Source organism: Macrosteles quadrilineatus, unplaced genomic scaffold (assembly GCF_028750875.1).
Source record: "Macrosteles quadrilineatus isolate MER2022 unplaced genomic scaffold, UCM_ALF_1.0 Scaffold_9__3_contigs__length_116548681, whole genome shotgun sequence".
Classification (NCBI taxonomy): domain Eukaryota; kingdom Metazoa; phylum Arthropoda; class Insecta; order Hemiptera; family Cicadellidae; genus Macrosteles; species Macrosteles quadrilineatus.
Genome location: NW_026542602.1, coordinates 46,071,523 through 46,141,809, shown reverse-complemented (window position 1 = coordinate 46,141,809; position 70,287 = coordinate 46,071,523). Strand labels below are relative to the sequence as shown.

The 70,287-nt window shown below is 33.2% G+C and overlaps 4 protein-coding genes across 4 annotated transcripts in view; all 4 read right to left on the bottom strand.

Annotated features, from left to right (window-relative positions):
* Nucleotides 1–9,723: 9,723 nt before the first annotated feature.
* LOC129003388 (zinc finger protein 84-like) lies at nt 9,724–20,820 on the bottom strand. Its single transcript, XM_054431681.1, has 11 exons — nt 20,724–20,820; nt 19,789–19,920; nt 18,990–19,100; nt 18,255–18,504; nt 17,035–17,240; nt 14,982–15,125; nt 12,648–12,878; nt 11,434–11,647; nt 10,729–10,739; nt 10,230–10,331; nt 9,724–9,977 (listed from the first exon to the last, which is right to left on the bottom strand). The coding sequence occupies exons 1-11, from the start codon at nt 20,818–20,820 to the stop codon at nt 9,742–9,744; spliced, it is 1,734 nt and encodes a 577-aa protein (XP_054287656.1). The 3' UTR covers nt 9,724–9,741.
* A 1,822-nt stretch (nt 20,821–22,642) lies between these two features.
* LOC129003387 (zinc finger protein 585A-like) lies at nt 22,643–47,647 on the bottom strand. Its single transcript, XM_054431680.1, has 17 exons — nt 47,620–47,647; nt 46,893–47,091; nt 46,061–46,114; nt 45,181–45,221; nt 44,446–44,649; nt 42,925–43,047; nt 41,548–41,676; nt 39,838–40,007; nt 38,672–38,735; nt 38,093–38,269; nt 37,174–37,284; nt 34,897–35,097; nt 28,237–28,430; nt 27,253–27,473; nt 26,422–26,534; nt 24,148–24,378; nt 22,643–22,899 (listed from the first exon to the last, which is right to left on the bottom strand). The coding sequence occupies exons 1-17, from the start codon at nt 47,645–47,647 to the stop codon at nt 22,643–22,645; spliced, it is 2,517 nt and encodes an 838-aa protein (XP_054287655.1).
* A 6,024-nt stretch (nt 47,648–53,671) lies between these two features.
* On the bottom strand, nt 53,672–68,087 carry LOC129003386 (zinc finger protein 490-like). The gene is made up of 6 exons (XM_054431679.1): nt 68,033–68,087; nt 67,519–67,650; nt 63,588–63,767; nt 62,729–62,992; nt 55,417–55,571; nt 53,672–54,030 (listed from the first exon to the last, which is right to left on the bottom strand). The coding sequence occupies exons 1-6, from the start codon at nt 68,085–68,087 to the stop codon at nt 53,719–53,721; spliced, it is 1,098 nt and encodes a 365-aa protein (XP_054287654.1). The 3' UTR covers nt 53,672–53,718.
* A 1,566-nt stretch (nt 68,088–69,653) lies between these two features.
* The window catches only part of LOC129003385 (zinc finger protein OZF-like), a 7,346-nt gene continuing 6,712 nt past the window's right edge, over nt 69,654–70,287 (bottom strand). The window contains exon 5 of the mRNA XM_054431678.1: nt 69,654–70,184. Coding sequence (XP_054287653.1) covers nt 69,885–70,184 — 300 coding nt within the window. The 3' untranslated portion in view covers nt 69,654–69,884. The remainder of the gene's footprint in view (nt 70,185–70,287) is intronic.

Sequence of the window (70,287 nt, the reverse complement as noted above, 5' to 3'; positions counted from 1 at the left end):
TCAGCTGATTTGCAATTTAGTAGTGTTGTATTGTAGTATTTAGTCATGTTATGAATTAACAGTTGGTTTGTTTGAAATTGTGTTGAAACGGTTTAATTATAATTGAACTTTACAAGATTAATATTCATATTTTGAATTGTGTATAGGTACAATTGTGAATTGTGTACTCATACAAAAAGGGATATTTAATCCTTTAAATTCTCACCAGAATATTTTTCATTTTTACTCTATTTTGTGATAGTAAACATAACATTAATTTGTTTGTAAGCATTATGATTCTTTAGTTGACATTTTTGTTGTTATTTTGTAACTATTCATATAGACTAAATTACATTTAAAAGTGTAAACATACTTAAATCCTCTGTTTTTCATACATTAAATACTCGTTGCTTTCAATTACTTTTTTGACTCTTAAAATAAAAGAAGGAGAAAATAATAAATCAGTATAATCCATACAAGTTTTTTTTTAACACAGCATAATAACAAACTTAAATTGAAACAAATCCATATAAAAATACTCAACAAAAATATAGAAGGACAAAGTAACTAAAAAATAGCAACACACAAAGGCAACTATTTAAGCTGGTATTAAATATTATTTTAAAAACTTACAACCTTTACCTACCTTATTACAAATCAAAATTATGCCTATTGGGAATCAACTTTTAAAATTACAAAATCTTTTCGAAAAGGAACCATATTGAAAAAAAACACACTTTAATCAAATGCAAGATTTTCCTTTTAAACAAATTAAAGAGCCGTTGGCCAGTCCTACGTGCGGGAATCGAGTAGTCCATTAAAACTGTACATAGTGTGTCTATTACTAATTCAAGCATAGTTAAGATGTTCAAAATTTATAGTAAAGAAAAAGCTACCAAGATGAATTAAAAAATGTGATCATTGTTATTTTCCTAACCTTTCCTCAAAAAGTCGAGTAATAAAATAATTTTTATAAGCTTTCTTTTTAAGATTCGTAAACCTCGATTCGTATACAGCAATCATGGTTATAGAATCTTACTTATTTCCTATAATCAATCACAAAATCACAGCGTAAATAAACTAACCTCATAGTTCTATAGAATATTTGTTTATTCAACCAGCTGTTAGTTATAACAAATTATATTGCACTAAAACAAACTAAATATCTTAAAGACTGCTTAAAAAATAAATTAGAAAATCTAGTATTATACTATGTATATTTAAACAAACTCTCACCCTCTTATCGAATAAATGAATGTATCAATAATTATAGCATTAGCAGCTGAATTTGTGACGAAAACGCTGAATGATTACATCTGTTACGTTAAGCAAATGGTATTATACCAAAAGCTAGAGTAAAATGTTAGCGTCGGCTACTTGACTATTTAAAAATTTATAAAAAAAATTTAAACCCTAAACTTAAATTATGGCTTCGACATTCCCTAGTTCTCAAAATTGTCTTTCAACACAAAAACCATTAAAATACGTCATGTGGTTAATTCAGAATTGTGAAATAAAAAAAAAAACCCTGCCACGTTTTAATGTATACGATAGCTAATTAACTCAAAAAATTAACTTGTACACAAACTAATTCTAAACTGTCCTTAAAAAGCCGCCCCATGCTTCAAAACAGTGTGTGACTTAAGAGTGCATTTCTGCTTTGCCTTGTACGGACAATGAGGACAGGAGAATTGTGGATCTTTTCCGCATTCAAACTTAATATGCCTCGTCAAGTGACTCTTCTGATAATATCTCTTCTTACAGCTCAAGCAAACAAACTTCTTCTCATCTGAAATTTTATTAAAAATAAAAATTTGTCCTAAAAAGCATAACCTAAATAAGTTAAAAGGTCTTGAGAAATAAAGAAACATTTATTGACAATTTAATGCAGTAAACGTTTACATACATTGACAATTTTTACAAATAATACTTACGAAAAGGCTATTTTATTAGATTACGAGACGTAATAAAAATCACGCAATGATTTGCAACAAGGAAGGGCTGCAGAAGAGAAAGATTTGCTTCTACAAATCTAACGTTTTATTATTACAAATCCGTAATCGATTTTAGACACACAATGCAATTGTACCACGTTTTTGGATAAAATTATAGTTTTTTATTCAGGTAAGAGGTGATCATTTACTATGCTACTTAGTGCTATGAGAATCGCCGATGCACGTATGATTTATGCTTTATGATTCGATTTTAAAGGATACGCTTTCTTAAAAGTGTATTTACATGCAAACCTACATATTTTACAAAATATTATATTCAGTTTGTTTCAAATCAGTTGTTAGGAATTGGAGGAAAAAGTACATCAGACATTTCTGCTTGTTCACATTTAAATGTCAATGTAAAGGTAAACATTTATCTTTGTTGCCATAGGGACCAATTAATAGTTACTTTTGAAACTGTTATAGTGTGATTGTTGATGGAAAGCGGCTGGCTGAAGGGTCGACCCTACTCACACACACGCAGGCCTCACACACACAGACGTAAGGGATTAGGACGGACGTGGGACGGACCATTGTCCTGCCACTGGAGTCATCGGGTGGCTCACGGAAATTAAACTATCAATTTTTTTTATTTTAAGTTTGTTATAAAATCTGGTAACGCTTTTGACTTCAGCTCAAAATGCTTAGTAAAATGATACCAAACAATATACATTTTGCTTAAAAAGTGTAAAAGCTACGAATATTTTAACACGTTTTTATTAGCTAGCTACTTGTCATGATCATTTCGTGTTTGGACTCATTTTTCATTGTATTAAACAACAAATTTATTAACACTAACCATTTTACTGTATATCTAACATCAAATGAATTGCAATTTTGAGGTATCATACAACAGATGTTATATTTCTACTTAGTGAAAAGGGGATTGGGGCTTTCAGGCAATTAGGACGGTGGTGAGTGTGCGTGCGTGAGTCGGGTCCCTCGCAGGTAGGGCTGAGCTTCAGCCGCACTCCGGTAAAAATCAGACTATAGTCAGAACTTTGGAAGTCCACCAGGCAGAGTGCTAGGTTGATATAAAATCGGAAATAGTTCTAAACAAATTCTTGGTACAAATATTTGTGAAATGCAATCCCATTTGGTTCTGCAGTTGGGTTGACCTTCAACCATAGACTGTTGAAAGTCAACGCAACTGCAGAACTAACATGCACAAAATGACATACACCTGCCATTACCATACACACACACGCACACACAAAACACACCCAGATACACATCTTCTTTAGAATATTATTAGATTCACTGTACTCGTGACTATCCAAGGTAGCTGGAAAATAAGGAAAACTGTAATTCAACCAAATAACTTAATGTTTATTAGTCAATATCATACATAAAACAAGTGTTCATAATATAAAACTGACATAGTTATTTATGAACATATTATGATGAATTGACATGTTTGAAGGAAAGCTAATAATATAATTGATGTTATTTTCACATATTTATTCTTCGAATAAAGACCATTTATTATTTTTTAAGTAAGCACCATGTTTAAAATCCTTTAAAACCAAGTCATATCATCAGTCCATGTACGGCTAGTGAATGGTACTTTAGTTTACATTTTTGCTTTGCCTTGTATGGACATTTAGAACAAGGGAATTGTGGATCAATGTCACATTCAAACTTTACATGCCTCGTCAGATGAGCTTTGCGGAAGTATCTCTTCCCACATTTCTCACAAACAAATTTCTTCACAGCTGAAATTTTATTTAAAATTTTAGTTACTTCAAAAACCAATATTTTAGTACAAATAATATGCTGCACAATTATTTGTGATGGAGGTTTAGGCTGTGGTTTCCTAGACGCGTAATAGATGCGCTGCGTGTGCGCATCTAAGACGCAGCACACTTGTCTTATGGAGTTTCGAGTAAGCGGTTTCCTAGGCTGCGTATCTAATGCGCGCGCATCTAATACGCGCGCACCAATAGCTGCGTATTTGACCGACTGCTCTCAGAGCAGTCGAATCTGAGTTACGCTGCGTTTTAGACATGTCGATGTATTGTGCAATGGATTCGGAAGTACTGTAAATGTTGTACAGAAGGCAAAATTCTTCAACAACGACAAAAAAGTGATTGAATTTGTCTCTTCTAATGACATATTATGGAAATACTTTGTTCATACAATTAAAATTTTAATTTCATATTAGTTATGAAGTGTTAATTTCCCCATAATGTGTGATTTTAATATTTAATCCCCTTGTTACATGTTCCCTACAATTTATTTTGTCCTCACATATTTTCTTATTGTTGTTACTGTATTAATAAATAAACCTAATATTGACAAATATTCTTTTCCAGTCAGCACAACCAACTCATAAATATAAGTGCCCCCATAATTATTTTAAGAACTCCTAAACATCTTAGTAAAAACTCTATATTAATTACTAGCATAGTATCCAAACTTCTTACGGGGTTGGCGTATAAGTATAAATTGATTATTGCAGTTATACTTGTAAAAGGTATTTTCATCGATTCGGAAAATCCCGAATAGGTAAATATAATAACAGTAAAAGCAAAGTTTGACAGGGTAAATTAAGATTAATTGTTTTCATTTTAAATTTACATGTTTGCTTTAACACTACAGTTAAAAGATGCGTGAGGGCCACGTAAAGTTCCTAACATGTACTTTTCACTGCTTACGCTTCTTCAAAGCTTTTAATGCCAAAATATCCATTTCATTATCTAAATCATCGTATAACATCATAGTAGCCACTGGTAATTTCTCCCGTGAACTTATGTTACGCACCAACCGTGTGTATTGTACGCAGTCTAGGAAACCACTCACGGCAGGTGCGTTTTTGGACCTGGATAAAAGACGCTGCGCATCTAAACCGCTGCGCATCTATTACGCGTCTAGGAAACCACAGCCTTAAATGATTAATTTTTTTATAAGCCTCTATAACTGGAATTTTTTTCACATTACTTCAGGATAGGCCTAGGATTAGTAATTGGGGGGATTGAACCCGGGACCTTGGTAAACGAAGCTGTTCTATGACTTGAGCAGCTCACTCTCCAATGGTGAAAATAATGTAGTTTGAGAATTTTTACAATATTTGAAAATAACTTCTCCTTATCAGTTTTAGGTGAGTGTTTAAATAAATAATGTAATGTATATAGAGGAAAATTAATTATAATTCATCAAATTCTTTGATATATTTATTTATCCACATTCAGCTTAACATAACTCACTGTAATATTTTATATTTACAATCAATATTAATGTAAATAGATATAAGAAATAATTATAATGCATTTTTCAAACAAGATGGATTCATATTTTACAACCAAGATAAGATAACACATTGAAGAAAATATCCCAAAAACATATAAAAATGCAAACTTCTTTTTTAGTGAATACAAATCTTTTTACAAAACTAATTATAAAAGTAAAATGATAGAAAAAAGTTGAACGTTTTAACTTCTGTACAATCAAGATAGAATTAAATTGAGCCAAACAAAGTGGTGCACTTATGCAGATTTCCTCATGAAATCACCCGATGTTTCAACACTATGTGTGACTTCAGGGTACTTTTCTGCTTTGCCTTATAAGGGCAATGAGGACAAAAGAATTGTGGATCTTTGCCGCATTCAAACTTGATATGTCTCGTAAGATGACCCTTCTGGACATACTTCTTACCACAAGCCATGCACATGTGCCTCCTCTCTGAAATACAAATAGTGAGTAAAATGTAAAAAATGTTGTAACTATATGCAAATTCGAAAATGCATTTGTTTATTTTTATGTGTATCAAAGAAGATGAATCTTTTTGGGAGTGTGTTGAATGTTTGGTGTAGTTCTACGGAAATTGAGTTATAATGTTTTTTTTAGATGCCAGTATTGCTACAAATAACATAAAATAGTATTGATTGACTCATAGCCTCCTCATGGCTTTGCCTAGTTATATTTGGATAAGGTTGGTTTTCAATGTCAATCAACTGATAGGGCTCTCCACACTTGCGCCATTCTACCTGGGTCGCGATCCAAACACTCCACTAGTGCGCCAAAAGCTTAGATCCACCCCTTAATCACCCTCCACACTTGCGCCACCTATTCAACTCTTGAAACCACTCAGGCAGAAATTTTCTACACTTACTAGAACATGTAAATCCAAAAGTAGACAATCACTTTAACACTACATAGGCTATTTTTGTTATTAATTACACACCAACATACCGTAGTCCCTAGCATACATTTGTACTTTAAGTATCGTGTTCGACTAATAGGCCTAGTTTGTTGAGAAAGAGGACCAAAAACATGAAAATAAAAAAAATTTCGTAGAATTACATGCTCCTTCATTTATAATTACTGTACTGTCAACTGTTTTTGAAAGGAACCTAATGAGAAAATTATACCACATTTCTGTTTATTAAAAAAATGTAAGAACCCAAAAATACACTATGGAGCATTTTTTATTCGTTAGAACTGTTGATTCAAATTAAATTAAATATTTACAATTTAAAATAAAACAATATATGCAAATACAAATTACAATTTGGAGCTTTAATTAAACTGAAACTATTTAAATGAAATTGTAAACTGCTATTCAATATGCCTAAAACAAACAAATACATAACATGGAACATCTTACTGTACAATAATTTACAAATGGTTAATTTAAACTAACTGAAAGCGGAAAATCCTAAACAATACATCAAAAGCAATCAAAAACATAGCATGGGACAATTTACAATAATTTATAAACTGTTAATTTAAACAGTAAATACTAAACAATATGCCAGAAGCAATCAAAAACTTAACATGGGACATTTTACAATCATTCATAAATGGTTTATGGTAATGCTGAAAAATATGTCAAAAGCAAACAAAAACATAACATGGGACATTTTATAATAATTTTTAAACGGTTAATTTTAACTATGGGAATTTCTAAATACCAAAAGCAATCAAAAACATTTTATCACTGAACAGTTCAGATTCAGTTACCAGTTCATCGTCAAACAGAAACTTTTAGACCAACGCACTTAAAAAATTTTAGAACACTGATTTCGTTGCGTCTACGCTGTTCAATCTTATTTTTAATGAACGAAACTTTGTCCAATAAAGTGTGAATTAAAAAGTCCCATGTCATTCTTATTGGGAATAAATAAAGTGTAATAGTTTGCTTGTTTGTGGATATATTTTAATCAATTTTGATTATTTCATATTAAGCTATCAACAACTTCCCTGTACAGCAAACCCAGAATACTCAATAATAGAAAATACCCCCGCCGCAGCAAACCTGCAGACTTAGCGAATTTCCATTTGCCTGATTGGATTTTTTAAACTAAAATGTCTTCTTAAAAATATCACATTTATTCCCTATTTAAACAGAACTAGTTTAATGAGTACTTAGGTTCGCTGCAACAGGGAGGGTAAAAAAGTTTTTTTTATGTAAAATGTTAAAAGGTACTGTGGTTTAGTAAGAAATTAATGTATTTTCCAAATTTGATCAAAATATGTTCATAAACAAGCAAACTACAACAGTTGACTTATTCTCCACAAGAATAACATGGGAATTTTAAAATTAAAATTTTTTGAATTTTCTCCGTAACAATTAAGCGCATAATAACGCTTCAATATACTAAGTTATTTGTTTTTTAAGCTCTACAAAATGGTTTAAAAAGAAATTGTGAAATTTTGTGTTTTTAGGGTCAAAAATGGGAAAAACCTATTTTTACCCCATAAAACCCCCCATAAACCCCCGTTCCCATAGTCCGATCATGCTGGTTCACGAACTCATTCAAGTTTAACCCGCCTTACACCTTCAAACAAAATTTTATCAAAATCGGACAAAAATTACTCAAGTTATCGTGCGGATGGACACATTTTTGGCCTCTGGGGACATCAAAATGAAAAAGTAAATCGGTCCCGGGCTTGGGTCTTACCATGAGACCTACGGTAATAGATACTTCCCTATAGGGAAATTCGCTAAAATTAATGTTATTTAAATATGAAATAAATTGAACAATTTCATGGGGATATTTTTGTGAAAATCTATCTAGGTAAATTGAAATTCGCTTAGTTTGTAGGTTTTCTGCAGCCGGGGTATTATAATTATTAAGTGTATGCAGGTTTTTGATCTAATAAGTGTATCTTTTAAACCTTAAATTAAATAGGTAGTTATAGTATGTTCATAAGTTCATCAGCGCCTCTTTATATTTTGTTCCGTGTAACCTAAAAGTTTCCACTGATAACCCGAATAAGAAAAAACTCAAATGAAGTGGTATGGTTGAATTTGGGTTCTATTTAACCAATGGGGAATGCGTGATTAATTCATGACATTTAAAGAACAAAAATGTTCTTGTGCAATACTGTATCCCCGTTGCGAAGCTTGGTTACAGCAGCTAAATATTGAGGGACCAGTAAGCCTATTTTGTTTGCCTGATTACACAATAATCATGCCTGACTGGAGATGGCGCACTAGTGGAGTGGGATTATGTGACCGTTTAAGACCCCCTCACAAATGACCTGGGGAGTGGCGCACTTCGGATATGCCCAACTGATAGTAGCAAACCCTAATAGTGCGTAAGATACACTATAATAAAGACCATCAATGTAACTAATAAAATAAAAAAATTATTTTAAATTTCATTGTTCCTTTAAATGTTTTTAAGACCTTAACTATATCTGATTGGCTGCACCATGGTGCTAAAAGGTCTCACATACTACTACTGTAAGTGAAGCTACATAAGATAAATTTATAGGAGGAAATAAACAACATTGTAAGTGAACACAGCGTTTAATAATACGGTTTGAAAAATAACACACAAAAACGTACCACAAATGGTTATACTTAAAGCATAAAAAGTATTTATATTTTTTGGTGTTTATCTTATTACGACTATATCAATAAATGGTAAAGGTTCCAACGTAGTAATTTATATTTCCTGATAAATATTGCTATGAAAATTCAAAATTTAATCTTAGAAATTATCATGGTCAAAAATAATGCTTCCTGTAAAATTATTACTGGTACCCAAAAGATTTTGTGAGCAGGATATTTTGGTTTAAGATATTGTTAGCTGTCAAATGTGAACTCAATATGTAGGATTACATATCTGGCTTTTATAGATATGTAAATGTTTTTAGTTAAATTATAAATTACCACAAACTGTTCCCTCAGCAACTAATATAGATTAAACACAGAGTATAAAGAAACATAACAAAAGTTCGATTTCACACACTATTATATAAAGTCTACAATTTCATCTTTCAAGGTAAAGGTTTATTTAGGTAACCTTAGTTATTAAGACTAGAAAACACATTGATTGTCAATAACAAGAAAATGAAATAAAAGAGGCCACTTCCTAAGATTACATAAAACAAATTATGTCCTAAGAGTTAAGCTTAAATCCAAAAATTAGTTTTTATTACACGTGTTCTCGTTGTTTAACAAAGGTTACACCTAAATGCCTAGTGTGGGCTCGTTAACTTCCAAAAAACTAGCATTTCATAACATCGTCAAAACTAGAATAACTGTTTAGCAACAACAGGTAGCATAGATTTATAGTCCAATATGCCACTTTCTGAAAACAAGACTAACTCATTTTTCTTGAAGGTATACTTAAGTACAAAAATATTCTTACTGTAGGACACAAACAGAATTAACTATGACCCTTGACTAAGAAAAAAAGACATTTTTGTGAAGTACATCTGCTTAAATGTGAGTTGAATATTAGGTAACAAAAATTGGAAAAATTGTAATACCTATAAGTACAAAACAATCACAAAATACACCTCAAAAAGTTCCTTAAGACCCTAAAATTCCTTGCGCAGCTGTTTGTTTGTGCTTAAACATCATGTGTGAGGTGAGGCTTGTTTTCTGTTTAGCCTTGTAAGGGCAGAGAGGACAAGAGAATTGGGGTTCCCTCCCACATTCGTAGCGCTGATGTTGGCTTAATCCTCCCTTACGTTTGTAATGGCGGCCACAAGAGCAGAAGTATCGTGGTTTACCATCTACTACTTTTACTAGGAAGCTGTCCCCACCTACAAAAACAGGGTTAGGTTATGATACATTTGATCAAATTAACCAGAGGACATTTTAGTTCAATGTAATTACTAATTTAACCTAAAGGTTCTGATTAGGTGTAACCTTACGAAGAGGCCTCTGAACTAAAACAAACTAAAATGAAAAATCACAAATAACACAAAACTAAAATACAGTGAAGTCTGCATGTTTGAGAGCCATGTGGGTCTTGAGGTCTTGTTTGTGCTTGCTGCGATGAGGACAGTGTGTACAGGCAAACTGAGGTTCTTTCCCGCACTCGTAACGCTCGTGGCGAATGAGGTGACGCTTGTGCATATAGCGCTTGCCACAGGTAGGGCATATGTGAGGCTTGTCTAGAACAAATAAAGAGACAATTAATTTAAATTGGAAAATTTTTAGTTTGGAGGTTTTTGATGCAAAGAATGACTTCTTTGCCACCAGGTAATATTATCATACGTGTAAAAGCCATTTCCGATTCTCAGGATTTTAAATGAAGCCTTTACGTGAAAATTCTCCTTCCATTACCACATTACAGTAAAGATCTTAGTTGCTATATCCTGTTCATACAAAAAAATCTATCTTTAGCGAGCCCAGTGAAAAGTGGACTTTTGCTAGCGTTATGTAACATGGGCATCTGTGACCCCTTTATACGTTCTTTAAGACCTTTTAGGTCATATAAAATATGGCGTCGTATAAACAAACTATATCGTCTCAGAAATGTCAACTATGGCTAGCACGGACGTTACTCACCACTGTACCATCTAAAAGAAAAATACTGTTATATGGTTGGGTGCAACATCGGACTCAAGTGTAGCACATACTGCTACTGTAGGTAAAGCTACGTAATATAAATGTTTAGGGAGGTAGTCAGTAACAACATTGTGAGTGTAAGTGAAAACAGTGTTTAATAAAACAATACAAAAAATAATATTGAATAAAGGAACACCAATGGTTATACTTAATTTAATGGGTAACAAGTATTTATAGTTATGAAAACTAATCTTTTAAAAATATAACGATGACTCGTTTTCAAATTTTCAAGCCACAAATAATGCAAGTATTTCCATTTCAACCAATTAAATACGAGGAGGAGCTTTTCCCTTAATTAACTATGAACAATTAAAAGTATGCATTTATTCAAATGTAAACAATTTCGTTTCTCCATAAGAATAACTTGGAGGAGGTTAACATAAAAAAGGAAATTTGAAGGCCACTAGGGCAGAGCCGTGACGGAATTTCTTAAAAACGTTTATTTTTACTCACCTAGCGTTTTTGTAACCTCCACTCCTATTCTTGAGTTCTTAAGGCATGTAGTTTTTGTGATATAGTGGACAGTAAGTGAGTGGCATTTGGCTTCTATAAGTATAGATATAAAAGGAAAAAATCTTAATAATCTTGAGTACAAAAATCATTACACTACAATACAAAGAATTCTTTAGACTCTAAAAGTCCTGCATAACAGTCGTTTTATGCTTAAACATCATGTGTGAAGTAAGGCTTGTTTTCTGCTTAGCTTTGTAAGGGCAGTGAGGACAAGAGAATCGGGGTTCTTTCCCACATTCGTAGCGCTGATGTTTCTGCAATCCTCCCTTAAGCTTGTAACTGCGGCCACATGAGCAGAAGTATCGGGGTTGGCCACCTACTAATTTTACAACACAGTTGTCTCCACCTACAAAAACATGTTTAGGTCACGCTACATTAGATCACATATTATATACCAGAGGATATTTTTTTGGTCTTGTCACCAGGTTTTGTCCTCTTTTGAGTAAAAGCCATTGGCGAATTCAGATTTTTTAATCAAGCCTCCAGGGGAGGAGTCCCATCTTCTATGCATTACTGGACATCTCACTTTTACCCAACCAAAGATCTTAGTGACTATACTCTGCTTTTTTAGGGAGTGATGATGGAGCTCAGCTGTAATTGTGGGGATCCTCACTCACGCACGTCTCAATGGTATGTCAAATCGTCAAATCATCTAAATCATCTAATTATCTTGCTTAGTGTGTGTGTGTGTGTGTGTGTGTGATCTGCATGTGTATGAGTAGGGCGGACCTTTCAGCCACACTCCTGAAGCAAACCTGGTAGGATCTTTTGGTTCAGTGTTAGACAAAATATTTTCATTTCGTACACATACTTGAAACTACTGGCGTTATTCTTTAGCTTAGCTATGAATTCACAAAATACTAAACTTGTTCCTTGGCTTGGATACTGCTTAGACTGGTCTATTGAATTCAAAGATTTGAAAGCAAGTGGTGAGAGATCGATATTGTCCGAATATTTTTTACATTTTAATTCTAATATTGCTAGTAACGTTGCGTATGATTTTCAACCCATTTAAAGTATACATACAATATGTTAAGGCATGCATGATGACTCTTCACAAACTAATCGTATGAAAAATTGAGAAAAAAAAGGTTTCCCTTTTTAGTAATTTAAGTCTGTACATTAAAAACTAAATGGTTACAAAAGACCCCAGCTTAATCATCGGTGTATGTATAAATTACAACAAATAAAAAGATGAAATATTGGTTTTATTTCATTAATCTCTACACGCATTTTTAGCTTCAGGTAAACCATCGCAAAATAATCATAGCTTTACAGCATTATATACTCCTTCAGGTTCAGGACCCCTTGTAGCAGTTGCTGAGAACGTTGCTGATTTGTCAAACTGACACCACTTGACTGCAACTGCTGATTCTTCATACTAACATCTGACAACCCTTTCTGACTATTCGGATGACGGTGCATCTTATGACGTTGAAGATGTTGTCTGTACTTGCCACGGTAAGGACATTCGGAACAAGAATACCTCGGCTCTCGGTTGCACTCAAACCTCAAATGACGAAGAAGGTTTGTCCTGTGTTTGAACTTCTTGTCACAGGATGGACACTGGTTCGTGGCTGGAAAAAAGTCGGAGGAGATAAGAAAATAGACGCCACCAAAATACAGTAGATTGTTGTTGCAAATGTTCTTTTGTCAGTCAACTATTCAGAAACAGGACACCAATGAGTGACCTGGTTATTATCTATTTACTTGACCTACATGTAACCTCCATAAGTAACTTAATTAAAGGTTACTAAGCAGTTAGTTAAGGACCTCCAGTAAGTTCCCTAATAATAAGCTACTCACTGGGGTAAGTGGCCAAGTTACAGGCCACTTACTGGCGGGTAAGAGAACTAGGTACCTCAGTAAGTTCTCAGAAACTTCGAGTGATGCATCTCATTAAAATGCATCTGATTAACAACTAAATATAATTATCTTATTACAGACGGGTACGACAGTGGTATGACTCAATTAAAAATTCTGAAAACCGCATGACATATGTTTTAATCATGGAGGAAAGCTAAGTACTCTTACGCCAGGATCTTGAGTTTACTATTATTGTTATTTCAGTAGATCACTGAGTCTCAGGTTGATATGTTACTTATTCGTAATGTGTGTATGTGTGTGTGTAGTTGTGTGTCCACCAAAACCGCTTTTATTATAATTTAGGTGGATCTGTTTGTCAGATGAGGGGAAAACTTGATAAAAATAGTCAGATTGATTCAGTAAACACCCTTAGGACAAAATGGTTGTAAATAAAACAAATTTATGAGGTAAAATATTAAATATATTGTGCTCCTCTGTGAATGGACATGAGTCTATGAGACAACATTATAACACCCTCATAAAATAATATGATAACATTGGAAATATAATCTGCCAACTATCTGTGCAATACTCCAACAGGAAGGCTGCATAGTTCACGTTCGGTAATGCATGTATTTCAAATTGATATGGATAAATTATGAATTTAATCAATTACAATCTATGTCAGAAAACCTAGAAAGTACTGTTCAAATACCAGTAACATAAATAACTAAAAGACACAAATATTCTAGTCATTTTAACAATTATTCTTGATAAAAAATTAGTACTGTAGCAATAATAATAACACTATTTATTATTAATATCTACCTCAGCACAAAACATAACAATTTAACACCTTGAGTTTTCAAAATGTTTATTTTTGGCGTTATCTATAAACTTACATAGTTTATTTATCTTAAACCAAACAAAATTAAACAAGTAAACATGTTTTAACGATTAACTATAACAATAAGAACTGTAGGTAACCAATTTTCTTGGTAACTTGTTATTAAGATCTAATAACCCTACACTTCAAAACCAAAGAATACAAAGAACAACAAAGAAACAAAGAATACATTTGTGTATTTTATTGGATAAAAACATAAAATACTTGTGTGATATACAAATCTACTTGCTCACAACAAAAAAGGTTCTTGTAGAAAACAGATGTCCTTAGTAACATGTCAGTAAGGCCAAGACCTAACACACAAAATATATAGACGCTGATAACAATAATGTATCCTATGATGCATTTAGTTTTATATAAACGTGTGTATACTGTTCCGTTGTACAAATCTACATCCTTAAGTTACCATCTCAGCCTTAATGATCTTGTAGAAAAGAGATTTATTGTAACTTATCAATTCGTTTACAATAAAAACACACAAACACTAGTTTAGAAACATTTGGCTGTCCCAAACTCCGTTAAATGTAAATTAATGTTTAGTTAAGATGAAATTTAGATCTTTCCCAACAATACATACACTTCTGTTGAAAAACATAAAATAGAATAGCTGTATAACATAACCAAACCTGAACCAAATTGAAAGGCACTGGGGCAGCAAACTTAATTTGACTAATAACCGTAGCCTCCTCTACATATAAGACCGAGGTAAGACAAAAGTGGCAACGCCGCAATCCCGGCCTAACGAAACAGTTACTATCATATAGAGCGTCCGTGCAGTATTCATGTTAACACACTGTTGTTTCCATGGCAATAAGCGGAGTAGTGCGACGTTGCCACATCGTCCACCGTTGCCTTGTGATAGAATATACTAACAATGGTATACAAACAATTGTCTTAACAGCTGATATTTATTAAAAATCAATGCCCTTGTGTTTCACGAACATGTGTATTTTGAGCCTATCCCTACGTCTGGCTTTGTGATCACAATATGGACAGGAGAACTGAGGCTGCACACCAGAACACTCGTAGTTCTTATGACGTATCAAGTGACTCTGATGCTTATATCTCCGTCCGCAGACATCACAGACATGTTGTCGTGTTTCATCTCCATCTGTGTAACAAGCCAATTGTGTTTTGTTATTCTCTATGCATTTTTTTTTCTACGAAATACACGCATTGAGTACATTGTAAATCCGAAGATAAGATTGCTAGTTCCCAAAATTAGTAAATTTAGCATTTTTAAATCAATACAATTTTGAAGTACGACTAAAATATAAGGTAACAAATTAATCGACTGGTATTATAAAATGTATAAACAATTTAAATACTAAGTGCTTGAAAAGTTATGGAGTTAATCAAAGTCCTGTAACAATATAAATATCACATAACAATTATTACAAATTCATGATCAAAAGGTAATCACAAATTCAGATAGCTCAAAAAGATATTAAGTATCGAATCATAAACATCTAAACACATGATAAAGTTAGGAAATAAATCCTTTACAAAGTACGTTTTAAGGATTATATTCGTTAAAGAATGTGCATGTAACTTGAAAAACTTTGATTTAATTTCGATAAAAAAATAAATGCTACCAACAAGATAACGACGAGCTTCCTTTGGTTTTATGAAGAATAAAGCCAAAAACACATTAGGTCCAGGAACCATTGAAATTTATTTTCCATTAGCTGAAAGTTGAACTCCGTTGTTTAACCGGGCAAAGATGAATATTTTTCACTAGATAAAGTTGAACTCCAAACCAGAGTGTTTAAGAGCAACATGAGTTTGTAAGTTCTGTTTGTGTTTGCTTCTGTAAGGACAATGTCGACACGGAAACTGAGGTATCTGGTTGCACTCATAGCGTTGGTGACGTATGAGGTGCTTCCTGTGCTTATATCTCTTTCCACAAGTTTCACATACATTTTGCTTCAGTTCTTCCAGTAAACCTGAAAATATAGGAACTTGAATAATTTCAAGCTTTAAATAGGATGTTACATGTAGTACAAGAAGTATGAAAAATATTGTTGGTCGTCAAACTTTAAAATACTGCTTTGGAGAATTACTATTGAGTGAAAGTAATAAGTATACTTTCTTGGCCTAGCCAAAAGAACTAGCTAGAATAATAATCCTGGTCTATTTGACATCAACATCTTTAAAAATTGCACACATTCTGGGCTAAGGGACTCGTTATTGACTAGTCATAAAGAACAGCAAAAGGATAGATATTTATTTTAAATAGCAGTAATATATTTCAACTAGTATTGATCGTATATTTTGCATATAGAATTGTGTTTTAAATGAACTTAATCAATGTGTAACAACTTTCTTCAAATACCAAAAATTATCCAACGGGAATACCATAAATTAATTTTATTCTATAATAGATTTTTATGTTGGAAGGTTCAAGCTGGACAGAGTATTTTCTGAACTCTGTACTCTATGTTTACTAAAAATTCGGTAGGTAATAAGGGTTTATAAAGCAACAATTCATGTAAATAAATATTTAATAGCACAGCACAAAATTCAGTCAAAATAAATAAAGGTTACAATCCTTACCAAACTATGGTAAAAAATCATCTATGAATCGAAATTACAAAAAAAAAGCAATTGTTTGAAAAGTTCCAACTAAATGGCAAATCGGTAAAGCAAAAGTACTCTTCGATAAATTACAAATATATTCTATTCGATGTAATTTAAACCCAAAGATTGTTTAGTGTAACAATTCAACACAGTGATATTGTACTCCTGCAAAGTGAATTGTACTCTTTATTATATCAATTGGTATTCTGGTTGAAAACCTATTAAGCCATAGAAAGGTTGTAGTCAATACTCAATAACAAAGGTGTGGCCTATAACATAGACAAAGAGCATTAAATATAGACCGATAGCAGTGCTGCGGTTAGCATAAGTTCTGGCGTCCACCGCTAGGAGTTACGTAGCGCGTGCGACTTAACTAAAGCGGTGGAAGCCAGAACTTATGCTGTGGATTTAAATTTAACTCTATTTGTTTATGCCTGTACGTAGACAGTATGTTTGAGTGCTATGTGTGTCTTCATGTCCTGTTTGTGCCTGCTCCTGTGCGGACAGTGAGGACAAGCGAACTGGGGAGGGGTGTTGCACTCGTACTTCTTGTGCCGGTTCAGATCCCCTTTCCACTTGTAACGCTTGCCACAGGAGTTGCACAAGAACTTCTTCAGGTTCGCGTCGACACAGGCGTTGAACAGCTCTGAAAGTTTTAAACATGATTTTATTACGTTGAGGGGGAAACATTTTTGTTTAATAGTCCATGTGGTAGAAGAAGTTTGTGTTTTGGACACAACTGAAACTTAAAGTAGTATTAGTGCCTGACGAACACTAAATGGCTTTTAACATTGTACAGTAAAAAGTAGAACTGACCAATAAGAAATCTTACTCAGTTTGAATAGTTTTAAAAGATTATAAAAAAGAAATCATTGCCCTCGTAAACATAGGCGAGTTAATTAATCAATGGTCCATTTAAATTGGTCCCGTTAATTTAACACTTGTTTTTTTTTTTATCATGTACTCTCCTAAAGTGCTTATTTCACAACTTAAATAAACCCCTAAATGCTTTTCTGCGGGTATCTTTAACTATTAAGAACGTTAAATTCTTTTCCAAAGAGTTTTCATTAAAGAATAAAGTGCAACGAGTTTTTGGAAGGTTACAACTAAATTAAAATAAATATTTCATACCTCTTAAGCATACTGCATCATTTATCAACTATGGCACATTTACAATTTAAAACGTAAGTCTAAGGCAAAATAGTTTGGGTGGATCAGATAATTGAAAAACAAGATAAACAAAGCCGAGGCCTTGTAGAGAAACTAAGCCTACCACAATTTTTGATCTGAGTTGTATAACGTATTTCTTCCGAAAACCATTTACACAGAGGTTGAATATATCGTATTATGCAAGAATTGGGTTACCATTAGCTGGCATACGATTAGGAATAGTGGGTGACAGAGCTTAATATGACTTATTACAGATAAGAAGGCATTGAAGTTGGATATGTTGGGTGAAAACAACACTCGTCATAAAAAAACTATATTTCTATATTTTTCATGTACATTACTTTCCTGTAAAATAGTTATGGTTAAAACTATAGTCTTTAAACGACTGCGTCAAGTAGAAAACATGTTTTAAATTATAACACTCTTTAAAACTGTAAAACATTTTTTTACATTTACAATGTTATCTTACAACACAGTTTTGACCCTTTACTTGGACACTGACTCCTCAATGTTTAATTGAGACTGAGATAACTGGCTGTGCCTGTAAGCGATGTGGTTGGCCAGAGCCTGTTTGTAGTTGGCTTTATAGGAGCACATTGAACAGGGAAACTGCCTTGACTGTACACACTCGTAGCGCAAGTGTCGATGGTAGTTGTACTTGTGTTTGTATGATCTTCCGCAGTTGGAACAGCCAAAACGCTGCGATCCATCCATGCTGGTGACCGTAGCAGGAGCAGCGACTCCTGAACATATTTTGTTAGTGGCCTGTGTTGTTTGGTTAAAATATATTTAAATACATTTACTATCGTGAGGGCATGGGTGCATAATTAAAGGCAAAAACACAGACTGGATATTCATTTTAATATTTTATTCAACTAACAAGAAAATTCCAACGCAAAACCTAGTCATATTGTGTAAACTCAAGTCTTTATAAAACAATGTAATTCTTTGTAGGCACAATAAAATATAACAAAACACAATGCAAACATTGCTGATTGAAAAACAAACATTTAAAAAAAATTAGAACATAAGCATGAGTAGTCATATTCCTAACTGCGAAAAAAAAGAAATTGAAACTCCTACACCCGCTAAAAATTGTTTGTTGAAGGCTCCCTTGAAGAGGTAAAAGTTTCGGGATGCTTGAAAGAAATGTGCGTCCTCAAAGAGAAATTCCATTTTGCTTTGTACGGGCAGTGAGGACAAGAGAATTTAGGTTCCACTCCACATTCGTATCGCAGGTGGCGTATGATGACAGGTCTCCTCTTGTAGATGCGGTTGCAAGTGGAACACCTGAACCGTTCTTCTCCATCCTCCATAAAGAACAGTATTCTTGGATCTGAAAATTGAAATAACTTGTTATTCATTATGAACTGTTATAAGCATTGTTTCAAATAATATCCTTGATTTGTTATTACACACCATTACCGGATAAATACTAGTATTTCATGAGGGAATATGTGCTATTTATAATTTATCCCTATAATATTTTTCATTGAATCCCAGTTGTAGTGAGCTACTTCATTTAGTATTGTAAAATTTTAGCATAATGAGTAGGAATAGTTTTGTATTTTCACAAAACTATGTGGATAATATTCTAAATTGAGGTAATGGTGACCTTAAGTATATTTTTGTTATTAATGTAAAACATTGAACTCGTTCAAAAATAATTTGTTACACTGTCAAGTCTGCAAAAAAAAAAAACGGCATTTAAAACACAGGGGCCAAATATCAATGAACAGAGCAAAATAACTATTTGGATGTGGATTTAAAGGAAGTAATAGAATCTTACAGACTAATGAGACAAATCAATAAAAGTGAATTAAAACAAAACATATTTCCTTATTATAGAATTATATTATATGTATACCGGTAATTCAACATAAAAATACTACTTGACAAACTTTATGCACTTTTTCATGTACAGTATTGAAAATAAAATATCACAACTTATGTTCTTGTCACCAGTTTGTGTTTAAACAAGAAATGTGAGTTGAGGGAGGTTTTTCGTTTGGCCTTGTATTCACAAAGATGGCAGGCGAACTGCGGGTCCTTGTTGCACTCGTAACGAATATGCTGATTGAGATGTCCCTTGCGTTTGTAGGCTTTCATACAGTTGTTGCATCGGAATATCCGATCATCTTCACCGTCAGGTGGCTCTGAAATCATATTTATAGATTAGCGATATCGGAACATATGGTATGGACTTGAGAGTGACTGTAATAGTGTGTACCCTTGATTGTTGCAAAGTAAAACAAATTAAGGGAATGGGTACTTAGTGAAATAGGCTTGTATATGTTTTATGTTTGTGATTACATATGTTATTCAGGGTATTTTTGTGGAACAAATTACATGTTTTCTGTTGTTTCCCAGTTGTAGAAATGTTTATAAATTTCGTTAATTTGATGGATTTGGCTCATATTTAGAGATAGATCACATCAGCTTGTGTTAGAGGCATTTTTTTTTTTTTTTTACACTAACCATTAATTTAACTGTCAGAAATAAACTAACAACTAAATCAATAAATATATAAAAACTAAATTGATTTAGCCCATATGTAGAAGAATTAGCTTCCAACGCTGTATTCCTAGAATGTAAAAAGTGTGTTAAGTAAGAATGAATAAACTATTGAAAGTATCACTAATGTCCACAAAATTGATTATTATACATTGCTTCAATTTATTTAATCCCTTGGTGAAAACTAAATAGTTTTCAAAAAGTCATACAGTGATAATTGATACAGTAAGAAATTGACGATTTAAGCTTTCTAGGAATTTTTTAATCACCTCTTGTAGGAACTAAGAGAGACTCGTACCCAATCTTATTCAAAAATAACATTTATTTCTGGCAAAATATAAATTGAAAAATTTGTATCATTTTTCTTTGGATAACATTTCTTCTCGTGTTTTCACAGTTGGTAGTCCTGAGTCTTGTTGAGTTCATTGTTGGTCTGTTGGTACACCTGGGAATGTTGAGTTGCCATATGACGTTTCAGTGAACTCTTCACCTTTGCCCTCCAAGGACAAAAAGGACACTGGAACGACGGAAGCTTGTTGCATTCCCAACGCTGATGAAAAGTGAGGTTCTGTTTGTATTTGTATGTTCGGCCACAAACCATACAAACAAATTTCTGTTCGTGGAAAGCTGTGGGTTGAAAAAACATATTAAATGATTTTAGCTAGGTGTACAAAAGGAAAAGAGTTTATACATTTTTTCAATGACACAATAATAGTCATGTGATTACTCAGGTTAATACATTTAAATATTTGTAAAGAATTTAAAAAATAGTAAACGTTTTAATTTCAATGAGTAGAAATATTCAATTTTTTTCAGTTGGACATTGTGAATATATGAAATGCATTAACTATTCGTTGTGAGTATTGGAATTCTACGATAAAAATACTTTATTTGTCTAAATTTTGAGATAAATGCTTTGGAAAGTACACTCTCCCACAAAGTCTTTGAGTGAACCTATGACAAAAGTAGAGCTTAAAATGTATAAACCCAGAGGTCAAATTTATCTTCACACAGGATTTCGAAATGCTTCAATAATATTTTGCTCTGAATATCGTTGTCTTTCGCCCTATCGTTCCAAATTTTTAAAAAAATTGAAGTTTCTCAAGGTAAAAAGTAGTACACTGTATTTCGTTCGAATAACAAATTTATTCTCAACTAAATGAATTATAAAGTTAAATTAACATTGCCATGGACCAGTCCCACGTGTTTCTTCAAGTTACTCTTCTGCTTTGTCTTATGAGGACAAATTGGACACTGAAACATCGGGAATTTTCCACACTCGTACTTCTGATGAGTCATTAGGTGTTTCTTATGTTTGTAGGTGCGGCTGCAGGCGCTGCAAACGAACTTGTCACCTTCATACACAAAGGTGTTTCCTACATCATGGCAGAAACATGTTAATATTGGAATACATTGTCATGTAAAATACCAACGATTGATTCATTTAACCTTAGTTATTTTTTTTGTCCTAAGACGCTAGACACGAGCCTGGGATTGTTTTTCACATTACTTCAGGCTAGACCTAGGGGTTGCAGCATTATCACTTAGATAAAATCCATTGGGGACTTGGCAGGGACCTCAGGGACTGAAGTCCCACGCTCTAACCACTATGCCAGCTCGCTCCCCATTTAACCTTATTTTAAAGAGTACTTCTGTTATAGAACAAATAAATCAGGGAGTATTTCACTGGGGAGAAAACTCAACACGCTCTACTTCATAAGAACTTCACAATCCTGTAGATTATCATTTAAAGATCTAAAGATTAGAAAGAAGATTTTTTTTAATTTTGAGCTTTGACTAAACATCTTGTCAGCTTAATTATCACCTTGTATAAGAACAAAAGCCAACCGGAGATATAGCCATGCACAGCCATCCCCCATTTGTTCTGTGACTTAAAAAAATATTCTGATAGTTTATTGCTTAAACCAATCCCAATTGCAAATAGCTTCTTTCCTTACAGTAAAATATTCCAAAAACACTTTTTATTTATGTTCAAAAAAATAAAAATGGGTTTTAAAATTTCTGCATGTTTAGTTTGGAAAAGACATTTATAAAGGAATCAATGAAGAGTAAGATTGGATTTCACCTTGAATTTTGATTTTGGCTAGGGACTTCATTTAGTCTCTTTGCATCTGAAATACAAAGTAAACATGCAGTACGGTTTATGGTCTGGTTGAGTTTGGCAAGCTATCTTCAAAAGCATAAAAACACTAAATTATTAGGGGAAATAATACGAACACAAAGAAATACATTGGTCAGACCTAATGACACTGAACACTAAATGTTTTGTTACATAGAACCTCAACTCGTACTTTGCGATGCCCGAGGGAATAGGTGTGACAAAAACAAGAACTGTCAATACAATTATTTATTCAAAGCACTGCTATGCTTGATGGCAATGTGAGATTTCAGATTGCTCTTCTGTTTGCATCGGTGTGGACAGTAGGGACACTTGAACCTTGGCTCCATGTTGCATTCGTATCGTTCGTGGTAAATGAGATGCTGCTTGCGCTTGTACGACCTGTGGCAAACCTGACATTCGAACCTGGCGTCTTGGGGGATAGCCAGCACCTTCAGGAACTGAGGTAGCTCTGAGAACACAACAGATGTGGTTAAGATTGGAAAATAAAAAATCGTTCAGCATCCAAAAGTGAACGCTCACTTTGTCAAACAACTCAAACTCAGGTTAGCCGGTGGACCCGGGACTACCTGAGGCCACCAATATAATCCCTCGCCGTATCCCACCCTATGGCTGACCCGGCCCCATCGGACAACCTGAGCTTGATGTAATAACAGCATTCACTTATGGATTCTAAAATAGACAAACTGAAAGTTTATATTATCAGTTTATATACTACATACTACCAGTTTATGCCAATCTTTGGTCAAGAAGAACATATTTTAATGAGCCAGCCACTCACAGGACCTGCCATCAATTAAAACTGTATTTCCTGCCTTAGTTACTACAGTTTGCAGTAAGCTGTCCAAGACTGGATAAAAATGTTTGCGTATTTGACAAAAATCTGCAATTTATATCAGTGCACTGTCTGGATCAATGTAACTATGTTTATTTTCATTATAAAACTGGCCAACACTTGGACATTACAAAGGAAAGTCTTGTATATTTTAGTCAAAGATGATGAATTACCATTAAGCTTAATTTTGAGAGTTTACGAAGTTGTGTTCTTAAAAAAAGAGATTTTTACACCTAAAGACAGTTGCATCGGTATGGAAATTCATATAGTTCTCTTACACGACTGAGGGTGTGTTTATTTCATAAATTTGTTTTGACTGTTTGATAACAAACTGGCCTTGGTAACTGGGCTTATGAGAAAGGTTCTTACCAACGCACCTGATGTGTGCCCTCTCGCTTCATCTTACTCTCGTCTTGCAGCTAAAAATCTAAAATTTGTCAACAAAAAACTACAAAAGGATATAAGTGTTTTTCTCTACGAGCTACTTTCTGAACAACCTTCATTTATAGTCCTTTCCTTTTTTCGAGCATTGATAAGAAAGAGGTCTTGGGATGAACAATCGTCACAACATTTAACAAAAACGTCTATTTATATCAATTATCGTTGACCCTTTTTGGCACTTAATAAATTTGCTTATAAACAAATGCTACGTAAGTATTTTACTCAAAGCTTTCGCAAGATACTTAGCTATGCAGTTATATAATCATGTATTTTTTAATTTAACAATTCTTAGCAACAGTACAAGTAATTTAGATAACAACAGAAATGCTAGTTTATACATGCTGTAATATAAAAAAATACTGTAAAAAAATTGTTTCAACGACAAAAAAGTTGTCTACATAACTCCTTTTAAAATACAACACTTTCTATTGGATCTATAAATTCAAGTTTTACAGAGTATTTTAGTCTTGTATGTCTCGGTGTGCCTGAAGAGATGGGTCTTGAAGTTGCTTTTCTGTTTAGCTTTATAAGGACAATGAGGACACTGATACTGGGGGTCGACGCCACACTCGTTCCTCCAATGGTAGTTGAGGTGTTTCTTGTGTTTATAGTGACATCTGCACGCCGCACAGACAAACCTGTCTGAGCCGTCAGGGGATTTGATGGTGTAAAAGTACCCGAGATCTGAAAACGCAGTGTGTCATTGGTCTGAGGCAGAGTGCAGAAGAAATGATACGACAGAATTACAGATGACACAGGGGCTTACAAAATCATGGTGCAGTGTTTAATGCCTAACATAACATTATAAGATATATGACAAATAATGGTGAATGATTTTTTTACTGGCCTATATTGTTGGATTTAAGGACCATGTGTTCATAACAAAACTGGTAAATTAACAGCCCTTGAAGGCAAGTAGTTTGTAGATTACATAAATTTTTTTTTAAATTAACGAGTTGAATGTGTCCAACATTGAAAGAATGTTAATGGATGAATCTTAATGAATACGGATAAATGAGTTGATTTACGGTAAAACATTAAAAATACACTACTACAACTAAATAAAAACTAATATTTAATTTCCAAGTATACGATTCCTTACACATTTAAATGTACATGGATTAGATAACGTGGTTTCTAAAGATTTTAAGTATATGAATGCATATATATCCACACCATATTTTTCAATAAAACTGGTGTTTCTAATAATTATAACCAAAAAGTCGGTGTAATCACAACATATCAGTTAAATGTAAGAAGCCTTAATATATGACCTTAATATAAGTTATAAACCCTATCAAAGGCTTTCAAAGAAAATGCCTTAGATTGCACATAAGTATTTTTTAGTACTTCTTTTTTAGCCTTTTCTAGTAGTAGTTGTAGTATAAGTCATGAACATGATGTCTCAGTCAACAAATGAGACTGCGCTCGGTCTTCAAGGCACTTTTAATCTCTTCAGCCAAGATTTCAGGATGTATTCACAATATCATCTTCAACAGCTTGTTTGGACTTCATCTTTGGCACAGGATGGACTCATGATACTCTTTAATTACAGTTTGGACTTCATCTTCAGCTACATTTGGATTTGCTACATTATATTCAACAGCTGTAGACTTCACCTCCAGTTTAGGATGGATGCGCTGAAGCATTTTCAAAAGATGTTTGGATTATATCTTCTTGTAAGTAGGAAGTACTAAAATACATCTTCAACAGTTGTTTGGGCTTCATCCTCAGCTCAGGATATATTCACTGATCTTCTTGTAAGTAGAGAGTACTAAAATTCATCTTCAACAGTTGTTTGGGCTTCATCCTCAGCTCAGGATATATTCACTGATCTTCTTGTAAGTAGAGAGTACTAAAATTCATCTTCAACAGTTGTTTGGGCTTCATCCTCAGCTCAGGATAGATTCACTGATCTTCTTGTAAGTAGAGAGTACTAAAATACATCTTCAACAGTTGTTTGGGCTTCATCCTCAGCTCAGGATATATTCACTGATCTTCTTGTAAGTAGAGAGTACTAAAATACATCTTCAACAGTTGTTTGGGCTTCATCCTCAGCTCAGGATAGATTCACTGATCTTCTTGTAAGTAGAGAGTACTAAAATTCATCTTCAACAGTTGTTTGGGCTTCATCCTCAGCTCAGGATATATTCACTGATCTTCTTGTAAGTAGAGAGTACTAAAATACATCTTCAACAGTTGTTTGGGCTTCATCCTCAGCTCAGGATATATTCACTGATCTTCTTGTAAGTAGAGAGTACTAAAATACATCTTCAACAGTTGTTTGGGCTTCATCCTCAGCTCAGGATATATTCACTGATCTTCTTGTAAGTAGAGAGTACTAAAATACATCTTCAACAGTTGTTTGGGCTTCATCCTCAGCTCAGGATAGATTCACTGATCTTCTTGTAAGTAGAGAGTACTAAAATTCATCTTCAACAGTTGTTTGGGCTTCATCCTCAGCTCAGGATATATTCACTGATCTTCTTGTAAGTAGAGAGTACTAAAATTCATCTTCAACAGTTGTTTGGGCTTCATCCTCAGCTCAGGATGGATTCAGTGAATCATCCACAACTTTTTGGACTCCGTCTTCGGTAGATGATTGATCTACTATATCATCTGCAACAGCTCCTTAGACTCCACGCGATGCTTGAGTAGAATGTGTGCCCTGAGGCTAGTCCTCCGGGTGGCTCTGTGATGACACCTTGGACAAGCAAACTGGGGTGCCTTGCCACACTCGTATTTCTGGTGAAACGTCAAATGCTTCTTGTGCTTGTAGGGCCTCCTGCAAACAGGACACACGAACTTGACTGACCCATCCGGTAGGACCTCCATCAGCTCTGGAAAACGAAACTTTATATGAGTATGAGCAAGGCAATGCGTTGATAGAAAGCCATATATTGTTAGAACGTATAGGTGTCTTCAGTGCTACAGATAACGTTACTATCAAGACATTTCTCTTAGTGCGAAAATAAAAACAAAAGCCGATTCATACAAGAGTTCAGTCAGGTAATTCTGGTACCCCATTCCTATACCTCAGTGAACAATTCGGTATAATATACTGGTTTTATTGACGGCATTTAATCCTTGGCAAAATTGAACTGTAAGAGTACGGGAAGTGTTGGTGTTGTTTAAGTACATAAAAATCCACACAAGACCTATAGCATTTGTTTGATTATAATGAATAATGTAGCTTGCTGAGCATGATATAAAAATGTACCAAAGCAAAACGATTTGACTTTTTTTTAAAGCTCGTCAATATACAGTATTTGAAGTTAATGTTTGAGCTTGATCTATTAATACAGTTTCAAGTTTGGTTCAGGTGAATACATTAGGCCTATACATAGCGAATAAAAAACCTCTGATAACTCAAAACCTTACAATCTTGAGAAAGTGTTAACTACAATTTTAAATAAAGAAAAATCAACTTTAATTTGGTAAACGAAAACAAATTGAGATCAAACTTATATAATTTATTTTTAAACTATCTAAAGGCATATAGTCTATAACGAATCCAACATAATAAGTAATAACAAACTTTATAAGATAAAATATCACTCGAGTAAGGCTTGAGAGTGCCTGATGGCCATGTGAGATTTCAGGTTACTTTTCTGTTTGGCCTTATAAGGACACAGAGTACATGAGAACATAGGGTCCTTTTGACACTCGTAGCGCTGGTGATGGTTGAGATGGCCTCGCTGTTTGTACACCCTGTTACACACGCTGCATCCGTAACGCCTGCTGCCATCTGTCTGGTCCTGCACGTACTGCAGCCACACCTGGCCTACAACAGCACATTGTCAATAACTTACAGTGCGGCACTTCGTTCCCTGAGGTTCCGGGTTTAAACCCTGTAAATCGTAAATCACAGGAGATTTGAAGTCTTTTAGTTATGTGATATTGCCGCGAGCCTTTGGACCTAGTCTGAAGTAATGTGTAATATGGTTTTGAATTTGATCTAAGTGTCCTAGGATGTGACTTCTCTTTTTGTTGTAAAAGTATTGCCTAAACCCTGTAATTTGTGTTCCATAATGTATGTTTGAGGGTCCAATTAACTGAACCTTAAAGTTGTGTCATTGTCTTGGTGACCCATAAGGACGACAAATATGTTTAATCTCAAGTCAAAACATGGGAATGGAGCATTCAAAAGTATGAAAGAAACAAGTTTCTAAGATGAATGATGAAAAATGATTCTAAGGACTGCCATTGGTTGTGTAAACTTAAAGTGTAATAATGTTTAGGCAATTTGATATTCTTATGTTTCTTAAGTTTACAAAAATTAAAAATTTAATTAAAGCCACATATTTGCTTAATGTGTAAAAGCCCCAATAGAAGAACAGGTTGTATTTACTGCACATAATGTGTGTACCGAGTCCACAAGAAATTATCCTTTGACTATGAAAGCAATAAAACATTAATGCAATACTTACTAAATACATAATCACAAATCCCATAGTTAGAAAAATAAAAACAGACATTTAATGATAAACAAATACTTTATTACCAAAATCACACATTGGTCTTTCCATGTTGTAACACTACATGCACTTTGAGCGCGCTCTTCTGAGTGGCGCGATAAGGACACTCATGACACGGGAACTGAGGAGGCTTCTGACACTCGTACTTCTGATGGGAGGTAAGATGTTTTTTTCTCTTGTAGGTTCTGTGACAGACCCCGCAAACATGGCGTTCACTCCCATCTGTCAGAGTAGTGACGAACTGAAGCGAATTGTTTCCTGAACATACAATGAATCAGTATATTTGCATTGAAATTATAAATTACTCTTTACCTTTTCCTTTTAATTTCCTAGTAATTTTACTATTTCACTACATTTATTACTGTTGGGAATGTTGCTGAAAGTCAACAGTCCCGGAAGATCAAATAATTTATACCTGTGCCGCTAGGTCAAAAACTACAATGTTTGCAGTGTCTGTAGATCAAAAGTCCCAGTAAGTCAAATAGTACAGTCCGAGCTAAAAACGTGGTCTATGTTAAAGCAATTGACTTATTGGGAATTTGACCTAATGCAACAGCAGTTTTAATATAACGAAATACGGTAAAATACAAGTTCAGTTTCGCTGAGTCAACAGTGCCAGAAGATCAAAAGCAATAAAAGTTAACATCGATTCAGTGTAAAGTAGACCTCCTGCAACGCTTACTACACCAACAAAACTCGCTTTTAGTTACTTCGTGTTTTGTCATAATTAGAATAGAGCTAAAATTATCATATTTGGTACATAGCTTATCTATTAATGCTTCTTGCCAACTGTTTGGTCAACACTGTAAATAGGTATAGCCTTTCGTCAAAATTTGTGGCATAAAATACACGCAAGGACGATCTGAAAATTTCTGGTTATTATATACGTTTGTAAAAGGAGATCCATTTAATTGTAGAACTATTTTATGAGTTATAATGTAGTCTAAATATAAACTGTGTAAATGTATTACGCCTCGGAAGGGTTGAAACCTGTCCAAACTATCATATATATTATTAAAACGTAAATGGGGTTTTTTCACGATTCTGAATAAACCAGTCGATGGATTTTCATTAGTTTTGTGTTGAAAGAAAGACAATTTTGAGAACTAGGAAATTTCAAAGCCATAATTTAAAATTAGTGTCCCAGTTTTTTATAAATTAAGTTTAAGTTTTTAAAAAGTCTAGCAGCCGATGCTAACCTTCTCCAATAGTCAATGCTTCTAGCTAGCTTTTAGTACAACATAATTTGCTTACATAACAGCTGTAACATTCAGCATTTGTGACACAAATTCAGCATTTGGAAGAAAATTCAAATCCATACTTATGGTTGACTTATTTATACTATGTGTAATGCTCACCATTAATACATTTAATTCGTCGGTACGAGGATGGCAGATTAATTAAATATGCATAGTAAAATACAGTAGTAGGATGTTCAAATTATTTTTTAAAGTATTCTTTGTAATCATCGATTTGTTTTAGTCCAATATAATTTGTTTTAACTAACAGCTGGTTGAATGTGCTATGTATACTCATAAAAGGCAAAGCCCTCACTGACACACTCACTCTCACTCACTCATCATCACTAATTCTCCCACTTCCCATTTACCTAGGAGGCTGAAATTCGATACACCGATTCTTTGGGCATTAAATAGGAAAACTGAGTAATTTTTTTTATGATAGGGCATTCGAGCTTCGCCCCAGTGGCTCTGGAGTTTCCCATGTTAACCTTATGATTTTTCATATTTAAAAGGAATTAATGAATCTTAACAGCTGTGTCAATTAAACAATTTATGACAACAGCTAATTTGCAACCAAAAGCTGAGTGAGCGTTTCGAACGAACTTCAACCTGGAGGCGAGTTAACACCAAGGCAAGTGAGCTCAGCGAACGAGCTCCAACCTAAAGGTGAGTGAGCGTAGCGAACAAACTTCAACCAGGACGTGATTGAGCCATGCGAACGAGCTCATCTTGAAAATTAATTAGTTAAACGGGGCAAAGCCAGCGGGTACAGCTAGTTATTCTATAGAATTATTAGGTTTTTAGCGAATTTCGCATATAGGGAATAAGCTATTACCGTAGTACTCATGGCAACACCTGGACCCGGGACCGATGTAATTTTTCGTTTTGAGTCCCTAGAGGCCAAAAACACCATCCGTTCAAATTCATATATATGTAAGTGTATAAGACATTTTGGGGACTTGACTTTTTCGGGTCTCAAGAATTTATACGAAAATACACTATTGCAATATTTTGAGGACTTGAATTTCCGTATGTGTATAAGACATTCTGGGCACTTGACTTTTTCGGGACTCGAGAATTTAGTACTTTTCGAGGACCTGTGCAATTTTTTCCATTCCAAATGCAGCGCGTTATCGATCTTCACCCTTGTGTGGGTCTCCCATTCACTGACGGAATGTCTCGTGGCGTATGACGACCGGATTTAAATAGTCACTTTACACTCACTTATCTCGTTATTTTTTTCAGCATATTCGTTGACCCGTCTGCAGGTCTTATGTTGACGGGCTGTCAGAGCGTCTGTTGTAATAACTGGAATTCCTTATGTATGTTTGCTGCTGATTACGGTGAAGTATTGTTAGAAATTCCACCTAATCTTTAAAGTTACCCATTAAATTCATAGAAATAATAATATTTAACTGTTTGACGAGTACCCCTATTGTAATCAAAATACTAAACGGCCCAACCCAATATTTAATACAAGCCAAAGGTGTCTTATAGATTCCGAGTAAATTATTATAAACTATCAAATGGAGCATGTAAAGTGCATTATAAATAATCAACAAACCCTTACATAATTGACTATTGATTCAGTTACTGATTCGGGAATTACAATTGCTGATGATAACTGAATGCTCTGACCTGAAGCAGTGTTCTTCTTTACTTCTTTACCTATAAAACACATGGGATTCAGCCTTTCTTCACTGATCACGTAATGCGTGATTTTCTATAAAGTCTTGGAAAAATAAAAGGAAAAATAGATAGAATACAGGTGTACTGTATGTGGTTTACACACAAATATTCATCAAACTGTGTGATAGTTTGTTATAGCAATGAACAATTTGAGAGTATCGTATTGTTTAAGTCGATGGAAAATCTCTGTTGATCCTGTTTTACAAGCAAACCAAAAATATACAGTAGTCACCACTCTATGCGACATATTCTAACCAGAAAATTGTAATCGTATGATTCTATAAGCATTGGTAGGATTGCAAAGTACTACACAAACATTATTTCAAGGGTAATAACAGTCACAATTTCCGCTGACTTTAAAAGAGTCAACTAAACTATTATACAAATAGACACAAAACTGAATGGAACAACTAATGGAAATTCTCACGATGTACATTTGTTCGATATAAGCATTGAGTATACACGTCAGTACATACGTGTATACCCAATGATATAAGCAACGGTTCTTGCAATTTATTGCTTATTGTTTTTTAGAGTTGTTTTCGGACTTACTCTTGTTTTCGGACTTACTCACACTCGTATAAGGTTTTCCACGTTTTTCATTGATAATTTAGCCATGTTGCTTTGAAATGGCGACCATACAAATGTATGCATTTTAAGCCAAGTATGAATGGAGATGAGTGTGGGATGAGTGGAGCGATCTTGTTGTCCTGTTTATGACTAAGGCCGACATAATCCTTAGACACAGCTGTTAATTAATAGTGCATACAGTCAATTAATAGCAGCAGAGGTCAAGTTTGGTATCAAATTAAAGGTTTTATTCATAAAAATACATTGCCGCAAACCCAAACTCAAACGAAGATGATGATAATAACGTTAATGAGGTCACTAAAACGTATCGTTTGAAATTTAACAGCTGAAAATAAGTGAAATAGAAAAGGTTTAGGTTAAATCCATCAAATTGTAATTGGACACTAGTAAATAATAGTGCACTTGTTGCTACCTCCCCCCTTCGGTTTCATGTATTCCTCTAAATCAGTTCAAACCTAGGAGGATTAAACATTAATGTTACCTAATTAATGTTAAATCCTCCTAGATTCAAACCTGAAACACCCAGATCGAAACTCGCCTGTCGTTATTTTACCATCGCCTTTTTTTAAAATATATTTTTCAAAAAAGAAAGATTATATTGATTTACTTTGGATTTTAAAAATGTTAACGTTTTATTTTGTTAAAGACTTATGGTAATACGTAAATATTGTGGTGTAGTAAAGTATATTATACTGTAGTTAAGTGTTAAATTTTGAAATTTTAGGGTGAATCGAGATGAATCTGTTTTTATAACATGGGTCTCTCCTACATTAACATACATACCAAGTTTCATAAACATCGGTTGGAAAAGTGCAAAGATAAATATTTGTATGTAAAAAATACAAAATGGTGGATATCTGGTTAACGAAACGATTTCGGAAAAAATGTTATCCTTGATTTTCTGTTTATTTTGACCCAAGGAATTACTAGGTAAAGTATCTCCCCGCTTATTTTTAACACCCTGTTTATGATGTATTCTTAAGTGAAAAATGTAAGCTGGTAATACAGAAAGATGTTTTATAAATAATATGAATGTACTGGTGATCTGTATATTCATCTTTTTCTTGTTCTTAGAACTGTAAATTAAAAGTCCACTCAGCAGTCGCATCGTACGATGTAGTTCTTTCCATGGGTTGCGAAATGCTAAATTTGCCGTCCTCTTCAACCCAAGTTATCTATTGAACCACTGATTGTAAAAAAATCAAAAAAATATATTTTACGCATCACACTTTTGGCTACAACTTTGCCACAGACGAAACCTCACTAACCCAAAAACAAAAAAAATCTCGCATGCTAACTTTTTCATGTTAGAAATTACGATTTAAAACTATTTCACCATACATATCAATTTTTATTAATTAGATCGGTAAATAGTTTAAAGTTCCAACAAAATAGTCATCGAGTAGGACTAACCAAGAAGCTCTGTGCCAATTTTCAAAATTTTAGCACAACTTTAAGTACACCAAAACACGAAATTATTGAAGTCATGCGTCGAGAGGACTATCGTTGTTTTTAACAGATTATACTTTTGACCTTCCGGCACTGTTGACTCAGCGAAACTGAACTTATATTTTATCTTATTTCGTTATATTAAAACTGCTGTTGCATTAGGTCAAATTCCCAATAAGTCAATTGCTTTAACATAGACCACGTTTTTAGCTCGGAGTGTACTATTTGACTTACTGGGATTTTTGATTTACAGACACTGCAAACATTGTAGTTTTTGACCTAGCGGCACAGGTATAAATTATTTGACCTTCCGGGACTGTTGACTTTCTGCAACGCGTCCTTACTGTTTACTAAACAAAGTGTTTAGCTTATTTCAATGCTGGCATATATTTTCACATTGTATAGTTTTGAATAAAATAGGAAACCTAGCAGTTGGATAAAAGACAAACCCTTATAGCTTTCGGCCACGGAGGCTTTTTAATGTTCAAAGAAAATCCCTTGAAGTTTACAAAATTTGTAGTTCTGAATTCTAGTTAGTTAACCATATTCAGCTTTATTTATGTAAAAAGTAATGAGGTTATAAGAATCAATGCGAGAGTGATACAACAGGTTTGTGAAAGTCAAGTTTTTTAAAACAATTTTAGTAATCTGTGGACTGCTAAAAATAGGCCATTATTGTTTTGCACTTAAGTGGGCAAAAAAGGATTAAAAATAATACCACAGCAAATAAACTAGCAACTATATTCACGTAGACCTGAAAACATTTAACTAGATTTTTTCTTTCAACATCATTATTCTAAATAATTAGCAAAATGTCAATATCACAAAACATTAGGTATAAAATACACATTTAACAACAGTTATTGCAAATTTGAAACATGTTTGTACTGACTTGAAAATTAAAATGAAAATACTATAAGCAAGGCACTCCAGTTTTTTGTTACTTGACAAGCTAGTTGAAGTTTACAGAAAAAGTCTTTAGGCACGAGTAAATGAGGTACTAAGCATTAACAATGTCTTTGGGCCAGCAATGTTGCTATGTTCCAATGTGATGTGAGTCTTGAGCGTGCGCTCTTCTGCTTGGCTTTGTACGGACAGACGGGACAATGGAACAGACAAGGTACTAAGCACTAATAATGTCTATGTCCCTGAAAAAGTTGCCATGTTCCAATGTGGTGTGAGTCTTGAGCGTTCTATTCTGCTTGGCTTTGTACGGACAGACGGGACAATGGAACAGAGGAGGTACTAAGCACTAATAATGTCTATGTCCCAGCAAAGTTGCCATGTTTCTGTGCGATGTTGGTATTGGGCGTGCTTTTCTGCTTGGCTTTGTACGTACAGATGGGACAATGGAACAGAGGAGGTACTGAGCACTTATAATGTCTATGTCCCAGCAAAGTTGCCATGTTTCTGTGCGATGTTGGTATTGGGCGAGCTTTTCTGCTTGGCTTTGTACGTACAGACGGGACAATGGAACAGAGAAGGTACTAAGCACTAATAATGTCTATGTCCCAGCAAAGTTGCCATGTTTCAGTGCGATGTTGGTATTGAGCGTTCTATTCTGCTTGGCTTTGTACGTACAGACGGGACAATGGAACAGAGGAGGTACTGAGCACTTATAATGTCTATGTCCCAGCAAAGTTGTCATGTTTCTGTGCGATGTTGGTCTTGAGCTTGCCCTTCTGCTTGGCTTTGTACGGAAAGACTGGAGAAGGTACTAAACACGAATAATGTCTAGGTCCCAGCAAAGTTGCCATGTTTCAGTGCCATATGGGTCTTGAGCGTGCTCTTCTGCTTGGCTTTGTACGGACAGACGGGACAATGGAACTGAGGAGGTAATCCACACTCGTAGCGACGATGTTGTACCAGGTGTTGCTTACGTTTGTACATCTTCCCACAAGTACAAGGGAACCGTACCTCCCCGTTGATCACGCAGTGTCTGATCACAGCAGAAGCTGTAATGAAGGAGAAATAGTAAAAAAGGGAAAATTAGTGATAAATGTTAAATACTGAATAGCTATCTTAGTATTATCATTATATTTGTTTATGGTATACAGTATTGGACTATATAAGAGTAGTGCAAAAGGAATGACTCTGGGCTAGAAGTGATGTCACTTCCAGTGCTGAAGCAGACGGTGGTTATGTGGCAAGTGACGTATTTGAGGGTGGTCATGGTCTTACGTCACAAAGTGCTACGGAATGATTGACAATATATTTTGAAACCAAAGTTTCTTAAAGGTCAGTTTTGTGCGTTGGTGGTTTGGGTTCGCGTACCATTGCAACTGAAGTAGCCTATTTCAAATTTATAAAATCAGTTCATTCTTGTACTGTATAAGATTCTGGTGTATGATACGTTCCACGCACAGACCTTAGATCCACGTGGACTGGCAAATTCAAGCTTGAAAGAAACTGCAAACCAATTTTTTTAAAGGGTGCACAAAAACATATGTTTGAGAATTTTAGTAAGAGCCTTTCATCTGCCTTGTGGGCATTTATCTTTTCTGTATCACGCTTAGATTTACTATTGAATCCAAACGTCAGCTAATGATGTTAGACGGTAAGAATTTAGTCTACAAACGATATTATCAAGTGTAGTTTGGTTTGAATACGTAAGACTAATCTTTTAACCCTAAGTTCATTGCATTTTGACATTGTATTAAAACATCTAACTTATGTTTGGGGAATAACCTTAAATAGCTTTTTCCCCTTTGGTGTTAATTTATTTTAATCTTGAAATTATAGCGTTTTGATAGAAATTAATTCAGATAAAAATCAACATTTAATTGTAGTTAACTTAGCTACAGAAACAGCTTTTAATAAAGTTCAATATTCTTCAATACAACATAAAACAGTAGCGACATTACTCTGAATTGCTTAAATTTGTACCAAAATACCCAACATAGCTTGTCATAAAAGTAAAAATATTAATTTGAAAATTGAATCTTGACAAAAAATCATCACAACATTATTTCATCATGTTTGCTTTTCATGTGTTTCTTTAAGTGGTCCTTTTTCTTGCCACGGTAGGTGCAGAGAAAACAAGCGAACATTGGCTCTTTTCCGCACTCCAGACGAATATGTTCAGATAGATTCCTCTTGTACTTGTAGATTCTTAAGCAATTTGGACAGGAATATGAAGTTTCTGAAAGGGATAAGGCTTTAAATTAACACTTGACAACGTCAAAGTATTTGTGAATTTCGGGTGACCAAGTTAAGATTCTATAAAATCAACTGAAAACTTTATAAACGATTAAGGTAGATAAGATGGAACAATTTTAGTACCTGATAAATCTAAGTTCAATTGCTATGCTAAAGATATAAAATAAAAACCCTTTTGTAATTGTGAAAAGTAAGGCTCGAGTAATCTACTTATAAGGAGATAAATTACCACTTTTATTATTAGCAATGAGTGATTTTAGACTGTAAAAGCGGTGTTCCTCCGAACAAATGAACACAAAATGAACTAAATGTAACATGGGTATGGCAATACTGTGAACTAAGGTTAGTTTAGTATCTTAAAATGTGTTTAGAAACTACTTTTGCTTATGATATCACCGTCATTTAAATGGAGGTTTATGATACAATTGTTTATGGTTAAGCTAAGTTGGTTTTGTACACCACCAGATACTATTTTTTTAATTTTTAACTCGTATTTTAAATTTAAAAAATCAAAGTAAATTCAGAAAATAATTAAATCAGGTAGTAATAATTATAAATGCAATAAAAGTAGGAATAAATTAATCTTGTTAATTACATTAAACAAGTTTTATTTGAATAAATAAACATCACACCCTTCTTATAAAATCCCAACCTTATTCTAGAAAAAATATTTACAGAATTCATAGTTCTACCACCGTAAAATCTATGTTTGGGGAAAACAATTCAATATATCATTAGGCTAAGGAAAACGGATATCAACATCTAGCGACAATTTTATCGTTAACTATCAAATAATAAGACATCGAAGTGTTTGTGGGCCATGTGAGATTTGAGCGAGCTTTTTCGCTTTGCACGGTAAGGGCAAAGTTCACATTCGAAGCGAGGATCCTGGTTACAATCGAATGTTTGGTGTTCAGTGAGGTTGCGTTTGTGGCGATAGGCTCGGCCGCAGGACTCACATTTGTACAACTCACTAGCAGAATCTGTAAGGAGATTTTATCAAAGTGATTATCAACAAATAATCTATAAACATAAAGTTGACCAAGAATAAAGGTTTAAAGTAAGATCTTAGTCTACAAAGAGTAAACAATTTGATCATTGATCTTGACAATAACATCAAGAGCTAATATAACCATTGGAAAAAAACAAGAGTTTAGATAGAAAAATTTCAAGAGTCCAAATACGTCTACTTTCTCGTAAAGGACAATGGGATTTGTAAGCATATATTAGCCTACACAAATTTAGCTTCTTTATAAGACATACTTGAAAGTCGGTTAGACTAAAATAATTATTTTACGAAACAGTTCAACGTTTATAAACTTAATATTTACATTGTTACAGAGAATAAGGACAGCCTCTATCCTTTTCAAGTTTAAGGTCCGTGGCCATGACATATTAAGTTCTGTTTGGGCAAAGTAATCATTAGAATGAATATTTACTTAACTATAAAGGATGGAGAATTTGCCGATCTCCTGACTTCACATAGCTCCTTTTAAAAGACATATGTCAAGGTTAATGCTAAGTAATAATCAGGAAAAGAAGAATCCAAGTAAAAATAAAATTTTCTTAAAAAGGACTGCTTATAGTATCTAGGTTACACAACCTAGGTTCGAAAGTTGGTTGGGCTAAAGTATATAACTAGACATATTCTCACATTAACTTGATATTTATTTTCTTACAAATGATGAGGAGATTGAGGCTACACAATGTTAAGGTGCTTGTCAAGACATATCTGGTGCCTGTTGAATGCGTGCCACTGCAGGTGAACTTTCTTTTTGGCACGGTACCCACAGAGGTGACAAGCCAATTGCGGATCATTTCCGCACTCTACACGCTGGTGGTCCTTCAGGCCTCTTTTATACTTGTAACTGCAGCCGCAATCTGGACACCTAAAGGGTTTACGTTTATCCACATCTTTAGAGGATGGAAGGATGGAGAATTTTCCGATCTTCTGACTACACATAGGTCCTTTTAAAAGACATATGTCAAGGTTAATGTTAAGTAATAATCAGGAAAAGAATAATCCAACTAAAAATAAAACTTTCTTAAAAAGGATTGAAAGAATGCTTATAGTATCTAGATTACACAGCCTAGATTCTTGTCAACATTTACATGTTGGTTGGGCCAAAGTATAACACTAGACATATTCTCACATTAACTTGATATTTATTTTCTTACAAATTAATGAAATGATTAGGAGCCTGAGGCTAAACAGGGTTAAGGTGCTTGTCAAGACATATCTGGTGCCTGCTGAATGCGTGCCTCTGCAGGTGAACTTTCTTTTTGGCACGATATCCACACAGGTGACAAGCGAATTGCGGATCTTTTCCGCACTCTACACGCTGGTGGTCCGCCAGGCCTCTTTTATACTTGTAACTGCGGCCGCAATCTGGACACCTGAAGGGTTTAGGTTCATCCACATCTCTGGTGTAACCTAAAAGTAAATTATATTACTTGCTTCAACTCTAAATAAAAAATAACGTTGATGCTGCAGAATAATTTATGATAGAGGTTTTAGTAGACTTAAGTTACATTGGATATCAGTCCTGTTTACCGTTCTAATATCTTTGCAACTGATGAAAGCAAATAAAAAAGGTTTAAAGATAAGGTCCTTAAGTTAATTCCTAAAATATATTTTTATCGTTACTTTCTAACGAAAGCTAAAGGGGAAATGCCTGAGAAATTACATAAAATGATTCAAGACAAAGACAACGAAATGTTTATTTAAAAATACTCTTTACGATCATTACCATGAGGTTTCCTTGTAAATCCAGATAGAGCAGGAACAAAATTGATTCGGATTATAAAAGTGAATGGGTCTGACATTTTAAAAGGAAAACACCGTTTCTGCAAGCCCGACTATTTTTTTCTAGACAATCCCCTACTGTCAAAGTAGACATTTACTCTTTCTAAATGTTGGATGGTCACTGGAAACATTCATTTTCTTTCTAAAAATTTGTTTTAACATTAAATATCGGGTTGAGTAATCATTTTCTATCATAGTATTTTTGCATGCCGATTTAAAGTTAAATACTTAAGTTCTGTCCAATAAAGATCTGAATCAAAGACCAAGTATCAATAAGTGATTAAAGAATGAAAAGTTAAACACTAGTTTCATGCAATAACTCACACAACACACGGATGGAATGTTTTGGTAATCAAATAAAATTTGAAAAAAAAACATAATGGCTATGAACTCTATTTGCTAGTTCCAGCTTGTTTTACTTCAGTCTAAATGGTCAAGGATTTATCAAAGAAAAGCATAAATTAATTTATTTAACATTTTCTTTAATTACAAACAAAATACTAGTCCTTGGATAAAAAGTTTGAATTGACAAGGAAGGAAAAATTGAAAACGCACTACAACTAGTAATATAAAGTGGCTTAAAGTAATTTAAACCCCAATCAATTGTTTTAGGGATTTTTGTATCTAACAATTTAACAATTTTTACAAATATTTTAACAATATTTAACAATTTTAGTATCCATTAAACATCGGGGTTTGCTATCTTGTGTTTAAAAATTAGATGTCTTACGAGCGATATCTTTTGTTTGCCCTTGTAGTTGCAAAGGTGGCATTGGAACATTCCCTCTTTGCCACACTCATATCTGAGATGCAGGATAAGAGAACACTTGTGTTTATAAACTCTCTGGCACTTGATACATTTGAATGAGCCGTCCTCAGTTGTGTAGTTCTGCAAATCTGCTAAAGCAAGGAAGATGCATGTTAGTGTTAGTGATTAAATAATTTTTATATCAACTGGATCTAAATAATGACTCTTCGACACAAAATAAAGTTAATGAACCTATGCAAATTAGGATCTTTCTACATTTCAATTGGGCTAAAAGTCAAGAAGAGAGTATTTGTTGTGTGATTTTTGCATTGTGTTTAAAGATATCGTTCACTACTCGTCATTAAAGAAATGTTTGGGGTTTGATAATTGATCCTTTTTAAAGGGGCGGTAAACCACCATCTTGTCCCAGAACAGGTCACTTTTCAGACAAGTACGGTAGAACATGTGTTGGATACTACTGTTTTCTGCAGAATGACGAAATAATACATCTTAATTTAATGTTGTTCTTTTCTAAAAGCAAAAATTTTTACCAGACTTATTATTCCACAAACACCATAATAAATTTCAATTTGTGAAATTTAACCTAATGTCAACAGTGGGTAGTTTTAAAGTTATTTTAGGAACATGCGATGTGACTAGTTTGAAAACGAAGCGATTATATTGTTATCCATCGGACCTTTTTTCTTCAGCATAATCAGCGGCCAAATAAAAAATATGAAAAAAGTACAGAGGCCTCCAAAATTATACTTTTGTTAAGAGATCAAAAGAACTACTTAAACCCAAAATAACTAAATGCAAACCCTTTTTGCTATACCGAAAAATTACACCGAAAAATTACTTAGGTTATGCTACCAATCAACAGTCGATCCAAATTCAAGGTCACTGTACTTTTAACCAGAATTTGTCCTTAATAAATGCTTTTGGTTCTGCCAAGAAACAGCTGATTTAATCAGGAACAAAGCTACAAAAGTCCACGTCTTGACAAAAGTCATCTTATTTCATTATACATTTACCCGTTATTCATGTTCAATTTAAATCCTTAAAATAGTGAAAGCAAGCGGTTACCAATAGGAAATAAATCATAAGACATAAAAGTACAAAAATATTTTAATCAACTGTAAAAATAAGTACTACAATACTTATATTAATGTCACAAACAGAGATCAAACATCGCTCGTTTATCTATTTGTTAAAGACATAAAAAAACCACATGATTGATTGGAGAAAGCTTTTATAATACTTTATCACTTCAGAGAGATTTTAGTTCCTCTGCCTTAGACTTCGCCAATAATCACTTAGAAGACAGCATTGAAAATAAGAAAAAATCTCAATATTTAACAAAACAAAATATTTATTCTTTCTGCAGACGCTTTTTTGGCTGCAATTTGTAAACCATAGCAAAATACTTGTTTGCACTCAGATGCATGATGACGAGATGTTGTAAGACTTTCTGTCAAGTACTCGATCATTCTGACGCTCTTGCTGCCTGCAATTTGTCCAGTGTAGAAAAATACTCATCAGCACTCTGACGATGCTTGATGATGAGATGCTTCCGTATGGAAACTCTTTGTTTACCCTTGTACGGGCAAAATGGGCATTGAAACATTCCTTCATTGCCACACTCGTACCTCACGTGCTTGTATAGGGATGGCTGATGTTTGTAGACTTTACCACATCTTGTACAAGGGAACTGTGCAAGATCCTTTTCTACACCACAGTCTTGCATGTGTTTGTAGAGGGTGGAGTGTGCGTTAAAGACTCGTCCACATCTTGCACAAGGGAAGACGTGACCAGGAATACCTGAAGAAGCGATTTATGTTTAGAGTTCTCTCTTAGATGTTTAAAACAAGCTTTTAAAACTCAAGGTTGGGTATGGTTTCAGAACTATGATCTAGGAGTGTTAATGTGTGTGGTTCAACTATAACACGTTTGTAGTATGAGTTATATAATAATTTAATAAAGCTTTAGATGGCCTGACTAGGATGTCAAGACTTTCAACTAGCACAACAACATTAGCTCTATCGCTACCGTCTCATTCATATAGCTCTTGACATAGCTTATTGTGATCGATTCAAATCATTATGAGAGGGTCATCTAAATAGTAGTGATTAGAAGTAGTATTGTGTTAGTGTCAAATCACACTAATACATACAGTAATCATGTTATCGGTTATTGTATGTATATAACGTTATCACATTAATAATACGGTATGTAGCATGTTTTAGAACAGCAAACATATGTAGAATAATACAAATGTTTTATAAAATCATGTATTGGGGTACATTTTTAGAAACTATATTGAAATGGCATGATTATAATTAAAAGAGACATTATGAATATTAATTGTTCAAAAGATAAAAGATGTCAAAGCCATGCTTTACCAGGTAACTGTCTTTAATCCACTTATTGGTTAATGATCTTAGACTTCGCTCACCTAAGTTACTACCCCTTGTCTTAAAATAAAGTCATCACGATTATTTCTTTTTACGTTTCGAACCCGTCTTATCTTTTAAAATACATGGTTTACGTTACTTCCGCGCATCAGTCATCTCAACTGATTACATCACAGCTCCAGAATACTCATTTACTTACTACTAATGAACTCATTGGCCATTTCACAGTTTACTGTGCTGTTACACAGCTGTTAATTAACAGCCCATACAGTTAATGGCAACCAATGGACGTGGAATCCGAACCACATTTTTGCCTCGTAATTAACGAATTGGTCTAATTATCAAGATTGTACTGTGGATAGTCATAGTACTCACTAGTGCGGACGTTTATCCACACCGGAAAGTATTACATACAATACACAGTGCAAGCCTAAAAATATCCACAATTCGTGACCTCCTAGTAGCTGGATTACAGGACGACGCCACCGTCCTAGTCTAGGAATGAAAGGTGTGTTTTAGGATTTTAAAGTAAATGGACCATAATATAATTCTTAAAAACAAAAATATATTTCAAATCACACAGCAGAAATGGATTGTTTATGGACTAAAATGAGGTGATCCTTAAGGGTTCCTTTTCTTTTTGCCTTGTAATGACACAAAGGACAATGGAACTTCGGCAGCTGGCCACACTCGTACTTCTTGTGAAGCCACAAAGATCGTTTGTGGGAGTAAAACTTGTCACACTTGCTGCAAGGGAACATGGTGTTCATCTTCAAATCTGGTAAACAAATAGGAAAAGAATTATTGGGAGGAAAAATAGTTCAATTAAAATTATAGTGGAACAACAATAACACACCCTCATCAACAAATCATCTTTGAAAACAAGTGCAATTTTCAAATAACCTTGACTTTATTACCACCAATAGTGCAGTGTTACAGTTATTATGGGGGCAGATATGAACATTTAAAAAATAGACTTACCTAAAAATTAAGCAACGCAAAACACAAATAAGTTTAAAATGTCAGACAAGTGGTTCTAGGCAAGTCTCAAAGAACTGTATAATATAACTATAAGCAGTATTTTTTATTTACATAACAATTTTAAATTATGTGGAACACAAGTTTTTACATCTGGAGACCCGGTACGTTAGTGGTATATATTTTTTTTGACAAGAAAATAACCCTTTCGTAACATTTTACATGAAAATTAGATCTAGTTTTACAAGGAAAAAAATGCATATTTGACATAATTTAAGTTGGGAAAATGTATGGCAAAAAGGGTGAGAAATGAGAAACAATATTGTTTAGCAATATTATTGTTTATCTCTTGATTACATCAATGAATAATACTATCCAATAGTTCATCACTGAGTTTGAAAAAATACAATAAACTGTTTTTAGCCGTAAAGTAATATCACAACCCTATCAAAATAGAAATAAAACCTACGTTTGTAAACCTGTTGTGACAAAAGATGTATTATGTACATGAAGTATATTAAAAAAATCCTGATATTGCTTATATATTGATAATATCACAATATTAAGGGAGTCACTAGAAAAGAAAATTTTGGAAACAATTATCAATAGTTAGAATTACGTATTTACATATAATTGAACAACAATATCTAATAACTCTAAGTACAAAAATTACTGTTTTCGTATACTATAAATACTCTAAGAGCCAAATAAGTGAACCTTAGTTATCATGAGGAAAATAATGGTTTCTCTAAAAAATAATTATTTAATAACAATTGAAACCTCTTTTGATTTAAGCTGTAAATGAACTTTTTAATTTAAACCTAAATTGAAACCCAATGTGTAATTTTTTTAACTGACACATCCCAAGCGCATGACTTTGTGGATTGAGTATACAAGGAGCTTTTAAATTTTTAATATACATGGAATAATTTATAACTCTGTTGTACTATATAATAATTTTTTTACGCTTTTTTAAGGGAATTGTATTCAAAAACATTGTTTTGGTGATTCTTTACCGTAAATATTGCACACAATTACATTATTATTTTTTTTTTTTACATATCATATGTAAAGGATAGTTAAGTAGGCCTACTTGTTTAGTAAACCACAAATGAAATCAGAAAAAGACAATAGCTATACATTATTGAAATATTAAATTCAACCAGAAAACACAAACCAATTAACAGAAACAATTAAGGAAACTCATTAGTGTGCCTAATAAGCACGTGGGACTTTAAAGTTCCTTTCTGTTTAGCTTTGTACGGACAATGGGGACATTGAAATTGCGCTTCTTTCCCGCACTCGTATTTCCTGTGCTTGCTGAGAGAAGTTTTGTGTCTGTACTTTTTCCCACAGCCTTTGCAAGGGAATGAACTGCTGTCCTCTGTCAATAGGAGAACACCTGCAACAAGAGGCCATAAATTATGTTACCTTGTATAGTTTAGGGTCACAGAATAAAAAGAGTGTCGGATTCACCAGTTCAATACTAAGAAATAGATCTTGTTCAGATAATACGCAAAAGCCAGGACAATTGGACGATTTCCTTGCAAAATGTACAATGCAAATGTGTTTATTTTACTGAAATACATTGATAATGTCTTTATGACAAAGAAACATTACAACGATTGTGTACTACATTTTAGTCGTGGACTTGGAAGTAAAACCACTGATCAAATGATTTATAATTAAATCATATCTTTTACATTGAGTGGACACTACCTCAATTTTTCATCAACTTATTGTTGATTAGCTTGACAAATTATAAGACACAATTTTAGTTATTTATTGGTCCTACACCACGCTTAAATCTGGCATAGGTATTATAATTTGAATCCAGAAACTAAGTATAATAATATTCTAAAAAAATTTTATTTGTCTGGTATAAACTTAAAATTTAAAATTTTTAACTATTATTAGGATACCACCAACTCACCTTTGATTAAAAATCCAATAGCTAAAACATTGTTAATACACCTTGAACGAACACCAAATAAAGTTAATACTAAAAACTATTCCCATGGAATTGGAACTATTGCTGGAAGCTTTTCTTTACTTTTCCCACACCATTAATAAATGCATTAAAGCAAATTTGCTAAAAGCTAGTACAGGAATTTGAAGACATCAACCTGAATTCTTACTACTGATGTCAAATTTCATTTAACCTAGATTTTTGTTCTTTCACCGCCAAATAATCTAATTTAGCCCATTTTATTTTTGTTATTTATGTAAACATGCAGAATAATGTGTGACCTCTGACCCACCGGGTTTCTGACCATGAAAAGTCATTGCAAGATTTAAATGCGGACTTAAGAGTCTTCGTCACCGAAAGAGAAAGTTTTAGTCGACTCCAGCGCTTCAAGGGCCAACTAATACGAAAACAATATCCGGTGTTGCGCTGGCCGTAGCACACAAAAAGTTTTCCCGCCTAAAAAGAAGTCTTACACAAACCAATAGAAAAGGGCAGGGCACCCTGTTCAAATTACGATAGAATTACGATTTATGAGTAAAATTGAAACAAAATTATCTCGTTAAAAACAATTAGGGTAAAAAGGTTTATTGCTGTTATACAAAATTGATAAGTACACAATTTTAAAAAAATATCTTTATATTGTACACAACTGATTGAAATACAAACAAAAACTTATTCCTTTGAACATAACCAAACATCTTTTGTTAAGTATTTGAAAATTGGTGCTTGAGTACAAAATGAGTCTTTAGAGTATAGCTGTGTTTAGTTTTGAAATTACACATATGGCAACTGAATTGGGCTTCCTTGTTGCACTCAAATTTTCTGTGTTTAAACAGAGATGTACGATGTTTGTAGGTTTTGCCGCAGGTAGTACAAGAAAACTTCTTTTGGTCCAGGACTTGTAACAAAAAATCTGCAAAATGTAAATAATGAGTTAATTAATTACATTTATTTTTGAGTATAAAAAAATAATAAAGGTAATTGAAAAACAACTTTCATTAATATCTTTTTTCTAGTAAGAATAATATAGGCTACCTTTATCCAGTTGAGGTTTTGACATGATTTTCACAAATGCCTATATATTGTTTTTAACTAATGTAGTCGGTTATTTAACTGTGTACTGTAAATATAAACATAAATTTTCAACGCTACAATATTATATTGTGTAATATAAAGGTATATTATACCTTTATATTACTTTATATAAAGGTATATTATATTGTGGAATATTATATTGTGGAATATAAAGGTGTTATTTTTAGTATAAGTCCAATTGCTATAGGGTTTCTCCTTTACTAGAGCTATACTTAAAAGCTGGGAACTATAAATTTACCACAAGTGCACATGTAAGCATTTTAAGTTCTTCGAACAACCGTACGTTGTATAATGTAACAGTTAATGTTGCATTTAGAACACCATTCCTTAATAAATCAAATACAAATTTTAACATTTCCAAAATACACATAGCTTTACTGAGCAGCACTATGACTAGCACTATTTAGCCTAAGAATTGTTAAATTATAATATTAATTTGAACGTAATATAATATTCAATTATAATGTCATTGGATAAGGTTTAGGGAAAATTAATAATATTAGCTTGTAAATATTGTATATACTATATTTTATATAAATATATCACAAAAGGTCGAAAAATTTTACGAAATTACTAGCAACTATGATATCGGTGCTGATCCATGTTTCACAATAACATGTGAAGTGAGGTTGCTCTTTTGCTTAGCTCGATATGGACAGTGCGGGCAGTAAAACTGGGCTTCCTTCCCGCATTCGAACTTCTGGTGCTTGTGAAGCGACTGAGGGTGCTTGTAGATTTTGCCGCAGATGTGGCAAGAGTACGAACGGCTTCTTGCACCACCTGTGCAGACACTGGTGTTATCACAGCGGCATATGTTGTAAAGCTAGTTTTAGAGAATGATTTTGGTATGTTTCAACGCCGTTTGGCATATTTTGTTTGATTTGTTCGTATGGGAACGGTATAGGTCGTTCATTAATTGCGCCAGGGTTGCTTGATTGCGCCAACTCCTCAAAGGGTCCCAAAAAATTTGCCTTAGTTGTGCCAAGCCAAGGTAGGGGCGAGTTGCCGGTAGAAAATGTTGTTTGCGTGTCATCCTAACCTAACCTACTAAACTATCCAGTCAAAGACGGCCGCCATTTGGCTTAGTTAAAGAACGTATCGGGTGGCTCCTTGGAGTATTTGGCGCAATTCAGGAATAACCGACTACCTGACTCAGGTCATTTGGCGCAATTAATGCCCGCCCACGGTCTGGCTGAGATGGTTAGCTTGATGATATAATTAACAAATAGCCCAATTGCCAATAAATCCTAGGCCTATTGATTCTGCTTGGGATCTATCCCTTAAAGTTTAAAATATGAAAGGTTATACCTGATGCTATGATTACGTCAGTGGCCATCAATGAAATGTATAATCAGGAAAGTCCAGTTTAACATGAAAAAAGCATATGTTCTGCAACCGAAATCTGCTTGATAAAAAGTAATCACTCCAACAATATGTTTTTGCATGTATCCTTTTGTTTCCTAAATTTAGCTTACTATCTTTGGCAAAACCTTTTGCACAATGATGTTTAATGGTCCAATTAAATCAATCCATCTATCCCAACTTAGCCTTCCTATTTGGAGGCAAACGCATAAACCACAAGGAAATCGATGCAATTAGAAGTTTTCTAACACAGAAAAAGTTTTACGCAGATGAGAAACCTCTATTTTATTTAATTTCTGATTGGATTTACCCAAAAAAGTGAGCTCCTGACCGCTGGGCAACGCGGCTTGAGGTTTTATACAATCAATTTTAACATCGCTAAAGAACGTTAAAATGTTAGCGTAAGTAATGTTAGGTCGGGTTAATCCAATACATCTATTTTACTTTCAACACACCGAAAGCAAATTTCATATTACTTTTTAAACCTTCCATTCAATGTTATTGACAGTTTGATAACCAAATAAACTCAAACACACTTGTTAGTCAACGTTTATTTTCTATAAACACTTTAAAACTTGAAATATTTGAAACAATTTTATTTCAGTTCATCAAAATGATTATGAAATACAGAACTATAAATGATCACTAAATTAGCTTGTTTATGATCATACTTAATTAAATCTACATCATTTCAACTTGGGCTTTAGTAAATTGCAATAGAAGTCTCAATGAGATTTCAACCCCTTTCAACTACTTTCATACATTGCTTGTCATACTTGATTGACATTTAATAAATTTTTTGTTGACACATGCAAAAAACATAAAAAACATAGGCGAAGCCCTAAAAGAGAAAGGTCTTAATATGTTAATAAGTATTCTCATCAAAAACTTATATTATGTCATCTAAATTGAAACCGTTTGCTGTAAACTCAGCGTGATGTTTTATTCCAACATGTTTTCTAAGATTGCTTCTCTGTTTGGTACTGTAAGGGCAGAATGGACATTTGAATTGGGCTTCCTTCCCACACTCGTATTTCAAGTGAGTCAGGAGAGTTCGTCGATGCTTGTATACTTTGTTGCACTGCTGACAAGGATATCCACGGCCAACACCTAAAATGTGATATTCAGAACAGATTGTTAGGAAATAAACTTACTTTTTTTACCTAAAATCAAATTCAGTCATGATTATTCACATTATTCGTTAGACATTTGACGACTTCAAAAGAATTTCCCTAGTTCCTAAAAGCAAGACATTGTATTAAATCAAGTTTAAAGTAATTTTGTTTGATTTGTGTAATATTTTGGAAAGAGTTCCACAAAGATATATATTAGTAGGAATCTTTATACAACAGGATCCGTAAATGGGACCGCGGCCTCAGAAGGGTTAGTACCCTAGTTGGAGAGTCCTTAGAACAGACTCATTGTTAAGTCCCAAGTATTTTAGTTAGGCTGTAAAAAATCAAAACAATTCAACAGGATATGCCGATAATCAAATTAGTTCATGATGATGTTTTCATATTGTTTACTTTTTACCTTCCATTCTATGTTATTGACAGTTTTGAGGACCAAAAAAACCCAAACACATTTGTTAGTAAACGTTTATTTATAAAAAAAACTGAAAAACTTAAAATAATCTACCAAACTCAATTTAACTTATCACTTAAATTCTAACTAACAGAATTATTGTATTAGACCACCCAAACTTAGTCATGTTTAAGAAATAAGATTGGTTATACTCATACATAATTGAATCTACGTAGTATTTACTTGGGCCTTAGTAAAATGGCAATAGAAGTGTCAATTAGATTGAACCCCTCGTAACTACTTTCATACATTGCTTGTTTTTGGATTGACATTTAAGTAACTTTAGATGACACATGAAAAAAACATAGGCGAAGCCCTACAAAAGAAAGGTCATAATATTTTGAAGTGTCTTCTCATCAAAAACTTATAAGTCATCTATATTAAAACCATTTGCTGTAAACTCGGCTTGATGTTTAAAGGTCCCAACATGTTTTCTAAGATTGCTTCTCTGTTTGGTACTGTAAGGGCAGAATGGACATTTGAACTGGGCTTCCTTCCCACACTCGTATCTTAAGTGTGTCCGAAGAGTTCTTCGATGCTTGTATACTTTGTTACACTGCTGACAAGTAAATCCACGGCCAACACCTAAAATGTGACATTGAAACAGATTGTTAGAAAAGAAACTTTTTTTTTTTAACCTAAAATCAAATTTAGACATGATAATTTAAATGATTTCCATAATTTCCCTAATGAAAGAACTTCCCTAATTCCAAGAACCAAAACATAGTATTAAGTAATGCTTAGTCATTTTTTGTGAAATATTTTAGAACGAGTTACACAAATATATATATTAGTGTAAACCTCCACTATATTATATCTTTGTACAATAGTATCCGTAAATGGGACCCGGGCAAGGTTTAGGTTTAGTACCCTAGTTGGAGAGTCCTTAGAGCAGCCTCATTGAAATATCAAAACAATTCAACAGGATATGACAATAATCAAACGAGTTCACGATCATGTGTTCATCTATTGAGGTAAACAATAATTCTTTCTCAAAAACTCTTTTTTCAGTTTTTATCAACAAAAGTAATAGACATAATAGTGATTGTTTATTTTCCAACTATCTACTAACTCCAAGGGGGCAAATGGTTTATGAAGGTCAATGAGTATAATAATACACACCAAGTTTATCAAAGTTCATATAATCTCTTTATCAAACAAAAATACAAAAACACAGTGTAACAGTTCAAGATGAATTATTTGAATACATTACTACATCAAAATCTCGAAACTCTATAACAAAATAAAAGACAACCTTGTGAATTGATTTAAGCCACACTTCAAACATAACAAAAAACCACTTAACTAAGTTTTTACAGCTCAATCAATCTTCATATACTTTAATTAAGAAAAATACTGTTATGTTTCAACCTAAGCCATTTTATACAAGTTTGGGTGTCTAAGGACTACATGAGCGTTGAGATTTCCTTTCTGCTTCGCCATATAAGGACAATGAGGACATTGAAACTGAGGAGGGACACCACACTCGTATTTCCGATGAAGCCACAACGATCGTTTGTGTTTGTACATCTTGCCACATTCCACACACGCAAACTCTTGAGAACCTTCTAGGTTGGTAATGGAGACACCTATTACATAAGTGGATTAGAAGATATAACAATAAAAAGATACTTTAATACTTTATTTTGAAATGGTGACCATCTATATATCTAATTCCGTAAGCCCAAAATTTTACAATGAAATTGTGCGCGAACGGGAGGCCGTAGAAAGCTGGGAGGGGTCTCATTTTAAAGGTCTGGGCATGAAGTTTTGGGGAAAATTATTCATTTTTCTTAATGCACCAAAAGGTTATTATGGAAAAAAAAATTCAAATTTAAAAAGCATAGGAATCCAGTTAATTATGGCTTTGTTTACTTTAAAACATGTGGTTTATCATTATTTAAAAGCATATGGTAATATGCAATATCAATATGTATACGATTATAAAGCTGAAATATACTTTTTCCCAATTTAAGGGTCTGGATTAGTTAATAGAGTACGATTGGTTGTGTTAGGTATGTCTGAAAAAAGTGTAAACGTAGAACTAATTACTGGAGTAGGCAAAGGGATCATATTTTTCATGCCAAAAATTAAACTAACATCTACAGAGCCTAATATGCCGTTTAAGTTTACAAGGATTCAATCCCACTTCTATTAGCTTTCGCTATTACTTATTATTAAAGCGCAAGGCCAAACCTTCACAAGTTGGCATTTATTTGAAGTGTTTGCCCATGGTCAACTTTATGTTGCTTTTAACCGCGTAAAGCGACCAGATGATGTTAAAATAATACTAGAACCAAATAAAGATCAAGGAATCGACCTAAATGGGTACTATACAACAAAATGTTGTTTTCAGAGAGATTTTGTTATAGAATTAGGATTTTACAATTTGGAGGATGACATTATATCTATGTGTTTTATTAAAGAAAGTTTATATTATAAACACTCCGCATAAACGGTCCTTTAAAATTTTTATTTTAAACAGAGCAGACATCAAAATGCATTATGCAGGTATGTAATAACTGTTATAGATATTGTAATAAACAAAAATGTTTTAAACGATGATTCAAGGTAGGGTAACCCATTAGACTAATAAATTGTACAAAATAATAACTAGAATATATATATAGGGGCTATTGCCCCTACAAGCCACTAGTACGAATGTAAGTATTTTAAGCCAAGTATGAATGAAGATAAGTGTGGGATGAGTGGCACGATCTTGTAGTCTTGTTAGTGACTAAGGCTGACATGTTCCTTAGACACAGCTGTTAATTAAATACCCCATACTGCCAATGGCAACTATAAACTACAGTTTATAGTGGAATATGAACCCAATTTCTGCCTTGTATTTAACAAATCGGTCTAATTATCAGGATAGTACTCCGGATCGTCGTAGTACTAACTAGTGCGGATGTTAATCACACCAGGTAGTATCGCATCCACAGTGCATGGCTATAAATATCCACAATTCGTGACCACAAAGTAGCTGGATTACAGGAGTACCAGTATAACCTTACCCAGATGAAAAGGTAATATATATTGTAAATGTTTCCTTTCAAAGCAGAGCATAGAACTTGGGACTCTGTTTTGGAGCACTGGGCTCAAATAGTGTAGAATAAAGAAATTTGCAATTTGATATGTTGACCCAGTGGTTCAGAGATTCCGTTGAGTTTTAGGTTTACCATAAAGATATAGCAAGTTTAAAAGAAAGGTGAGCTCTAAGAATAAACTTTTCAAACATCCTGTATAAATTGTCAATATATACACATAGGCCACAGCCATTTGCATTGGATATACATTAATGTTTGTTATGTTGCATATAAAAATGAGCAGGCAAAATTAGCATGACCAGATTCTTTCAAAACATACATTTATTGCCAAAACTATTTTAAGTATTTAAAAAAATACTGATAACACAAATAAATCAAATTATATAATTACATCAACAATATAAAAAACAACCACACTGCTGTGTACACTTGATGTGTTTAAGTGTAATCACAATTTGTACAAAATATCTGTCAAATACTTTTATTTTATAAAAAGCTATAGCTGGTAACATAAAAATTAATACAATTATAAATTTGATCAGATTTAATAGCTAAATTAATGGAATAGTAAAGCGAGGTATTATACAAATGTAAGTAAATAGATTTTATTCTGTACAGTGTACAAAAAGAACAAATCAAACATTAAATAAAACAATAACAACAAACAAAAGAGAACTGGAGATTTAAACTAGAAATACGCATATCATACCAAAAATATCAAATAAACAACAAGGTTTTTACTATAACTGCACCTAAAATAGCAGTTAAAAATATATGAAAATACAGAAAAATCTAAATTTACTAAATACTGTAAAAATAGTTTTTAGGTAACCGACAACAATGGGAAAGAGCTAAAAATTTTAAAATAACGAATGTTTTTAGGAATGTTTAAATTAATACAATAAAAACTTAACTGATTTAACATGTGAAATTGATGACTTCAAATATCTTTGAAGATAAACTTATGAAGAGTGATAAAACTTGTACAAATCTTATAGTACTTTTTTGAGATCATATTATTCATTATTGTTTCAGTACTATTCACGGTTATTGGCTTAATTGTTGTTCCCTTTACTAAAGATATAGTCTAAAATAAAATTATTGTTCTTATGAGTGGTTAATTTTAACTTTATATAAAAGCACCCCCTCGCCCAATCTAAAAAGCACTCCCCTCAGGCACAATTTACATTGTGCCATAACATTTAGCAGTTTTGTAAAAAACATTGTATTCGTACCATAAATGTAAATAATATTTTACATTCAGTTTTTTTTATAAATAATGATGAATTATCATTGTATGTTAAATAGTTTTTAAGCTAAAAAATTTGAAAGCTTTTCAATGTTGATTTCATGGAATCACAAAACCTTTTCAAATGAATAGAATGAACAATAAAACCCCAAATGAAACTGTCTATTTCCATCTCGCTCCCTCCGCAGTCTTCCCTTTGGCCTTCATCTCCTCCAAGTCCCTCTTCAGTTTGGCTCTTCTGTTCTGGAACCACAGAAGCACCTGCGTCGTGTCCAGTCCTAAGCTGGCTGCCAGACTAGCCCGATCCCCTGGTGTTAAATAATGATCCCTCTCAAACCTCCTCTCCAGTTCCATGATCTGAAGTTTGGTAAAGGCTGTCCGTGGCTTCCGCTGCTTCTTCTCCAGATAGAAGGAGCGTTCAGACTGCGGCGTCGGCGGTGGTTCTTCCCGCGGGAACTCTATTGGAAAATTTGTCTAAGTTAGAGGTTAGTCTGGAGTAGGTGGATTGATAAAGACCAGGTTCTTAATGGAACTAATGTTTTCATACTCAAAAATAAAGGGAAAGAAGTTTGTTAGAAATTCTTAAATTGGTATAGATATTGGATTAAATTGGTATTGGTATTGGATAAGTCAAGTTATACACTAGGTTCAAGTTACACAATAACTTCAGACAGTGAAGTAAGCTAGTGTGTGGAGGTACAGTAGTTCTAAAGGGAAGTCCTTCTTAACACTTAAAAAAGGAAAATCATTTTGTTGAGTTAAAACATTTCAGTTTGTAGGCCGATTTTTATAACTGTTCACTCAATAAATATATTAGCTTATCATTTATTACACTTTAAGAGAAACCATTCAAAGTTAGGTAATGGGTTGAAGGTGGTTAAATATTACAAACAAAGGTTTTTCTAAAAGAATATATCTTAACTATATTAAAAAACGAACAGCAAAGGCTGTTTAAATTCTCAAAATTATATTCTGAATTGAACACTGACAACTTGATCTACTGTACTGTAAAGTAACCATTATTAAGAGTTTTATACTCAAATAACAGCACATTTTTATATAACATAGATTGTTTTATTATTATAACAGGGGTACCATGCATACATGACCGCAGCAAAAACATTCACTCTAAAACATGAAATTTCCCCATTTTATGGGAAAAAGGCAAACGTTCCCAAATGGGAACAGCTGAGCTCAACGTACTTTTCCCAGCATATTACGATAGTGGTTATCATTCTTTGCAAGATATAGCATGTTTGAGGAAAATAATGTAGTTATTTGTAATAAAATATATGTTTTATTTTACTATTTAAATAATGTTTATACATATCATATTTAATTTAAAAGATTTTCTATTAAAACTAAAATTTACATTTAGGACTAAACAAATAAAACAAAGCTTACAACAAAACAACAAATTCGTAAAAAATACCAAAACCTAAGAATTAAAAAGTACATTAATTCTGTATATAAACTGGTAAATAAACCATAACACCATTGATTGTGTAAACTAAGTAATTGCATTGCTTTTCTTAATAAGGTTTCTTAATTGCCAAGGAACATTCTTGAGAACTGTAATGGAATAATAATTAAAGATTTACATAAGATAATTTTACTGTTATTTCGAACATTTTATTACCATTTCCCAAAAAAGACTACAAGATATAAAAAATGATCTTCGAAAAACAGTTTTTAATGCAGAGCTGTCCATATAAGCTAATTTTTTTTTAGTTTAGTATACAGCCAAGAAAGTTATTTATATTTATTCATTTTTATCAATATTATTTATCTTGATTGCTAAGGGAACTGTGTAGATTCAATTTCGGGATGTCTAAATGCCACGTGCTTCCTCAGGGAAACCTTTTGTTTCGCCGTGTAGTCGCAATGTTGGCAGGAGAATTGAGCTTCGATTCCACACTCGTACCTCTTATGCAGCCAGAGTGATCTCTTGTGTTTATAAACTTTCGGACACTTGTCACACGGAAAGCCTTCACCGGCGAAAAGCGGAGAACGCCCTGAAAAAGTTAATCATTATTGTATATACCTAGATGGTGTGTTGTTGAATCTTCTGGACAAAACGCGTTGGTAGTACATGAAGTTTATGCTTTTAACGAATTTCCCTATAGGGAAGTAGCAATTACCGTAGGTTTCATGGTAAGACTTAGGCCCGGGACCGATTTACTTTTTCATTTCGATGTCCCCAGAGGCCAAAAACACAATTCGTTCAAATTTGTATATATGTATATATATATTGTAAGAAAGGGGATTAACCCCGTACCCACGGTGCTCATCTATGTAGACACTCTGTTCACATTACACTTAGTCGACCAGTTGGTGTGAACAGAGTTGAACAGTAGCATGAGCATCGATTTACAAATTCCTTTCCCAGCTGATGTGAGCTAGGCGATGACCGGTAGGGCTGACTTCCAAGAAACACCGTTAACCTATTAGCCACACACCCTATCGGTAATCAGCCAATGAGAAGGGCTAATGATGAAGATGGAGGGGTCAAGACTCTTGGAGCTGGAGGATCTGGAGGAAAACATCGAGGAGATCACCACGGGCCACCGGAGAAAGAAGATCGGGAGTTTGGGAGTGCATGTATCGGTGTGTGTGCTTCTGGGACAATAGACAGTATGTAGAAAGAATAATATATCTAACTAAAACTTTGTCAAACATAAAAGTCATATAATTTGTCAGTAACTAATTCTTTTATATTTTTCAATTGATTTTCTTTTCTTGTAAATTTAACGTTGCAAATTAATTTATCTTATTATTGTTGTTTTTTGCATTTTCAAAGTTTTCTTTTGCTGTTGTAACACTTTTAACTTTTGTTGTTTTCGTAATTTAAATTTTTGTTCATTACACGTTGAGTAACACCCTTAAGCAGTCTTATGTCTCATTAACCTAACACCTCTTCACTAAGCTAAGCGAGTGTAACATTTAGGAAACTTAAACTTAAAGTGAGGCATGGGACTCGCATGGTGGAGGCAGCCGCACGGCGAAGGCTGTCTTTTCATTTTGGACTAAACAATAACGATCCTACATTTATTTTAATAAATTATCTTGAAACAAATTATGTGACTTGTGAATTATTTTAGTTTATTTATAGTCAATTATAGTCACTTAAGTTAATATCAGACTCACGAATCGTAAAATGTATAGGGTGTTAGTTTAAGATAAAACTTAAAGATTATGAACAAAACAATATAGGCCACTAACTCAAATAAAAACACGTATCTTAGCTAGGCCCATAACCTTAATAAAACCACCAAATGTAGCTTATGTAGGTTTGTCACATTACTAAAACTTAAAATATAATTTATGGATTTAGATTTTGAAATTGTTAACATTGACATATATAGCTTAAACAAAACTGAGGCTTTACAACTAGCTTGTCAATATAAAATACAACTCCCACCCATCCCTGAAACCGAAACCCTAGCCAACCTAAGAACAAAATTAGCTTTCACCAAAGATGTTTTCAAGACTGCATTTAGACATCCAAGTTTTGCTGAGGCATTAACAGACTTGTTCTTTAACAACAAACTAGAAGACAAAACAAAAGAACAGTTTAGAGATTTGCTAAAATTCAAGAAAATACTTCAAGAAACAACATATGACACTGCACACACTTCTGACGACCTAACACAACCTGGACCTGAACATTCACAAAACCTTTATGAAAACAGGTCAATAATAGAACACGAACAATTGTTACATAGCTTTAATTCGTTAAACTTAAATCAAGAAACCCATCAAAATCACAACCAACCAGAAACCCCTAACACATCAACACAAATCGTATCTCAACCTAAATCATATATAACCAACAAAAACATGGCTGATGAGTCAAAAGAGAAACTTCCCCTAATAAAAGCAGGCACATACTCAGGTCTTCCTTCAGAAGATGTACATGAATTTATTCAAAAATTCAATATTGCATCAAGGTGCAACCATTGGTCCGAAAAAACTAAAATTGAAGTTTTCCCCACACACTTAACGTCTACCCCGTATAAATGGTTTGCACTCTACAAACATGAAAACAATGAAACTAGTTGGGCAAACCTAGAGTCTGAATTTATTAAAGCATTCAGCCCAGTTGCATTAATTGATGACTTACAGACGGTCCTTGAAAATCGAACACAAGGAGAAAATGAATCTCCAATGCAATTCCTATACGAAATCATTCACCTTTCCCACAGAATAGATCCCAATATGAATGATGCAAAAATAATAAAATTCGTAATTCAGGGAATAAAACCGGAGATTTGTAATGACCTAGTGAGAATGGAAAACAACTCACTTAAACAGCTAAACGAAAATCTGCTAAAAATTGAATCTCAAAGAGCTATTAGGAATAAAAATCAGAGAAAATACCAAACCTCAGCTGAACGCGTTACCCTAATAAAACCTCAAACAAAGTCGGTAACATATGAAAATGACGAATTAGACAACTTAAAATTAGAACTTAGGGACATAAAAGATACATTATTAAGCCTCAAGGTCAAACCTGATGAAACAAACTACCCTAGGGACAACCCACACAAAGAAACTTATCATCGTTCAAGATCCACACAAAGAAGAGACATTTCCCCTCATCACAGATATGACAGGTGAGCTGAAAAATATAGGCTCAGAAGCACTTCTCGAAACTCACAAAATTTATCGAGAAGCTCTTCACCTCACAATTCACATCACTCTAACAGACAACCTATCCCAAGAACCAGACTAGATTATAGATCACCACACCGATCACAAAACACTCCACTCTTTTGCCACATATGAAATACATATGAATACATATGAAACAAGGTATGTGTAATATATATATATATATATGTGTGTCCGTGAACACGATAACTTGAGTAATTTTTATCCGATTTTGATGAAATTTGGTTTGAAGGTGTAAGGCGGGATAAACTTGAATGAGTTCGCAATCCAGCATGATCGGACCATGGGAACAGGCTTTTATGGGGTAAAAATTGGTTTTTCTCACTTTTGACCCTCAAAACACAAAATTTCCCAATCTTTCTCTAAACCTTCTTAAAAAGCTTAAAAAAACAAACAATTCAGTATATCAAAGTGTTTTTGTACGGTTATTGGTTACGGAGAAAACTAAAAAAATTTTAAATTTAAAATCCCCATGTTATTCTTATGGAGAATATTGTAAAATGTTGTAGTTTGCTTGTTTATGGATATCTTTTGATCAAACTTGGCAAATATATTCATTTTATACTAAGCAATAATTATTTTACTTAAAACACACACTTTATTACTTTCCTTGTAGCAGCAAACCTAGGTACTCGTTAAACCTAATTTTATTTAAATAGATCAATTGAAAAGCAATTCAGCCAAATGGAAATTCGCTTAGACAGCAGGTTAGCTGCGGCGGGGGTATTAGTAGATAGACACTTGTTTAGTAGTTATTGTTCAGTTAGTTACTGGTAGGTTAGACAGGATTATTTGCGCCGATTGTGCTTAGATGAGGATATAAGGAAATAAACGGAGTGCCAAAAAAAATTAATTTGAAGCAAAAACAACTCTATGGATTAATTACGCTATCTAACAAAAAGGTCGTCGTTAGGTAACAAGACCAGGGTTTGGACCGTTCCCTTTCAAAACCTATAAAACTCCACTGGCGTACAAACACAAAAAAAATAACTTAATTAATTTGATTATTTATTGAGTTATGTTACAAAACTAAATTAAGTTTTGTTAAGTTTTTAGTTAGCCATTAAAACCCGTACATTGAGATGGAAAAACAGTGCTGAGTATTTTTACCCGAATATTAGTAAAGTATGAAGAGCTAATAACTAAGGTGAATTGTGCTGGTTGAGAAAAATACCATTAGTTTATTTAGCAAAGATTATATATAACTAATAGAAGTTTCATTTTTAGCATTATTATCTAAAAAAATATATTTTTTACAAAGCTGAAACCTTTAATGGGTTTCAAAATGATTCAATACATTTTTGTTAACGAATAATATAATATATAATTTTGGATTGAGATCAAAACGGGGAAATTTAACCCAAACATGAGTGACATATAATTGAAGAAAAAAGTGAAGACTTGGTATTGATTATGTCCAGTTATTTCTTAAGCCAGGACCATCTATAAAATCTCCAACAATTATACACATTTAACATGAAATAAAGCTTTATTGAGTAACAACTAGGCAGTTTTCATCATAAATTTAGGCTTTTATAAAAAAAAAACTAACAACATACGAAGCAACATCACATTTATTTCAATCCAGGAAAGTAGAAGCATAAACAAATTATTTTAAAACTATTCAAATACATTGACATTCTGAGGGGTACAAAGACTTAAGGTGAACAGCGGAGTTTTTTTTTACTACTGGGTAGTTAAATTACAAATCATAAAACTTAGATTAAACAAAATGACAATGACTAGTTTGGTTCTAACTTTTTAACTAAATTATGACATAACCAAAACTAAAATACTGTAGGTGTGAAGCCACTTAGAGATTAAAGTGGTCCTAAATTTAAATTCAATGCAATTTTAGCTGTAGGATACAAATCAATTACATTACAGTAAATATTTAGAGACAATAGTCTTTGAATGTGAAGTTTTGGCAGTGCTCGATAAAAGATGGCATGCAAGTACTTTGTTAAAAACTACTTTAGGCATTTGAACTGGGTGATAAACATGTTTTATAAAAATACAACAAGAATATTTGGTATTATAATGTCTAACAGCTACAAAAGATATTCTTACTTAACAAAGCCTAATACATATTTTAGTACCAATAGTTATTTAACATCTCCTAGAAGATCCGTTCTCCTTACTGTCAAATCTTATGTCTCAAAAGGACTGGAGATCTCGATAAATACTAGTTATTGCTTACAATTGTATTATAATGAATATCTAAAAGACTTTAGTTTATGGTTTAAAGTAATAAAATACATTAAAATATTTTAACAATGGAGTTTTTTTTTTAGTTTTGTACTGTAACACTTAATGAATAAAACGGCCCAAAATAAAATTACTGAAACTATTGTTATCAAATATTAAATTACCCTACCATATTGTTAGGATGGAAGATAAATATGCTTTGGTTAATTATTTATGGAAATAACGATATTGTGAATCATAACTTAAAGTAAAACCTAAAAAGTTATATTTTCGAATCATATTCTACATTAACTTAACTTTAAAATTTGAAATAATTAGTATTACAAAGTAATACTAATAAAATTTTATTACAAATCTAAAACAGCAGTTAGTTATTGTCACCCCATTGATCACAATATACATTTTATAGATAATGTCAGTAAATAAACAAAGACCGGCTGATTTATACAATATTTAAATAAGCTCCCCTTAATTACTAATTATTGTTTCACTAAATATTTAAAAGTGGAAAAATACTTTGGTAAATTTAACAGGCTGACCAAAATCATATCTTACACAAATTGTCTTATTTTGACTAGAATTAATACTGGCCCATATTTTTTTATAGTATTAATATTTTGAAGCCCATAGGACATGTAAGCTCAAACCTTAAAAACATTAATCTCATCAACGAATTTTATAAACAATAACAAGTTTTAAAATACATTGATAAAATATTCACAATTATGTGGCCCAGCATACAAATAGCAAACATAAAGATCAAAACTAATTCCCAACAGTAAAATTGTGAACAATACTTTATTTTACAATACAAGATCTATGAGACTAAGAATTAATTTCTATTCCTAAAAGAGAGCATGATAAATCAAGTTTCTTTGTGAAATATTGCTAATGCACAGACATGTTGTATTGCGGAATAATTAACAATTATGGAGAAATACAAATGTGTAAACATACATACAAGTAAGGCCTACATTTATTGCTAAGCTAGCTGTAGTACAATAAGTACATGAAAACAACACTCATTCCAACGTCATGAAATATCAGGTAAATCCTACGTCTGACTAGGAGAAAAACTAACAATCACATACAACTATTCAATGGCAAGGCAGTTCTAATATTAGTATCATTAATTACACTTAGGTATTCTAGCTTACAAATTATATTAAAGAGCATACCAAATTGATTCATTGAAACAGGTATTGTTCTCCAAAACTAAACATATATTCTTTGTAAAATAATAACTTTTGCAATTAACTTAACAGAAATACTGGTGACTTAAAATATTAGAAATACTATTGAAAAGATAATTAATAAAGTACTGTAAAACGGTTGAATGGCTAAAGAAATACTAGATAACAGAAAGCTATCCGCAATGAAATGACTTGAAGTGAGCTAATGTTAGCCATACAATGAAAAAACTAAATAATGAAATACTACTTTTTCAATTAGATTCAAAATGTTGGAGTTACAACAAAAAATAGCTTTGGCGTAGTCAAATGGTATCATTAAAAGACTGGCATATTCAGCCTAAAGTTTACCAAACGAAACAATCAATAGAATATCCAATAGTTCATGGAAGATGCTAATGTGATCATATTATTGTGACATCATATTAGTGCATTTCTATTTGCATGCAGTACAAAATGGCGTTCTTAAATGTTTCACCATTGGCATATTACATAAACGTAATGGAGCAAATGGAAATCAAAGTCACAATAATTTGTTAACAAGACAACAATGATGGCCCACGAATTGTTCAAGCACACATCACGTAAACACATAAGAAAAAATTGGAAAAATTTATTCAAAAACAAATCTCTTAAAAAAAACTGAAATAAAAGAGCTTATGGTCAATTTGATTAAAAATGAGTTAGTTTTGACACTTAGCGATACAGAACTTCGTTATTATTATTTTAAGTATGGACTCAATATATGTTTTACTTTTAGCATATAACATAATAAAGAAATTGAACTCAAAATAATATCTTAACGAGTCAACATAGATGGCCCATGTAGTGATTAAGCACACATCTTATGAAAATACAACTTAAAGTTAAAAAAAATTAAACGGCTCTTAAAAATTACTAAGGTGACTAAAAGATTACATTATGGCAAGCTTTGGTTAAAAATGAGATAGCTTTAACACTTAACTCACAATAAAAATTGTTCAGATGAAAAAGCTATTAAGGGGGACACTTAATACTTTGTGATTACTTATGAAACGTGTTCAATGCCACGTTTGGGTACAAGAGTGCAATAGGGATAGCTTCGGGAGGACCTTGGTCACTCTTTTTATCCACATCTCTAGAAGGGGGATGAACTTGGATGGGAACGTTTTCCCTTTCGTCTTTGTCTGGTAATCCTTCAAAGCCCTTAGGATGCTTCTTCCACATATGTTTCATATATTTGTGCTGCAGCTTGGTTTTGAACTTGCAGAATGAACAAGAGATGTCAGGTTTTCCACATTCTATGGACACGTGTCTTTTAAGATGCTTCATCGATTTGAACTTCATGTGGCAGACGTAGCAAACGTGAATCGGTTCTGTTGAACCTGGAAAAACGAGAAGACATTTCACAATATTGTTTCATTGTCGTATCACTGACACAATTGAAGAATTCTGTACATTTTAACTAGAATATGAGTGAAGAGTCATTGTAAGATGGGGTGAGGTTTCTTACGTGGTCGTCCATGACTAAGGCCACCTGTTTATTTAGTTTGATCCATTGAGCAAAAGCTCGATGATACAAGACAGCTGGGCTGTTTTAACTGGCAAAAAACTACTGACTTTTCTAATAATAGAACCGGAGACTTTCTGATTAATATAACCATTTAGTTATCCCCATTCATTTAAACTCTTTTAATAAAAAAGGTTAAATGAACAAATAAAAAATATACGAGTAAATTTTCATCTAGCGACAGTATACTGCAAAAGTTTGGTAAAAATAAAACACCCAGATTTGTATAAAACATTCAACAGGGGATATTCATATTGATATATTAGATAGCACGATCTTAGTTTTAATCTTTGTTATCAACAAATCATCGGATATTTTTGGCTTAGATTTTAAAAACCGTTAGATACACTTTAAAAATCCAGTAAAATAAATGCATATAAAATCGTTCGAAATTCAGCTATAACTGTTACCTTTGCAGACCACCTCGTGAGTCCTGACTTCCTTCAGGCTCGTGAATCGAACCAAACACTTCTGGCAGTAGACGACGACACAATCGTCCTGGTGGGACTTCAAACAGCCAGCTCGCTTGTAAACTTTACCGCAAGTCTTACAAGCTTGAGATATCCCCTTTGCTTCACTCTCCACAACACCTGTCAACATTAAGTTTGGCTGAGAATAATTTGTTTTTACTACCCCACTACCTCTAGAAGAGTGTCTTTTGTGAATTGCTAAGATGGGGGATAAAGTTGTTTTGTTAAATAGCGTACTTTCAATTTGAAAATTAGTGGAAGATTTATAAGGTATGGAGAATGTTTTTGATAATTTTCTGCAGCTAAATAACTTCTCCTATGATCATTAGTAGTAGTAAAACATAACAGGATAAAAGGATTCTTCAGCTAACATCCATGCATAAATCTCCACAATTTTGTGATTTTTGTGACAGCGTATTCTGTTTTGTTGAACAGCATTGAAAGGAAACGTAGCTTTAGCGTGAAATATTAGGATGATCTCAGCTCAAAAAGCCAAGATTGTATGTGAGGTAAAATATGAAAGATTATTATGCCAGATTTTGTTTAACAGTTTACAACGACTTTGTCACTAAGACTTAAAACATTACGATCAGTTTTAAAGAAACTAAATTTGATAATAGTTTTAAAGTGAAATGTTACTTATTGTTGTTATTAACTAAATAATCAATGTAAAAAATAAACTTACCACATATCTTTCTTGGAAAAGTACAGAATATTAAGTTATAGCACAGTTTTACTAACCTATACAAAATATAATCAACACACTTTGTGCATGCTTCATAGCTTTAGCTTTCGATTAAAAACACGATTGAAAACAAAGATGAAAAGTCTGATGTGTGTATCTAGTGTTTGACAAACCATTTGATTTAAATAATCTACATTAAAGTAGACATTTCATTCCCAAACTGTAACCACAGTAAGAATTAAAAAATGTGTTTAGTTGAGTTACCAAAGAAGTTTGCTGCTTTTAACTAAGGCTTTTTAATGTTTACATTTTTAGACTTAAATATTTAACGATATTGTGGGACCCTGTCAACTTCTCATTAACTATCTCAGAATGAAAACTAAAATTGGAAATACCTCTTTAGTATCCGTCAAACTCTATGACAGATTCATTTATTAGTAGATATGTTACTTTGAAAGAAATACTATCTTTGAAAGAAATTGTTACAACTAATCCGTATATATGGGATGTCTACATCAGTATCTAATTCAATTATAAGTTCAATCAATGACATTCAATGGATTCAAAGTAATACCTTTTACAATGAAACATACAGCATCGCTTAAATGCAATGGTAATGCAATGGTTATCAGCACTTGCAGAATGTGAAATTGCAACAACATTCATAAGCTGCACTAAAATGTGAAAATAATCCTCTAAACACACATGCATACAAATATACCTACAGATGTATGAAGTATATGAAAAAGAAATGTGCCACTAAAAACTAAACACAAAACGAAAAGATATTCAGTCTGAAGTTCTTAATTACTTTCAAGTAGTTTTCATGAGTTTCCTCTATTGAAATATAAATAATAAATCCAATACGCCGTGGCTACTTTACACTACAAATGGTGAAATAATTGATGTAATAAGATCAAAATATTATAGGCAATATTACAAGTCCTATCATAATCTCCTCACTCCTCTAATACGAGGCTAAGGCAAGACAAAACTGGCAACACCGCTGTCCTGGTAAACAGCCGTTGCATTATTTTATAAAGAGTCTGCGCTGTTATGTTTTTGTTCACACGTTTGAACTTTCCAAGGCGTGACGTTCCACATACCAACGCCTCTGCCTTGAATTAGAATAGGATATGGTTTTATTAAACAGTGAATGGGCCAATTAATCGATTTTTTATCGTTTGAAATCTAAAGCCTAATACTTGTTAAATTATTTAAATATTTAAGTTAAAATATAAAACATGGAGTTAGCATGTTTAAAATGTTAAAAAGTTGTCAAAAGAGATACTAGAACTAACGAAAATCGCACACAAAGACTATTTCTCGGGGAAAAGGTGACATAATAAGAGACCAAATTTTGAAATAATATTTACTAACAATGTATGCTTAAAATTTACAATGACATACAAAATCACCATATTTACAAAATGAGTATTGAAAAAAACTACTGTTTTAACAGATTTCTCTTTATTTTATACTAAGTAATATGTATAGCAATAAAGGAAATTTAACAGCCCTTGCCAAAATAAATCATGTCTGCACAGTGCACAATCCATCCCGTGTCTCTTGAGCAATGGATTCAAACACACTACGAAGTAGAGTTTAGCTCATAGTGTGTGTGTGTTAAATACTCTTCTTTCTTTAGTAACCTTTAAATGAACTGAATACTGGATGGACACTATGTTTAGCATCCATGTAGGATGGTAACTTTCAATATATATTTATATCAGCCTCCAACAAAATTGTCCATGTTCATCTTGTGCTGTATAGACAAAATCCTACTTGATTTTTCAATCAGAGAGGATTTAGTACTGAATTGGCATTTCAATCTCTTTGACGTTGAATTGCCAAAGCTTTCTTCTTTCAAATGCTCATTTAGAGTTTCCTTCACTTTGTGCCATACAAACATTTTATAATGCTTGATGTCCATCTTGGTCAGAAAATCAGTCGAGCTCTTGATTATCTTCATTTGGCTTCGGTGGTAGAATATTATGCTTGATGGCCATGTGAGATTGTATGTGACTCTTCCTCTTGGCACGGTAAGAACACACTGTACAAGCAAACTGAGGGTCTTTTTGACACTCATACCTTTGATGAAGGACCAAAGAACATTTATGCTTGTATGTCTTGGAGCAGACTTCACAAGAATACCCTTGTGGCCACACCCCTGCAAATAAAACTCAACAATTAACTTAGTTCCTTGGCAGAAATTTTAAGAATTCTGAAATCACTCTATACAGAAAGTAGACTTTTTCGATTGCAAAGGAGAAAAAAGGGTTCTATTACTTCTCAAGCAACTTCTTTTCTTCAAATTAGGTTATCACCACCTATCACATTGTCAAAAATAAATAAGACATTTTCCTTGAATAAAAGTAAAACAGTTAACAGAGAGTGTGAAAGCCTAATTTTATTTGTGTCTTGATGACAACTAAGATTTATAACAAATACCGGTTTTTTTATGACACTTGCTCCAATTTTTTCCGTTCTCAGCTTTGGCACACACTCAAAATGTAAAAGAGAAAAGGAATATTCCATAGATAGGTTCAGCCTTACACATAAACCTTGAGCGGAAAAACTTTATAATATGTACAAAATAAATAAGACCTTTGACATTGATTCATGGATCCTTCCCACCAAGAAAATAAATCAAATAATTGCAAATGCTGTAACAATGAGAAACCTCAGTTTCATCAATTCGGGATGGCAAATGTTTGCAAAAATCCTTAAATTAAAATAAACCCAAGAAACTTTATAGAAAAAATAACACAATTGTTTGTAAACGTAGATATTGTTATTTGTGTCAAGGATTTGATTCATTAACCATCCTTAGATTTATCGAATAAATATCTTTATTTAACTTCCTCTGTCGTATTTCATATACATAAGGAATTGCATGCTCGCTAAGCAATGAAAGTTCTTCATGAAAGTTCTCTACCTACAGTACCTAAACACCAAGTCATATTGATAAGAACTTGTTGAACTCATCAGGAATATATAAATATTAATCAATTTCATATCAGTTCTCATTTACTTAACTCACATTTTACATTAACACTAGGAAAGATAAAGGTTTTTTTGTAGCCACATAATTTTACAAGGACGTATTTCACAGGATCTTGTGTTTGCAGATCATGTGAGATTGCAAGGAACTCTTCTGTTTCCCTTTATAAGGACACAAATTACATCTAAACATCGGCTCTACTCCACACTCCTGACGCTGGTGTTTCCTTAAGGACGTCTGGTACACGTATTGACGGCCGCAGCGGTTACATACGAACGTCTTAGCCCTTCCTGGCTCATCTTTATTGGTCGGGGCTGTAAAAAAAGTTAATCGAGTCAGAAGTTTCTGAGCTGTTTAAGTGGTTGCATTCGGCCAATTTAGTTGATTGTATGAAACTATCCAACGAGTGTTAGCAATGTAGAATTTGTACTTGGTCATTGTAAGAATATCCTCAAAGGACCGACAATTTTTAAGATCACATTCATGACACGTATTACAAAGCCAAATACTAGAAGTATACAAACATTATTTTATTTTATTTTAAAAATGATTCAGCAAACATTTAATTAGTCATAGTTATAGAGTTTATAAAATATATACTCTACTATATCATGTTATAAAAGTAAAACAAAAGATTTGAAAATAACCCTTTATTTTGGGTATTTTAATTAAATAGAGACAATATGTTTCACATACTACGCATTTTTAACCCTTTGCGGTCGAATGGCGAGTATAGGTCACTGGGCGCCATTTTTCTGACTGTTTGAATGGCAAGCTAATTTCTCCAAAAAATGTGGAAAAAATTCTACCTCAAAGGGTTAATGTGTAAAACTAAACTGGTCTACGTTAATAAAACAGATTTTTTGTGGAAGTTAAACAGCACGATAAAATAATAGTCTTTGGTATAATTTAAAGAAATACTCTAATGGTATATCTCTAATGATAATCAACCCAGTGAAAAAATACTTGCACAAATCAATAATTTATTTAACCAAACAAATATTACAGGCTATGTGTTAGGTAGATACAAAAATATAAATCAGTCAAAATATGAATCTGTTATTAGAAATTGATAAATAACAAGAAGAGATTCACAGATCAAAAAATTCATAACAATTACTGCCAACAATGTTATAACTTAGAAACGCTGATTAGGAAATTTTGTTAAACAAAGACTTCAGCTAGCCTACCTAAGTAAATTAGAGACCGAAAGCTAATAGATACAATTTCAAAACTTCAGATAAAAAGTGACCTTTTTCTTTACCTGCTCTTTAAAGGAACCCAAATATCTGGAAAATCTTAAAGGAAAACCGAAATATCTGTGAAGAATCTGTGGTGTGACTTTTTTGTTTTCGCTATCAGCCCCTGGATTCTAATGTTCTCAGATACTCAACTCTATCAATTTCAAAATAATTCTAATAACACTGTTCAAAATTTGTATCAAAACTAGTACAGAATCCAACATGATAACTAAAATATATTCTACTGAATGTCTAACTGGTGCAGTTTGATCACATGGAGTCTCAGACTTTCAGGTCGTTTTGTCTTGAAGCTGCACACTGAACAGCTGAAGCTAGGGGCGATTCCACACTCAAACCTGAGGTGTTTGTAGATACTTGGTTTGTGTTTGTAGCAATGGCCGCATATTCTACATTTAAACAACACTGAACCATCTGTCATCCTCCGCTCCACTATATTCGGTCTAATATCTGCAAAGAAAGACTGCTATTTACAAAGTAATCTTTACTTTCAATATAACTTTAGTTGAATATTTAACAAAACTAGTGATATAAGAATATTTATTGTTGCCAAACAAATGTAACACAAATATCTAGGTACAGAAACTATGCCTGATCAAACATGCTAGGTTAAATAGTTTTTTTCTACCTGTTCTGTGACTCAATTGCAACTACCAACTATAATGGTTAATATGTCCAGTGTTTGTATATTATGGCTCAAACCAGCTTCTATTTTAACCACTCAAGGGCTAATAACTAATAAGAGCTTTTTATTGGCTGTCTATTGAGGGTTAAATACATTTGAAAGTTCAGAAATAATGTTCAAAAATAATGTAAAAATTATTGCTGGTTTTATTCAACTCTTTAGACATAAAACACACACTTAATAGGCGGATTACAGAAAAAATATAAAACATATTTTTGTAAGAAAAAATATTTCATTTAGATATATTGTTTTTGCAATGTAACATATAATAAATTATATTTCATTGCTACAGGAAATCCCATTTATTCTTGAAACAAAGCCATACATTGTTCATTTAAAATTACAATATAAGTATAATATTTTACATCGAAACTATCTAGAAAAAGTAGTCCTAATTTTTTCCACATGTTCCTGATTATTTTTGTCAATAGTGTAATTATGTATTCTGAATATTTGGTTATATTTAAGATTGCATAGTTGATTTGTAGAAGTATTGTTGAAGTATTTTTTGGTTAAAAAGACATTTTTACATTTACATGATCTGTTTGACCTAGAATTGACACGATATCTACTGCTCAGTATCTAAATACCTTTCCCTTTTACATCATTTTTTAAAGTGTCCATGCTTCATTGCCAAGTGAGTCCGCATGTTGCCAGCCTGTTTTGACTTGTATGGACAAAGATGACACTGGAACTTTGGCTCCTGGCCGCATTCAAACTTTAAATGTTTATACACCGATGTTTCATGTTTGTAGACCTTTGAACACTTCTTGCATCCGTAAGTAGCCGAGCCGTCTGGTAGAAGTTGAACTTGAATCCATTCTTTTATTGTGTCTAGCAACACATGGCAAATTAGTAACAAGCAATAATTGTAAAAAATAAGGTATTTGAACCTTAAGTGGACCTGCAAAAAAGGTTATAATGTCCAATTGTCTATTAGTTTAAGAGTCAATTTTTTTCTTGTTTGTAAACTTAGGCAACCATAGGCAAATTATGCATTTTAACAA

Excerpts from the sequence above, each read along its gene's own strand:
- LOC129003386 (XM_054431679.1), bottom strand. The coding sequence starts at position 68,087 with ATGGCGCCCAGTGACCTATACTCGCCATTCGACCGCAAAGGGTTAAAA. Across the intron at positions 63,768-67,518 it reads AGTAGAGCCGATGTTTAGAT|GTGTTGTGGAGAGTGAAGCA; the intron begins GTAATTTGTGTC and ends TAATGTTGACAG. Across the intron at positions 62,993-63,587 it reads TCACGAGGTGGTCTGCAAAG|GTTCAACAGAACCGATTCAC; the intron begins GTAACAGTTATA and ends TCGTTTTTCCAG.
- LOC129003388 (XM_054431681.1), bottom strand. The coding sequence starts at position 20,820 with ATGCAACAAGCTTCCGTCGTTCCAGTGTCCTTTTTGTCCTTGGAGGGC. Across the intron at positions 18,505-18,989 it reads ACGCCACCTGCGATACGAAT|TCGCTGCTCCTGCTACGGTC; the intron begins GTGGAGTGGAAC and ends TATGTTCAGGAG. Across the intron at positions 9,978-10,229 it reads GAAAGAACCTCAGTTTGCCT|GTGGGGACAGCTTCCTAGTA; the intron begins GTACACACTGTC and ends CTGTTTTTGTAG.
- LOC129003387 (XM_054431680.1), bottom strand. The coding sequence starts at position 47,647 with ATGGCCACTGACGTAATCATAGCATCAG. Across the intron at positions 38,736-39,837 it reads GCAAACAAAAGATATCGCTC|GTTACACCAGAGATGTGGAT; the intron begins GTAAGACATCTA and ends ATTTACTTTTAG. Across the intron at positions 26,535-27,252 it reads CACTCTCAAGCCTTACTCGA|AGCTGATGGAGGTCCTACCG; the intron begins GTGATATTTTAT and ends TTCGTTTTCCAG.